Genomic DNA, 72,089 nt, shown 5'->3' on the forward strand with positions numbered 1-72,089 from the left:
TGTTTCGTTGTACACATTTGCGATCGTTGGTTACTACGTAATCGTATGTTACATGATCGAATGTGAAATTGTTTTGCTTTGCTTTCTGGTACAAGTGTATGTGATGTGTATATAATTATTATGCAATATAATATAATAAATACAGTATTATATTTAACAAATGTATCCATGCTTTCTTTGTTGATAATATGTTAAATTCCAAAGAAATTTAAACGGTTATTATTTATTTATTTAGAAACGTATGTCCTTAAATTATTAAAATTCCGAAGAGATTTTCAATTACCTTCAGAAAATCACCATAATAAATGGAACTTGCTATACAAATTATCTAAATTATATGTTGAACGTGCTATCAAAAGCATAGGCGTACGGGTTCCCATTTCTTTAGGGGTGGGGGGGGGGGGGGGGGAGGAGCAGGCTGGTTTTTGCCCGAATTAAACGAAAATGCCCGAATTTGGTTAACAACATTTATTCACATTAGAATTACTACCAAACAGCTATATAGTGTTGCAAACAGATCACTACTCGTTATTGCAAAGGAATCGCTAATCATTTCAACATGAATTGCAACTAATTTGTGAGGGTAGAATGATGGAAATACATTGTAAAACTGTCTCAGGTTAGCGCATTTTGCCTGAATATCTCAATTAATTTTTGCCCGAATTTGAAGTTTTGCTCCAGCACTAGGTGGACAACTGCCTCCTTCCCCTGGCCCTGTCTCGTACGCTTATGATTAAAAGTACAATGTTAATGCCATAGAAGGCTATAGAGAGGATATGCTGCTGCTCGACAATGCGTCGGCTCACTCTGCTAAATTGTTGATTTTGCAGCAACTGGAAACAACACTTAACCTACTTATTCACCCGACCTTTCACCCGCAAATGTAACTATATGTTTTCCAAGATAGACTAAAAATCTATTATAACCCTTTGGCGTCACTCTTCAAGTGACGCCGGTTTAGGAAGTTATAATAACTTCCTAAACAACTAGTAGGCTGCCAGGATTGGACTGAATTGCTGTTGGACACGGTGGGGGGTGGGGGTGATGAGATGCCGGGAGTTAGGGCATTCTTTGGGGCTACAGGCGTAGGCGGTTCGGCCTTAGGTTTTGTGTAGGGCCGGCCTCCCCTCCCTCCCGACTCTCACCTGGTCACACCAACGTTTAAAATATGATTGGCAGCCCCTTTCCTCTTAACCTCCTATGGGCTTAATGAATATTGGTTAATAATTATTATTAATTTTAGACCAGCCCATCTAAATTTGCGCCGAAATTATATTATATTAATAATTTATATAGGTAAGGAATGTTAATATTTTTCTTAAAGGGCGCAGCAAAAACTTATTAACCCCAGTCTTCTCCTTTTTATACTTTTGGCGTTAATATTCAAAATTTCAAAATTGACCCTATTTGTTAGGTTATCCCTGTCCCGAGTCAGACCCCCGATCCTATCGGAGGCCGGATTCGGGATAGGCGTGTTCAAAACCCTAGTGGTATATGGACACGTTAAACCAGTTACTAAGCTAAGCTAAAAGTCTAGTTGCGGGTAAGAATATCAGTGGCAGATTCAGCTTAACCTCGAGCAGGGGTCTCAACGAGGCAGTGAAACTGGCGGTTTGGGAAGGGGGTGTGGTGGGTAGTAATTTAAGCTGATATTAAGCTGATCAATCGCATGCCTATTAAATGCATTTAATTATATTCATTTGCTAAACACTGGATGTTTCGAATTTCGGAGGCACGTGCCGGGTGAATGCGTATCCTCAACACCATGTCATTGGATCACTATGCAGTTCATTTCCTGAAGAGTAGTTCATTCGTCATCCACTATAGAACTATTGTTTATTGTAACATATGCTGTGGTTTACACATTCACTAACAGCAATTGGGAAAGAATTAAAACGATTTGTAATTTTCATTGGTAAGCCATCTGAGTTGATTTTGCCCATAGTATTTAGTCCATAGACTCTAAAATTGGACGGGCAAATTCTGAAGTTTTTTTGTTTTTTTTTAAATAGCCCTATGCATGTAGTTAATGCATTAGTATGATATACGTTTATAAGAAGTTGCTTTTTGGTGGATATTGCCCGAAAAACAATGAAACGAGGACAACTTATTCTACAATTGTATCTATATCAGTCATTAAAGAGATTGAGTCATGGCTGCCATACAAAAATTAATAGTACCACTATCACAAACCTTTCGCCACCTAGACTGGCTTGGTTGGTGATCTAACTTAGAGTTTTGAGTTAACGAATGCAAGTGTATCAATTACAATATCAAAAGATGGATTTTTGTTTATAAAAGTAACGAAATATATATACAATCGAATTATTCAGGAAAAACGGTGCAACATCAATTCTGAGTCTTACCATCGTTTTTGTACTAATAGCTTTTGTGTGTCGACCATCTTGTACATCCAAGATGGCCACCATAATGTATCGTGGGCAATGGACAAAGATGTTCCACTTTTCAATGAGAGCAGAATGATACAAAAGCAAAACGATGGTAAGATTCACAATAGACATTGCAGCGTTGTTCCTCAATAAGTTGTCAATATTGTCATTCCTTTGATAAACAAATATCCACCTCGTGATATTTTGAATGGTATAACTGCATTGATTACCCTCAGAACTTTAAGTTAGACTAAACGTAAAACTGCAAGCATATGTGGCATGGGGCCTGAGGTATTGGTACTAATAAATGTTTGCATGGCGACCATCTTGGAAATCAAAGATGGCCACCATAACGTATCTTGAACGAGTGATCATCTTTAAAATTTCAAAACTAAGGAAATGGTCAAATATTTTCAACGTTTTACTGGTAGTGTGTACAAATCTGCTGGCTGCCTGCAAAGTAATTATGGGTTTTTCACAAATTGATGTTAGTTTTGTAAATATAACTTTCTAGCGTTTGTTGTAAAACCACATTTCTTTCAAAACAATTTAACAATGACCCCCTTTAATTACTCACAGGGTGTCTATCATTTACATTCTGGGTAGTTTAATTGAATTATGTTCTCATACTTAAAACAATAATACCATTAATGCCAAGGTGTCCGATTTTTTAAATAATCAAAAGTTCATGTCCTTTTGACGACCTAATTGTTAAACGAATTTGTTTATGTCATATATCAGTTTGTAACAGGGTTTATTAAATTAATACAAACATGTTGAGTGGTAATTTGTATGGCTATGTTCATTGTTTGCACAGTTATGATACATTTTGTTATCCCTACCACCAAATATTGTACAAGAATTTGTCTTCGCCTCACTATATTTATGGGGTGATATCCACAGAAAGCTACTCCTTAGAAAATTCTATCATATTGATTTATTAACTACAGGCACAGAGCTATTTAAAAAACACCATGAGACTTTTCCCGCCCAGGTAATACCAATTTCGCCTCTGGCCCATGGACTAATTTTTAACATTGTGCATTTACCTTTGAGACAAAGATGTAGACGTGTATACAGAGAGAGGGTTGAGGTCGAACCACTCTGCTCCAAGCGATTTTCTTTTCAAATGTACTTTCTGGGAGAGCATGACCCGATGCCTTAAAAACTTTGTTCATCACAGTCTAGACACACACACATACACACACACGCGCGCGCGCGGTTTTCTGCTCACAGTCCTCGGGCAGATACCCCCCCCCCCCCCCCCCCCCCGGCCCTCTCCAGTCCAGGAACAAATCCTCAAATTCGGGCAAACACAATAAAGACATTCGAGCAAAACGAGCACTTTTTACCATGAATTTTTATCATTCTACCCACAATATTAGTTGTAATCCATGTAAAATGCGTGGCGGTTCTTTTGCACTATATAGCTGTTTGGCAGTAATTAATGCTAATATGAAAAAAACGGTTGTAATCCAGATTCGGGCACTTTCTTTCTTTCTTTAACTTATTTTCGTGTTTATATCCAACTAAGGTTCAAGCACGCTGTCCTGGACACACACACCTCAGCTATCTGGGCTGTCTGTCCAGGACAGTGGGTTAGCTGTTAGGGTGTAGTGCCTGGTCTTACACCTACCCATTGAGTCGTTAAAACTCGCTCTGGGTGGGAGCCGATACCGGGTTGTGAACCCTGTACCTACCAGCCTTATGTCCGATGACTTAGCTACGACACAACCGAGGCCGGTCTTCGGGCCTGTACCTACCAGCCTTATGTCCGATGACTTAGCTACGACACAACCGAGGCCGGTCTTCGGGCACTTTTGTTTAATCGGGCAAAAACCAGCCTCCCCCCCCCCCCCCCCCACCCCCCCTCCTATAAATGTACGGCGGAACAGATGACCGGTATGAATCGCGATCAGTTCCTGTATCACTTACAAAGTACAACCGAGATACTACAGATGGGATCATAAATGTTCTAACGTTTGCAGTGAAAACAAATGCATATATATACACATATTAATCTGGAGGAATTACCACATGGGTGTGCAAAATTTGGTGCATAGTTGTTCTCTGCAGATTCTGACTCTGGAGGGGGTCCACAACGATAGTCCACCGGGTGCCACCCGGTTTTGTGTAAATCACATCCTCATTTTCTTAATTAGTTCATTAAAATTAAATACCCATTCTCTATCCGCTACATACGTTTATATCAATTGAGAAATTGTGTTTTTAAAATCAAGGGAGATAAACGGTTTTGATGATAACGTGTTGTTTTATTTTTATTTTGTTTGTTTCTCCCACTAACTCATCCACAGAGCAGTGAAAATCGATATGGGATCGATGGTCTAACACCGGGCACCCTTGACGAATTTGAAAAATCCAAACTGGCGGCCAAGATGTTGGCTAAATCAGGGAAATGGTCATAGGTTGCTTATGACTTGACAGAGAACAATAATTGTTGCATCTACCCCATGGTTTTAGATGCCTAGGAATACACTGGTAACTCCAAAATTCAGATTTGATGAATGGGTCAAGTAAATACAAGATGGTAGTCAATATGTCGGTCGAAATTGAGAAACTAGTAATAACTTCCTTATTATTCGGAACACAAATGTAATTTAACCCATGGTTTTAGGGTTCGAGAAATACAATGAAAGTAGTTCAGTTGTTCTATACCAATTAATGTCAATAAATTCAAGATGGCCGCCAATATGAGTATCGAACCGAGGAAGACGGAGCTGTTAAAAGCAACAGTCACACAAAATACTTGTTAGTTTAAAAATAATGACCTACATGTACTAACACTTTGACAGACATAAAATGCAACGTAACACTATATTAAAATAACTCTATTGGTTCGTTTTAAAACCCAATGGAATATAAGGTCTCTGGTAGTGTTGATCATTTTCATTTCAACGTCTTTTCGTGCTTATATCCAATTAAGGTTCAAGCACGCTGTCCTGGGCACACACCTCAACTATCTGGGCTGTCTGTCCGGGACAGTGGGTTGGTTGTTAGTTGGTTAGTGGTTAGTGAGAGAGAAGAGGGTGTAGTTGTCTTACATCTACCCATCGGGTCGTTAAAACTCGCTCAGGGTGGGAGCCGCTACCGGGTTGCGAACCCTGTACTTACCAGCCTTATGTCCGATGGCTTAACCGCGACACCACCGAGGCCAGTGGTAGTGTTGTGTAGTAAGCATGATGCAATTTTACTAATTTAGACTGAAATGAGACCGGTGACTTCTGAACAGTGCAGAAAGATGTTTCGTTTCGAGCAAAATGATCTTGGTCGTCTGCGTCTTGCTTTGAAGATGCCGAACAAGATTGTGTGTAGAAACAAAACAACGGCGTCAGGTATAGAAGGCCTTTGTATTCTTCTGAGACGATTTGCGTGTCCAAATCGATTTGTAGACATTTCACGGACGTTAGGTAGAACAGAGTCCGAATTATCGTACATCATAATTGAAGTAGCAAACCTTATTTATAATTATATGCAGCATTCGCACTTGCTAACGAATGTGGTGGACATGGTGTGGTTGAAGCCAGAATACCTACGTCGTTATTCAAGAGCGATTGCTGGTTGTGGAGCACCTCTTCAGAACTGTTGGGGCTTCATTGACGGTACTATCAAAGCAATATGCAGGTCATCCCTTAACCAACGTATATATTTTGTTCAGTAGACACAAGCGCCTGCATGGCTTAAAATTCCAGTCGGTTGTAACTCCCAATGGATTATTAGCAAACCTGTTTGGACCTATAGAAGGACGAAGACACGATGCCGGTATGCTTGGACTGAGCGGCATCCATGATAGTTAGCTTGAGGAGCACATGAATGATGTTGATGGGACGATATTCTCGTTATATGATGACCCAGCGTATCCCATAATGGCACATCATCCAGTAGTATTGTTCGTTAGACCAATGCATGATAATTTCTAAGTGAGAAATTATGATTTTTAGGTTCCCCGTTATGAGTGCCTGCTGGGTAATAATTATATATTAAATTAATATCCCCAATGGTATATTTGGTTATGGCCAACGAGAACCCGTTCTATCAGCAAACTTTATTTGAAGTTGGGAAATGTAAATTGGCAGATATCATCTGTGTAGCGAGACCTTAGCTAACGACACGGGCGTAGGACGGTGCCAGAAAGTGTGTGTGGGAGGGGGGGGGGGGGGAGGGACACACACACATACATACATAGATACATACATATATATATATATATATATATATATATATATATATATATATATATATATATATATATATATATATATACAGTAGAATCTCATTGGCTCGAAGACTGTCGGTGCATCAAAGTCTGTTCGACCCATCGGGTAGTTCGAACCATGCATTCGGCCGTTGTCGGGTGCTTCTGTAACACAACAATCAATCGGACAACCTCGCATGTTTCCCTAAAACCGGCTGGGCGAGATGGTCCGATTGACTCATAAGTTGATTGGATTTTACTTGCAAGGTTCATTCATCTAACGGTTACCACTTTACAATTGTCTGTACCTGAAAGATAATTACAGACAGGTGCTAAATAAACAACACGATAAGCGTGAAAGGATCGACGAAAAAATTATACGTAATTTTTTTTTTTTTTTTATTTGGATAGACGTAGCCGTTCGAGCTAAATATGTTTAATTTTATAGTTCTGAGCAATAAACTGGTTCGAGAGAAAGCTTCTGTTCGACCCCAGGAGTATTCGACCAATCAGCACCAAAATAAAGGGGTTTAATAGAGAGAGAAATCGGGACTTTGTTCTTGGTTCGAAAATACCGGCAGGTTCGACCGTTGGGCGTTCGAGCCAGTCAGATTCTACTGTATATATATATATATATATATATATATATATATATATATATATATATATATATATATATATATATATATATATATATATACACACACACACACATGTAGAAATATATATAAACCATCGATGCTGGTACAAATTGGGGGACACATACCCCCTTGCTCCTCCCACTAACCACCCACCCACCCCGCTTCCTACATCAGTGCATGATTTACTAAGGTGGAGTTTTGGTTGAGTGCTCCCTCACTCCCCACCCATAAAATCAGGCGCGCGTGTAGGGGTAGGGTTTCGGAGATCGACCCTCACCCCCACCCCACCCCCACCCCCCTCCGCTAAAGCACACTGATACTCCTGGCTATGCGATTGTTAACATGATAATTTCTTATGTATTTTCAGTCTTTCCCAAATATATTGGGTGTGTGACCCCTACATCACATTTTATATTTAACTGTCGCCCCATATACTATGATAGGCAGCATGTCAGATGTGTGTGGCCCCCAATATATAATGTTGGAGCCTACACTAATACTTGTAAACGCACCCACAGGTATCCGACTTAAATGCATTCAATAATATATACAAAATAACTTAAACGGTCCTTATTATAAACAAACAGTCAAACAAGTACTTACCTCTCTTGATATATCCACTCAATACTAATAGAAAATACAACGCGACAGTTACCAGTTGTTATTAGGTAGTATTAGATCCTTATACATTTTACATTTATACACATTTAAAAAAAATAAAAAATGCTTATAAATGTTAAATAGCGATTCTGTTCGCACTTTTTTAAAGTTAAACTATATGAACAAAACTGTACGTATAATATCGCTTTAACATCATTATAATGTCATTTGAAGCATTGTTGACGTCATATCGAAGTGATGTTGACGTTTATAAGGTAACGTTTCCGGCAATGTTCGTAACTTAACGGAACATGTCGGAATACCATTCAAAAATGTGTAGATGACATACCTTATATTATGTTTCAACGAAAAATTAGTTCCTATACCGGTGTCACGGAACATGCTCTTAAATTTGTTTCGCCTGTGGCGATTTTAATTGTGTTAGAGGGCCGTGTGCAGTTTATTGCCCGTAGCCCAGATGGGCAACTTGTTACGTAAGACTTCTGCGCGACCGTCCTCGATCGGACATTCCAATATGCACTTAGTCCAGCTGCGGAGGCCATGTGGCGAGTAGTTACGTAATACCTCTGCGAGTGCGGGGTTTACAACCGTGATTTTGGCGACGATGGCGTCAGCCAGACTGACGATCAGAGAGAAATATACCTACTCTAGGAGATGTAGAATATGAGATGATACGTGAGGTACCGCCTTGTACCCCCAGGCCAATTCTGATTTTGGAATAAATAGCTAGGATTTAGAGATATCTAGGAGAACGAATTAGGAAGCTTCCTGGGAACGTTAGTCCGTTTGGACTTTGGTAAATATCATTTCTGCTCTGTGTATAACCTTGATGTGATTGATGTGACTTTAAATATTTTAATACTGTATTATACCAATATTCTTTAGACAGTGTCTTCGGTCATCTGACGAAGTAAATCGTAGACTTTTTATTCTAACATTATATGAGTATTTGGTAATATAAAGCTTAGCCAGTCATCCTAGAAGACCCTAGGTAAACTGTAGGTTATTGTCTTTATTGTGATAGGTACCAGTATTAATTTTGTGTTACAGATTACTGAAAGAGTAGTTAAGGGTTAATTAAAAATTAACCCGTTAGGAATAGAGCTGTAATTCCTTTATTAATTAAGTTCCCCAAGAAGCGTTCCTAAATTATCTCACGTTACTGAACGAGTAGTAAGGGTTAATTAAAAATTAACCAGTTAGGAATGGTGTTGTAATTCCTTTATTAATTAACTTCTCCTGTAAGCGTTTCTCAATTATCACACGTGTGGGTGTGGTGTAACGGTGAAGTGATTCGCATATTGTGTAACTAGACACCTAGAGATTAGCTAATTAAGTGATCAGTTCTGGGTTGTTATTATTGCTGTTATTAATTTACTACTACGGCTGTACATTTGTCAGCGTAGGATAATACAGATTCCAAAGTGTATTGTGTTTTGTTGTGTTTCTAGTGAGCTAAACGGGCTATAATAATATATACTTTATATAAGATCGTATCTCTGATCATACCTAGAGACGAGCCATACTAGGGTTTAACAGCCTGTTACAGAGAGATCTAATAGATATACAGTTAGGAGAGATATTTTGATAATCGTGTTTTATTCAGTTACGGGAATTATAGAATCCCCGTGACAGGAGTAGAAAATTGGGGCGCTCGTCCCGCATCTGAAACGGGACATGCATATTTAAAAAAGTATTGTTTGTAAATGGGGGCTTTATAAATTAATTTTACAAATTTACCAGAAGTAGCACGTTGTTCACTAGAAAATTAATTAATAATAAGTGTGTCATATCTAAACATGGATAAGAATTTGCTGGATAGGCCTACGCTCAGTGTAGTGGAGATTAAGCGAGCACGTAAGGCCGAGTTAGTTGAAATCGCGGGTGAGCGAGAAATTGATTTAACATCAGCTAAAACCTTAGGAGATATAAGGACAATTATTATCCAGGAAGTTTTTGGTGATAGTCCTGTTATGGAAGACAGTGAGATTGTTCCAGAGATAGAGATAAATGAGTTAAGTGTGGAACAACAATTAGCTTTTAAAAAGCTTGAGTACGAAAGAGAGGAACGTGCATTAGATAGAGAGAGAGAGAGAGAGAGAGAGAGAGAGAGAGAGAGAGAGAGAGAGAGAGAGAGAGAGAGAGAGAGAGAGAGAGAAGGTAGAGATAGAGAAGATAGAGAGAGGGATAGAGAAGATAGAGAGAGAGATAGGGAAGATAGAGAGAGTGATAGAGAAAGGGAGAGAGAGAGAGAGAAGAGAGGGATAGAGAGAGAGAGAGAAAGAGAAGATAGGGATAGAGAGAAAGAGAGAGAAAGAGAAGATAGGGATAGAGAGAAAGAAGAAAGGAATAGAGAATTCCAGTTAGAAAAATTAAAAGTGGAACATGAGTTAAAGTTGAATACTGAAGAAGTTAGACGTGAGGCAGGAAATGGTTTTAACATGTCGGAGGCTTATAGATCAGTGCCTGTATTTGACGATCAGGAGGTAGATATGTTCTTTCAACTTTTTGAACGGGCCGCTAAGCAGCTAAATTGGCCGGAGTCTAAGTGGACATTGTTAGCCGTGTCTAAGTTTAAGGGGACGGCTAGTATAGCTTATAATTCAATGAGTGATGAGCGAGCAAGTCAGTACGACTTAGTTAAGGCTGCAGTGTTGAGGGCTTATGAATTACGTCCTGAGGATTATCGTTTACGGTATAGCGAGTTGAGAAAAACGCAGGGTCAGTCTTATAGTGAGTTTGTGGCTAAGAAGGCAGGGATGTTTGATAAATGGGTTGTTTCTCATCAGGTAGAGTCATATACCGAGTTACGGGAGTTGTTGATCTTACAGGACATTAAAAATGGATTACCAGTTAGCTTACGTATTCATTTAGAGGATCATGATGTCAAAAAGATAGAGGAGGCAGGCATAGTGGCAGATGATTACGTGTTAATACACAAAGCTCAGGCAGTACCGGGTAGCTCTTTACAACAGGGTGATAAGAAGAAATTTCAGCCAGGTTTTTCCCGGGAAAGTAACTATCGGGGAGAGTCATCTAGTTGGTCAGCTAGTCAGGCAAGGAATGCACCTGGTGAGCAAAGTAAGGATAGGCCTGCATTATCAGCCAATGCACGAACTTTTCGTCCACATTGCAGTTACTGTAAAAAGGATAACCATCTTATCGGGGACTATTTTAAAAGGAAACGCGATAATGCGCAAGTGGTCGGTTTAGTGAGGTCAGCTCCGTTAGCGAGAGAGTTAATGGTTAGTCCCATGGCAGAGAAAGTAAACCCGTATGTGTCCACTGGTATGGTTTGTGATGTGAAACAAGAATTGAGTCCTAAGGCTATATCAATCTATAGAGATACCGGGTGTAGTCAGAGTTTGATCACGCAAGAGAGTTTAGCTGGTATTGAAAATTCAGACATAGGACGTAGTTTGGCCTTAACCTCGGTTACTGGAGAAAATATGGTTGTCAGGTTACATAAGGTTTTCTTGTGTTCGAAGTTTGTGACGGGACCAGTCATTATGGGTGTTGTGAAGGACTTGCCTGTTGAAAACATAGGAGTTTTGTTGGGAAATTATTTGACTAGTCAGTGTTGTCAGCCGAAATGTGACCAACTGTTAATTAAAGACAGCACGTTACCAATAGAAGAGTGTGAGGTTGATGAGATTAAATATCCTGCGTGTGTAATGACTAGGGATATGACCAGTAGGTTAGCACAAGACGCAGAGGATATTTGTGATTTGTCTGATACGTGTGTGAGCCATGAAACTGGAGTGGATGAGGTTATCAGTAAAATGGTAGATAAGTCTACTGACAAATTAAATGTGGTGGAACCTGTTGATCTCCCGCAGAGGGGAATTGAACCAGTTGTGTTTGATAGAGGGGATTCACCTTGTAATAGACAAGAGTTAGTTCTAGAGCAGGGGGCTGATCCAAAATTGTTGGCAGTTCGCACTACCTTGTTAACTGTGGACAAGGGAGTATTAATAAATAAGAGAGTTAGAGATCGGAGGTTGCCGGCGACCGAACTAGCTAGGACGGAACTGAGCCATGCTCAGAACAAAATAAAATCAGAGTTTGATAGGAAGGCTAGGAAGCAACTGAGCCATGCTCAGAGCAAAATAAAATCAGTGTTTGATAGGAAGACTAGGAGTCGGGAATTTAAACCAGGGGATAAAGTGCTGCTGTACCTTCCCATTAAACGGGGTTCATTACAGAACAGGTATTTCGGTCCCTATGTTGTGCGCAAAAGGGTTAATGAGACAGGGTATGTGATAAACACTCCTGATAGGGTTAAGAAAAGTAGGTATTGTCACATCAATTTGCTAAAAGGTTATTTTGACAGACTGCCGATAGTTGCAGAGAGACCGGTCCAAATTGAGAGACACTCAATTTCCTGTGATGACGTCAAGACTGCAGAGGTCAAGTTGGCCAACGGCCAGATTCTAGCAGACTTGAGCCCCCAGCGAGCAAAGTTGACTACGTTGAAACAAGACAATGTTTCCATTTGTCAGAACCTTCCAACGGTTACCAATACCTTAAGCCAAGATGTGCGCTTGGAACCCAACGCTACACCGCGTCGACAGCATGCCTATCGGAGAAAACCTGGAAAACGTGCGACGCTGAGAAAGAAGGAAGCGAAGTTCCATTGGTCAGGTGAATGCGAGAAGTCATTCAACCGTCTCAAGCAGAGGCGCTACTCGTCTCCCGTGATGGCAGCACCAGACTACCGAATGCCGTTCAAGCTAGCTGTGTGTGCCAGTGACGTGGGTGCTGGAGCTGTGCTGTTCCAAGAAGACGAAGACGGACTGGACCATCCTAATGAAAGCCTCCAACCAGAGAGTTTTGAGATGGAGTCTTCTTCTGCAAGAATACCCAATTACCATTGGACATATCAAGGGCACATCTAATGTAATCGCTGATGCCCTGTCCCGAAGTTGAACGTTATGATAATGTGTTGACATTCTTTATTTTTGTTTTGTTTATATATATTTTATTTGTATACCAGGGACTCAGAGACTCAGTGTGATTACTGGTAGTCACCTTATTATTACATGTGTTATAAATGTCCGTATGCGTCGGTTAACGCACCTTTTTGTTTTAATGTAGTATATTTCCCTATTCCTAGAGTAGAGGAAATATCCTTTTTGAGGTGGGGGTGTGTCACGGAACATGCTCTTAAATTTGTTTCGCCTGTGGCGATTTTAATTGTGGTAGAGGGCCGTGTGCAGTTTATTGCCCGTAGCCCAGATGGGCAACTTGTTACGTAAGACTTCTGCGCGACCGTCCTCGATCGGACATTCCAATATGCACTTAGTCCAGCTGCGGAGGCCATGTGGCGAGTAGTTACGTAATACCTCTGCGAGTGCGGGGTTTACAACCGTGATTTTGGCGACGATGGCGTCAGCCAGACTGACGATCAGAGAGAAATATACCTACTCTAGGAGATGTAGAATATGAGATGATACGTGAGGTACCGCCTTGTACCCCCAGGCCAATTCTGATTTTGGAATAAATAGCTAGGATTTAGAGATATCTAGGAGAACGAATTAGGAAGCTTCCTGGGAACGTTAGTCCGTTTGGACTTTGGTAAATATCATTTCTGCTCTGTGTATAACCTTGATGTGATTGATGTGACTTTAAATATTTTAATACTGTATTATACCAATATTCTTTAGACAGTGTCTTCGGTCATCTGACGAAGTAAATCGTAGACTTTTTGTTCTAACATTATATGAGTATTTGGTAATATAAAGCTTAGCCAGTCATCCTAGAAGACCCTAGGTAAACTGTAGGTTATTGTCTTTATTGTGATAGGTACCAGTATTAATTTTGTGTTACAGATTACTGAAAGAGTAGTTAAGGGTTTAATTAAAAATTAACCCGTTAGGAATAGAGCTGTAATTCCTTTATTAATTAAGTTCCCCAAGAAGCGTTCCTAAATTATCTCACGTTACTGAACGAGTAGTAAGGGTTAATTAAAAATTAACCAGTTAGGAATGGTGTTGTAATTCCTTTATTAATTAACTTCTCCTGTAAGCGTTTCTCAATTATCACACGTGTGGGTGTGGTGTAACGGTGAAGTGATTCGCATATTGTGTAACTAGACACCTAGAGATTAACTAATTAAGTGATCAGTTCTGGGTTGTTATTATTGCTGTTGTTAATTTACTACTACGGCTGTACATTTGTCAGCGTAGGATAATACAGATTCCAAAGTGTATTGTGTTTTGTTGTGTTTCTAGTGAGCTAAACGGGCTATAATAATATATACTTTATATAAGATCGTATCTCTGATCATACCTAAAGACGAGCCATACTAGGGTTTAACAGCCTGTTACAGAGAGATCTGATAGATATACAGTTAGGAGAGATATTTTGATAATCGTGTTTTATTCAGTTACGGGAATTATAGAATCCCCGTGACAACCGGTCTAAATAATTCTCTGCTACACAAAGTAAGAACACGGGAAAATAGCCATAGTGCCTTAAATGTACGGTGTGGGTTAATCTAAAGAATATTCAAAATGGCGCTTCCCATGGGGACATGATTTGCAGCAAGAATGTTTATTTTTCTTTATAAAGTTCTATAATGAGCTGTATTAAATAGGTGAAATAACTATAGATAAAATTCATAATACATTTTCGTAGGGTTTGTACCTATGTGTTCGTTTATTTAACTTTAATATCCTATTTACGATGTGTTATTATTTGTCTATACGTCTTTAAGTTCCTAATTTCGACTTTGTCCTAATTTCGTTAACTGACATGCAACATACATATATACTATTATTGGAGGCAATTCCTCTCGTTCCATCATAAGTCATGCTAAAATTAATATGGATATATTTGGGTTAATCACTTAATGCTTCTATCCTGCTGTCCTGTATTGATAATTTACATGTAATTCCAACAGATCAAGGTAAATGATTATGAAAGTGATTGCTCACATCTGTTGTTGAATCAATGAATGACATTGTATTGTCAAAAATTATTGGATCTGGTCGGGTAAAGTTTTAAGTGCATATATGCCACTAGAGCTTCAAGCCTTGAAATAAGCGGCCGGTCACGGTCATTGTCCGGTACAAATTTGTAACTTGTCAGTAACAATGTCGATTGCGCCGGTCACCATGTCCGAAGCTCGCGTTGTAGTAAAAGCCGGCTGTTTTGGAGTCGAATACACTTAATGCACCGATTAAAAAAAAAATTGATTACGAATGAAAAAACACAAATGTGTACCAGTGGGATTCGAACCGGTTCGCGGGGCACTTGACAGTCCAACACGAAGTTCATCTACAGTCCGCGTACCTGTTTAGTAAGATTTTTCATAGTTTTCGTTTAAAGTTTGCAATTCAAATTGCCTCGTGGTTAACAATTAAAGGAGTTGAACAACATAACTTCAGTCTTTGCTGTAAAAGAACAGACAGGTACCGATAATGACAAATCAACTGTCCCTGTACCCAGTATCTGCGGCGGGCAGCCGCCGATTAAATTGTCCCCCCAAAAAAGTCCCAAAACAAATATCCTGCAGAGTAGTATCTTAAAATCTAGCACTGAATTAAAATGGCAAAAGGAGGATTTAGTTAATACAAATGCCTCTTTGTGGCTACAGTTTGAAGAAAACACCAAAGGCGAGGTTACACTTATGACGTGCTCGCTCTGCAAAACATTTTAAAAAGAAATGCAGTATAATCACGATTTTTCGGACGCATGGATCACAAATCTGCCTGTGTCAAATGCTAACGATCACTCGGCAACCAATATTACTACAAACAAGACACTGATGACATTGAAAAAAATGGATGAGTCTGAGTCAGATCATCATGAATCTGAAAGTTCAACACAAAGTGATAGTGACAACAGTTTTATGGGTTTCTTAAGCTCTATCCTAACCGGCTGCGAGCGACACGAGCAATGCGAAAAATTATTTTAGAAATCATTTATTTCCATTGCCGCATCCTAACTGTACGCGTGCGACGCGACAGATTTATATGTTGCGTCGTACTCGTGCGGTTAGGATATGGCAATTGAAATCCATGATTTCTAAAATAATCGCTCTTGTAGCTCGTGGCTGGTTAGTATACAGCTTTACCAGAGGACATATATTAATGCATCATAGACTAGTAAGTACGTAACAATAATAAATGTCATCATTTGGTGACTATTGCCTTAATTGCTGCATTGGTTATTTACTAATTAAATATATCAATTATTAAACAACATAAAACATAATTTATTTCATTTTTATGTCAGGCACAAATTGATTGGTGCAGGACATTGTGTCAGGTACACCAAAATGTTTTATTTCAAGGCTTGGAGCTTCATGCATGCCTATCACAGGCTTAATCTCTGACTTTTGCCAGTGACTATGTCCGGACCAGGAGGGGGGTGGGTAAATTTGAGGTGGGCGGAATTTAGAAGTAGGTGCTGAGACCTAGGCCAAAAACAACTGGCATAACCTGCACTTGTCTGGAACAAAAAAAATTAAACCCAAAAATAAATTAGAATGCTCGGCCGAAAAGGTTTTAAGGTGATTTGAGCAATTTTGATGGGCAATCAAATTAAACTATGTTGGACTGTTTACAAAAAAAATAAACATAAAATTTTGAATGACGGCCCAAACTTTATTTAAGTCCAATGAGCCCAAATAGGATGTTACCTGTCCTACGGCGACGAGATGACAAACTTCTCATTGAAGAGAAGAACCAGCTTCCTGTAGCTGTGAGTCAACAAGCACTTCGCTAACTGGGTGTACTGTGCACCGGCGATGATCTTTAAAATCCTGTGGACAGTGTAGTTGTCCATCTCTCTGTGTAGGATCCCTTGTCGATAAAGACCACCATGGCGCGACTTAACCCCTAGCACTTGTCCCATGCCCCGTAGCTCCGTCGAGTGGATGGCGACCTCGTGTCCATCTGGGAAGACCATGAAGTTCTTCTCGTAGTAGCCACCAGGCAGCCCGTTGGGGTCCGAGACATCGCCGACCGAGTGCCTAAAGTACTGGCCTTTGATCTTTCCTGCTGCAAATCGTCCCGGGCGGAAGCAGAAGGCTGACTCTTGGCATGTTGGTTACCGTGGAGGGGGGGGGGGGGGGGGGGGGTGATGGCCTTCCGCTTTGCAGCACCAACATCTGAAGTCGTCTTGGCAGAGTTCCCCATGGGTGGTGGCCTCAATGTGGACGGACGAGCTGGAACAGGCAACGCTGGCCGCGAGGTATCACCCGTGGTCTGCACCAAAGCCTGCGTTGGTTCTGTCGGTTCAGTCAGTTGCCGAGTCGCTTCCGGTCGAGCTGGCTGGTCAGGTTGTGGTGGGGGAGGCGACACAGACGGGACCGCTTTGTTCCCCCCTATGCCGCCCCTGGCGCACGTTTCCTCTTCCACGTTCTTTTTCTCTTCGTCTTCACTGTGACCGCAACGCGGTACTCCAACAGCTTCCGTAACTGGCAAGAAGCCCCCCCCCCCCAGGTGCGGGAGCAAGTCTAGTGCATGATACCACGTCTAACCTCATTGCTAGCTAACTTGAGAATGACATTATTGGAAAGAATTCTGAACGTTCCAGCATGCATGCTAATACTATCACTAACCTTAACCCTAAACCTAAGCGTGAATGAACTGAATGCTGTAACGTTCGGAAGTCTTACCACATTATTTTCTTAGGTGAGAACTCCAATCCAAGAAAACATATTTCTAAAGAGAAAAAAGGTTATGATTTTATTTGTGTGAGCTGCACCAAATGGGCTGGACGTGGCACCCTTCTGTAATCTATTTGCTACCAACTAGAATACTAATATTCATTTAGTTGGTTCAATACAGTACATGTTTGTGTAGTTATGAATAAAGCTTATTCTTATAGGGTGTGTTTTCTTTCACTTTGCAGGACATGTAAATCATTCTAGCTGTCTACTAAGAAGCCATGAGAAATTTAAAACTTCTGCGTTGTGAACAAACCCCAGCCTGTGAGAGTTATCCGGATGTCCGTCAGTCCAGCATAGATCCAGATACTGGAACACTATACTGTGCAACAAGAACGTTATTGTTTGGATTGACAAGTGATGGAAAGGTTGGTTCTTAAGTACTAAGTCACAGTAATGATTGTTGACTTACTAAAAAAAGTTTGTTTTGTTTTTATTTTAAAACGACACCACTAGAGCACATTGAGTCATTAATTATTGGCTATTGGATATCATCCATTTGGTCATTTTGACATATTGTCTCATAAAGGAAACCCACTACATTTTTCTATTAGTAGCAAGGGATCTTTTATACGCACCATTTCACAGACAGGATAGCACATACCACATATTTTGATTTACCAGCTGTGCACTGGTCTGAGTGAGAAATAGCCCAATGCAGTGTGTCTGCCAGAAAGAAATTTTTGGATATGGCACTATGGAATTGAATGCATCCACTGTCAACAAAAGGGGTATGGGGGTGCCTCCCCCAGAAAGAAAATGGGTCAAGTTTAGGCTTAGGGTTGAGAAAAGCATATAGTAATGATAAAAATAATTAATTTTGTCTAAAGGTTAACTTAATTTTTTTTTTAATCTGCCAAAATATTTGGGTATGACGCCATACCCGTTTTACACTCTGGCGGAAACCCTACAATCGGCCAACCCACTGGGATCAATCCCATACTGACCATGCATCAAGCAATCGCTTTACCACTGGGCTGTGTCCCCCCGTGTACACCTACTAAAAGCAGACTTGCACAGATTTTAAATGTAAATTATTGAAAGACTCGTATGGTGTAGAGATGTGCAATATTACTGGTATACCGAAATACCGGTATTTTGTTCTGTCTTGGTATGTACCAATACGTTTTGTACTGTACCGGTATACTTCGGGACTTTCCATGTATGATAACTTTACGGAAATAACTGAGAAATAAATTATCAGGGTCATGAAACAAAATACATAATTTCGAGAAATTATTTAAAAACAAAATAGTAAATGTCAAATGTTGATGATTGTTCTTGTTCCATTAACAAATCTTTAAAAAAATAATGGAATTTTCCAAAATAACTAGAATCTCAAAACGTTGCCACCAAGTTACAAAAATATGGTAGATGAGTTTGTTGTTGTTCGCAACATATGTGCGAAATCAGACATTTTTTAGAACTTGTGCTGTTGTTCACCAAAGTTGCAAATTGCGAAGAAAAAAAAATTGCTTACTCACTCAACTTTAGAGGAAAATAAAATGTCATGTGTAAACTGAATCAGTCAGAATCTCTACTGGTATTTCATTGAAGTATGTCATACATGTTTGGCCTCATTGTATCATATGTTGAGACAATATGGTATCACTGAATCACAGTGATTAGTATAATGTTCCTACTAATGTGGTATACAGTGGTACTTACCGTAGCAGTTTCTTAAAACCCACGGTATACCGGGATACTTTTGTTTTCGTGGTACCCAACCCTATATGTTTTTTCAAAGCTAATGTTGGCAATGTGTTAAGATTTTAATAAGATACAGCCATTGAAGTAAGCACACATAGTAAGCCATGCACAAGTTGTCATATTTAAAAGATTGGTTAGAGGTGGGAAATTAGTATATTCATCATTTTTATGTTGCTTTCTTTTCTCTAGAAATGTTATGAAGCTCCTTTGACCGAGTACATTCCAACCGATGGGTCTGGTGATGTCATTGGTTTACAGTATCTTCCAGATCAGCAGTCAAACTGTGTCGCCACTAGCTCAGGAGATGTTCTGCTGTGCAATTCCTCCTATCAAGAGGTTTCTTCTGTTTTAAATTCCTCCTATAAAGAGGTTTCTTCTGTTTTAAATTCCTCCTATCAAGAGGTTTCTTCTGTATTAAATTCCTCCAAGCAAGAGGTTTGTTTTGCATTTCCATTCCGCAAATACATGACATACAGGTACGTGTATGTATATATCAAGTTGTTGGTTATGTGTGTTATTTCCCCCTTGTCGAGATGTTTATTCTTTGTGTACATGTACAAATGTATGTAAATTCCCATTGTCAAACTGAGTAGTACAATTCTCCCTATTACCACAGTACTTGGAGCACTGGATTCTTATGTTTAGTGTGTACATGTAATTATGCTAACCTTCCTCTTTTTTTGGTTGAGATGTTTTCATTATTATTATTTCTTTTACTGTACCCAATATGTGATATATTGATTTTGGTTCTTCACAGATTGAATGTGTTGGTAATGTCGATAGTGGATTGTTGGCTATGGCGTGGAGTCCAGATCAAGATGTGGTTGTATTTGTTACAGGTATTTCATTAGTACTTGTTAACTTTAAGCACTATATCAAAGTTCTGTTTTAATTTTTGTTATTTAGTATAAAGACTATACCATGAACTGTATATGTCCATAAGAATGTACAAACAAGTAATTTCATTTACTATGAGACAAACAATAATTTTAATGGAACTTTTGCAAGTGTAAATGCTGTTTTTTTGTGAAAATTATTTGACAGATTTTGTGTCTTAGAGTAGTTTGTGTATTTTTTAATATCATCTGTTATTTATATGTTATTATTATAATTTATTACAGTTACACATTAAAATGTACATTTTGTGATAGTTTTTCTTCATGTTTTGCATTATTTTTAAGGAGCCGATACTTTAATTTTGATGAATCGAGAATTTGATCCCATCACAGAGGTACCACTTCAACCACCGGATGCAGGAGAAGGTGAGAAAATATTGATACAGACTGAGTCCAGTAACAAGAGCTTTAGTGCTTTAACAAGAATCTATTTACAACTCATGTAATCTTTAGTCAAAACACTTCTCTTGGAGTTTTTAATGTGATGGAAGTTTTGTTTTACAAGTCCTTTTTGAAATATATTCCTGATAAAGTCCAAATGATTAAGAATTAAGACTGATTCCTAGGAATTTGAGGCAGTATCTTGTGAGGCAGATTGTATATTGTATGCTTAAAATCTCCCAGAGTTTGCTGTAAAATTCCAGATTTTAGTGCCACACAAGAAACTTTCCTCTTGTTCTTTGATCAAAAGCTCATGATAACACCTACTTTTAAAATATCCTATGAACATTTCTGGATATTTTGTCCCTTGTCATTTTCATCTTGAATGAACCCTTAAATGCTCTTTTTTTTTTTCATCTGTCATTTATATTTTTTGGCTTGATCATGTTGACAATACAAGATCAGATTACTTTTTATTGGATTTAATGCTTACATATTTAGAAATGAACACTATTAGCCATCTTATTTCAGCTGAATTTGTGAATGTTGGCTGGGGAAAAAAAGAAACCCAGTTTCATGGATCAGAGGGAAAAGATGCTGCCAAGAAGAAGGCGGAGGTGTGTTAGTATATAATTTCCCCATGTGCGAGGCTCTTAAAATCGTGTGTACAACTGTAATGTTTCATTGTCATTAATTTTGTGTGATCCATTTTTCATAGGGCTTAAAATTTAGAACACAATATAAAAAATGTTATGGAGTTATGAAACGTTTTGTGTGTGTTCAATATTGTTTGCAGCAGTACATGACATGTTAAACTATAAAGATATGTGAGCAACAAAGTATTGCAAAAAGTGTGAGGTGCTGATGGTCACAATAAATTCTTAATACATTAATATAATGAGTTTTAATGCCACGAGTAAATACAAAGCTACAGATATATTATAAAAGAAATTCATTGATGGGGAAGGTTGTAGTTACTCACCTTTGGTCTGATTGGTAGCAGATGCAATAGCATGCTTCAGCCCTCATTGAATCTAAGAATAAACAGTTTAAAAAAACAAGAAGAAAATTATGGCTTTTTTGGATCAGTCACTGACCAATTGCAGTGCTTTCCTCAAACAAACCTGATAGATCTACAGAAGTAATGAAAATACAATATATTTGATGTACAAACCCATAATTATGTCTCCAGTGTTCCAGCCTTTTTTTTCTTCTTCTTTTTTTGTATTTTACCTGCATAAGCACAATATTAACCGATTGAAAAAAATCAACAGAAAAAAAAAATCCAGATATCTCACTGAGTCTCAAGCATTTTAATGCTAATATTATGATTTAATATTTGTACTATTTCTTAGGAAGTTGGTCAAGCACTATACATGGATGATCAGCGACCACGGGTGTCCTGGCGAGGTGATGGTCAATACTTTGTCGTCAGCAGCATTCACAAAACAACAGGTTTGTACATACTGTATGTTTCAGCCTATAAGCCGCTACATTTTTACTGTGAATTGCAAGGTGCGGTTTATAAAACGGTGTGCTTTATTTATGAATTTTACGGTAACTACCGTTCATATAAACTGCACCTTTTTTTTTTTTGTATTGTCATAATAATAATATAGCATATCAAATGACTGGGACTGAAGTATTATGATATAATGGCTGTTTATTAATAGTCTAGCCAGGCTAGAAACAATACAACACTTGTGTATTGTTATGCATGTACTTACAGTGTCAAAAATAGACTCGACTGAAAAGTTTCTTAGTTTGATTTCTGTAACATTTATTGTTAGTAGTACATCAGATGTGTTTGTCTGATGTTTTAAAATGAAGTAACTCACTTCATATTATACAAAGTAATGTTGTTATACTTTGTAGCAAACACACCCCACTTGCATGTTCGATACTGCAAATAAAAAGCCTAAACAATATGTGAAAACAATTACAATGTCATGGCCATTTACAGCCAATTGCAAAAGCCAGGTCTTAACAATGACACCAAACAGTTTCTTTATATTTTTAACACCGTTTGTTACCTGTTTGTAATGTTTTTAATTAATATATCAGAATTTTAAGTTCAGTACGAAGCTTGCAAATTAAAATCACTTGATCGGAGTACATGTAATGTTTGTATTACATGTCAACATTCCCAATCTAATTCGCCTGCTAATTTATACAGAGCATAATGCTGTTGTAATGTATTTCATTATATTACATGTAATTATATATATATATATATATATATATATATATATTATAAATACAGGGTACCCACAGAACAGGGAAAACAGGGAAGATGGTTTTAAATAATTCCCTGCATGGAAAATTCAGGGAATTTGAAATGTTTGTCTGATTCATGGAAAATACAGGGATTTATTTTTGGGTGTAACAGAATCTGGAAAATATCAGGGGACTTTGTTGAGTCCTATATTGTATATATATGGATATGTATACAAAATCATGTAAAAATGTAATAAACCTAAGATATTGGTGTTTTGGATTCCTTTGTCTTTTTCATGAGGGTACTGAATGATAGCTACTAGTATATGTTTAAAAAAACTATTTTTATTGAGAAATCATCTGATCACCGTATCAAATTGTAGCACCAAGGAAAATGTCCTGCTTATATGATCTACATATAGCATCCACAACACTAGAAGTCAAAATGGATATAAGCGACCATTGCTTCAGAGCTATGTGTATCAGAAATGTTAGTACATTAAATTTGGTTATGCCATACTAATGTATTGTTAACATAGTGTAGTCTCAGATTTACTTTTCTAACATTTCTGCTATACATATTCAGGGGAAAATATTTCGAAATCTGAGGTAACCGGAAGTTGGTTCACATGCTTTTTATCTAGGTAACCAATTGTTCGTTTACGTGAATTATATTTGTGTTACCTGTAGGTTGCCTGATCGGTTACCTCAAAGTTACGTTGAAATTATATTTTAAATACATAATTTTTAGCTCAGACATAAAGTTAAAACAAAATACAAAAGAAAACATTTTATAAAACAGATTCTTTTATGCTTGCTAAAGTTAACAATATTGTAAAAGGACTAAATATCGGCCCCAGTACTAAAACAAAATAGATACACTTCCACATTATTTTTCTTGTTTTGCGGTGGCCAAGATACTTTCACTTTATTGATGGTATGTTTATACTACAGTGATATTCCAAATTTGAATTCCTGTTTACATTAAAAACATTTTCAACATTTGTAAAATATTACATCTAATATATATTCCTTTTTAATAGAGAAGTGAACACCACAAGTCCTTTAATTAATTTCAGTTTATTGTCACTGGCCTACATGTATATATCCAGCTTGACCCGACCTCATTTGAATATGTAATTTTTGCACACACCACTCTAGTTAGGTTACAGAGAAACACATGGTTTGCAATCGAGTGAGTACTAGTACATGTACCTTTTATAATCTTATTGGAACAAGTTATCATTATTAAGTTCTTGTTCATATTTTCGTAAAAATAGCGGGGTTTGTCAATAGTGTTTTGTTTACGAAACTTTCCAATTCTTTATTTACATATGTATATAGTACTCGGGGGGGGGAAAACCCCATACATTTTTGTCCTCCTTGGCTACATCATGTCATCTTTTTTATTTTTATTCAACACTGTACTCAAAACTAATATGACTCAACCAGATTTTTTTCACAAGCTTTACGATTGAGGCTCATACAAATCCAAGTTGATTAGTGTTTTTGGCTACAGCTATTTTAAAACATTATGTTATCTATTAGTAGGTTGTCACAGATGTTATTACCCATAACACCAAACTGAATAAAACCCTGATGTTGTAGGATGCCGGTGTCTACATGTGTGGACCAGGGAGTGTATACTTCACTCAACAGGGGAGGTGCTTAATGGTTTGGAGCAAGCCCTTGCTTGGAAGTAAGTTACAAAATTTGTTTGTTGTTAGCAAAACCTTTCAGTATATAGAGAAACCCCTCTAAAATAGACCAAGTAAAAATTCCAGTTTTAAGGGGCATCCAGTTTAGTGTGGTTCTGTTCTGTACCAGTTTGGCGGGAATTCTGTTAACAGAGTGTCTGGTTTTTAGGGGTTTTGGTGTACTATTAAAAACATGACTTGTATTTGAATTTTTTTTAAATAAACAAATTTACAAAACTTTCCAAAGAGGAATGCTTTCAAAAAGGTTTTTTTTTTTTTTTTTATACAACCAATTGAGAGAACACTGGGTCCGATTGAACAAACATTTCAACCAATTGAGAGAACACTGAGTCCGATTGAACAAACATTTCAACCAATTGAGAGAACACTGAGTCCGATTGAACAAACATTTCAACCAATTGAGAGAACACTGAGTCCGATTGAACAAACATTTCAACCAATTGAGAGAACACTGAGTCCGATAGAACAAACATTTCAACCAATTGAGAGAACACTGAGTCCGATAGAACAAACATTTCAACCAATTGAGAGAACACTGAGTCCGATTGAACAAACATTTCAACCAATTGAGAGAACACTGAGTCCGATTGAACAAACATTTCAACCAATTGAGAGAACACTGAGTCCGATAGAACAAACATTTCAACCAATTGAGAGAACACTGAGTCCGATAGAACAAACATTTCAACCAATTGAGAGAACACTTGAGTCTGATTGAACAAACATTTCAACCAATTGAGAGAACACTTGAGTCCGATTGAACAAAAATGTCTTTTTGCACAGCTCTTTACACTGTTCTAATTTTAACTTTTGAATTAATATTGAACATCAATTCATATATATATTTACCTTTGTTTGACACCCTAAGCCGGTATATATTTTTTGTGTTGGCGTGTTACTAAACGTTCATTCATTCATTTTCTTTCCTCCCAACTCGTTAATCAAGTAATAATTTATTTATTGATAATTGTTTTTCAGACCAAGTGGCAGTCTGATTGCGTCGACAAGGAGAAAGCCAAACAAACATGAAGTGGTGTTCTTCGAGAAGAATGGACTGAACCATGGGGAATTCACTCTGCCATTCCAACACGATCAGATTACGGTATGGGACATTTCTCATTCATTTTATTTTTATTTTTATCCAATCCGGGGCAGGACGTAGCCCAGTGGTAAAGCATTCACTTGATGTGTGGTCGGTCTGGGATCGATTCCCATCGGTGGGCCAATTGGGCTATTTCTTAGGGCTTTAAACCTAATAATGTTCTCACTGGACTAAATTAGATATTATGTACTTAAACGACACATGCAACTGTATCAACTATATACTTTTGTTGAATGTATGTTGTAGGTGTGTGAGCTGTTGTGGAACTCTGACTCCACAGTGTTGGCTGTTTGGTGTGAAGAGTTGACACCGTCAAAGGACAATGATGGTCGTCGGTCAAACACATACAGTAAGATGATGTTTTTAAATATCATGTTTAGTGAAACTTGTTTAAATCGGACCTTGTTTAAACCGGACCCTGAAGTTCCGAAATTCTGCCAAAACCAGTCAAATTTCATAGTCCTGAATAATCTCTTACTTAAACCATGTATTAAAAACCAGGAATTATGAATTATCTGTCCCGAGTAAATGAATGTTGTAAACCCGAGCCTTTGGCGAGGGTTTTACAACATTCATTCATGAGGGACATATAATTCGTGGCGAGTTGGTTATTCTCTTTGTTACCCATTGTCAATTTTAACTGATTTTTAATGTAAAAATTCCTCTGCAGTCTACAACAAAGCCATTACGTCATATAATCTTACACGCATTACCATGACATAATGTAAGTGATGTCATAGCATAACGGCGTTCTTTTTACAGCCAAATGTTTACAGTACAAAATAATGCAACTGTATTTGCATTTGAAAATAATTATTTTTATATATTACTAAAGCCGCTGCTTATGAAAATATACCATTTCATGTTTACGAAACAAATGAGTCCATTTTTTTCTGTAAATCTTTGTAGATCGTATAATGTATGTGTCATCTGACTCATGAATGGAAACATTATATGAATGAAAGTGAAGTTCCGGCCATGGCAAGCAACCAACCAAACGTCGTGATTTTTAAGCCAGCCAATCAGTGTCTGTAGAAGCAATCTGCACACTGCAGAGATCGAAAAAATATTACCCCGTATATTTGAGCCCATATGGGTAATAAAATGAAATAGTGACACATTGAGAGTAAAATATTACAAACAACTAAAATTAGTGTAAAATATACACATGTGACTTAATTTGTATTTTATACACTAAATACAAACAGTTTTGTTTTGGGGGGTTTTCTGTGATAGATACATAACAAAATAGATATTTAGCAACATTATTATTACTTTATTAGTCATTTTTGCTCCGAGCAACTCAGTTATTGGACATGTTCGTTCACAGTTACGAATTCAATGTCAAGGGAAATAACTCTGTATTCTAAAACAAAATCCTCTAATCCTCTGGATAAACATTAGGTCCCCAGCATGATCCGGTTTAGACGGGTTTCACTTCACTGTGTCACTAAAGGCCAGGGTCCATGCTTATGAAAGTTTAGTTGAGACTCCAATCTCTAACAGCATCACACTCATCCAATTTGTATGGCTTTGTGATGGTGTTAAAATCTCCAACTCTTCAGTCTAGACAGGATCAGGGCCACATTTTACGAAGCAGTTTTATGCGTCTTTAAATAAAACATTCCTTCCTTGAAATTTAGGTTTAATGTAATTATTATTCTCATTTATTTCATTTCATTTCATGCTGGGGTGTCGTTAACATTCATTCATTCATTCATTCATTATTTCAGTTCAGTTGTGGACTGTGAACAACTACCACTGGTATCTGAAGCAGAGCCTTCACTTCATCTCACAGCCGGGTGATGGCATTGTGACTGTTCTGTGGGACCCCGAGCAGGCCTACAAGCTACACGTCGTGTTGTCCAGCGGTCAGCACCTCGGTTACACCTGGGCCTGGACCACAGATAACAGTCTCGGGAAGTCGGCTGATGATGACGCAGTCACTGCTGTTATTGATGGAGGTTTGAACACCAATTTATACATGTAGGTCAAGGTTGCCCCACCTTGACATGGTCAGATTGTGCTGGGGATAGTAAATGTAAAATTATAATAATAAAACTTTAAAAAATATTTTTAAAATTTCAACTTTATTTCAAATTTATTTTCATGCTTTAAAGAGACTCCTGAGTTTATAGCCATTGTAAGATGCATCTGACTAACAGAGTTTTGTAATGATACATATTACACTCTAAATATAGTTTCTTATTTAGAATATCAGCAACTGTATGTATAATGTTTTTCTTGCTATGCTAATGATAAAAGTTGCCCAAATTGAATTTTTACTTCAGAATAAATTTGAATATATGAAAAAATAAATATCTTAGGACATTAAATTATTGGCTCCATATTCATTGTGTGGTCCTTAACCATGTGTCTGACGCCATATAACTGTAAATAAAATGTGTTGAGTATTCATAAAGAAACTTAAGTCAATGTACAGTTATGATACTTATGTACAAATTTAAATGTAGATAAGTATCATATACAAATGTACATGTACTTTGACTTAAGTACATGGTATGTTAATTCAGAGCCTGGAGTTTTAATTATGTGCTGATGTCTGATTAAAAAACATTCCTTCCTTTCTTTTAAATTACCTAGTAACTCGCTATTTCATTTAAAAAAAATTAACATACATGTAATTGGGATGTGCTTCACAGCATATAAAATATTAATACTTTTTTATTTATTTTATTGCTTTCTGAAATTACCGTACAATACTAATTGTATGTTTATACAAATGTTGTTATGTTGAATGGCACATACAACAAGTATTAGTGTTAATACCATAATTTGAAGGTTTCTTCTATCTGTAGACCAAGTTCTGGTGACTCCGTTCCGTGTGATGGTTGTCCCCCCACCCATGTGTGCGTACAGTCTGCAGCTCCCGGCCCCAGTCTGTCAGGTAGCGTTTGGCTCGGACAGAGCCGACATTGCTGTGATCACAAACAACAACAAACTAGCTATCTACAAACAACTGGGTACGCTAAACTGTACTTTAAAATCTTTTCACATTTTTTACCTCCGTGAAACGTTTGTTTTATTTAATGACACCACTAGAGCACATTGATTTATCAATCATCGGCTGTTGGATGTCAAACATTTGGTAATTTTGACCAAGTCTAAGAGAGAAAACCAACTACATTTTTCCATTATTAGCAAGGGATCTTTCATATACACCATCCCTCAGACAGGATAGTACATACCACAGCCTTTGATATACTAGTCGTGGTGCACAGGCTAGAACGATTATATCAATGAAGGTAAAATTAAATTATTTATTTGGCGATGATGTCAATTTTAGCTTTACAGTTTTGTGTTTTCATGTACATCCGTTTCCTACAGACTATTAGAACTAGATCACTGAAATTTTGGATGTTAATCTCAATTCAAGTTGAACATAGTTTCTGTTAAATTGTTACAAACATTTAAACGTTTTGTTTTATCATTAAAACATGTATTCCTCCTGCCCTCTTTAGGTTTCTTTTGACACCCAGATTAGATGCCAGTTTATTTTGTAGACAGCAGTGACAAAGAGACAAAATCTGATGACAGTGTAACCATATCGGCAGCTGGTGGTAATGGTTTCAAGTCTCAGTGCAACACACACAGGCTACAGGCTGTTTACAGGTATTTATTAACAAATATATGGAGGCCGAGGCCAGCACCTGCACCCATGACAGGCGTACTCTGAATTGCATGTCAGACCCTCTGACCTGACCTGACTACAGAATGTTCACAGATATTTATGACATCATAGTCATCAGAAGTGTGGGGCCAGGGGGAATATGCCCCTCTATCAATTTTTAAAATGCGGTGTCCCCAGCCAGCTTAAATTATTAAAATTAATATATAGCTCCCACCCCTCTCTGTGTTTGGGCGGGACGTAGCCCAGTGGTAAAGTGCTCGCTTGATGCGCGGTCGGTTTGGGATCGATTCCGTCGGTGGGCCCATTGGGCTATTTCTCATTCCAGCCAGTGCACCACGACTGGTATATCAAAGGCTGTGGTATGTACCACGGAGTGGCGACAGCGGGTTTCCTCTCTCAGTATCTGTGTGGTCCTTAACCATATGTCTGATACCATATAACCGTCAATAAAATGTGTTGAGTGTGTTGTAAAATAAAACATTTATTTCTTTTTTTTTGTTTCCTCTCTCAATATCTGTGTCCGACACTATATAACTGTAAATAAAATGTGTTGAGTGCATTGTTAAATAAAACATTTCCTTCCTTCCTCTCTCTCTCTGGCTGTCTATGTTTGTCTGTCTGTCTGTGTCTCAGTCTGTGATGTTCTGTTTTCTCTTTCCCCAGTATTGATGTGGGCAGCTCGGAACTGGACCTGGACTCTCTGACAGTGATGCATCTCACCTGGCTCTCTGTCTGTTTGTGTCTATCTGTCTGCCTGTTTGTGTCTGTCTGTGTTTGTTTCTCAGTCTGTGATGTTCTGTGTTCTCTTTCCATAGTATTGATGTGTGCAGCTCAGGACTTGACTCGGACACACTGATAGTGATGCATCTCGTTTGACTGGATGTCTGTCCATTTGTCTGTCTGTATTTCTGTCTGTGTTTGTCTGTTTCTCAGTTTATGATGTTCTGTGTTCTCTTTCCCCAGTATTGATGTGGGCAGCTCAGGACTGGACTCGGGACAGTGATGCATCTCACGTGGCTTCCTGTCTGTCTGTGTATGTCAGTCTGGGTCTCTACCCGTCTGTGTCTCAGTCTGTGATGTTCTGTTTTCTCTTTCCCCAGTATTGATGTGGGCAGCTCAGGACTGGACCGAGACTCTCTGACAGTGATGCATCTCACCTGGGTCTCGGATGACTTGTTTGTCTTTGCTGTCACCGACTCCACCACCAGAACATCTCTACTGTGTTCAGCCTCACTGTCAAACAGTAGTCTGCAGATCAGGTAACACAGGGAATGGTTTAGTCAGTATCACCTTGTGATTTCCTATGAAAGTTTCAGTGATCACTACACAGTTCCAAAGTATCTACTAATCAGTTTTCAAGTAGATTAGCAACTGATGCCAACCAAACGTTTAATAACAAATTATACCCAATAATATATAACAGTTGTTTCCATCTGTTTTATTTTTAAAGGTAGGAAGTTGAATACAGTTATTAGAGAATGAATATTAGGCTACTACAAAGACTTTATTTAGTGAAATGTATTTTGAGCACTAATTGTTAGCAGAATTGGTGGGGGAGTTTGGGAATGTATATGTGTTGTTTTTAAAAATCAATTTTGTGATAGGAGTTCAGTAAAACTGAGAGACATGTGTTCACATGGTGTGTTGTATTTCTAGCTGTGTGACAGAAGTTCAACATGGAGTGGTGTCGAGTCTGTGTCGCAGTCTGAAGGCTGGTACTTTGGCTCTACAGACTCAGGATGGATCTCTCTTCAGGTTCACTCCGGGTAAGAAACCTCTCGGGTAGGTCACTAGTGTTACACCGTCATTATTAAAGCAAAACATGATAGTTTCTACAGGCATGGTAAGCACTGACCTCGACCTACTGAAATTGACCTTTATTATTTCTGCAGATCTAGACAGACATTCACCTGTCTGATTCTACTGAACCTTAGTGTTTCTACTAACACTGAGGTTGTTCTTTCTACAGACATGGACAGTTATTCTACAGACACAGACAGTTACATGTATGTTAGCAATTATTCTGTTAAAATATATGTTTTTAATATAATTAATGATAAAATTATAATACTTTAAAAAACCCAAAAAATCTGATGTATGTTGGGATGTTATTTTTTTATAAATCACTGACAGTGGTTTCTGTTTTACTAGCATCGTCCAGTGGAGAGAGTGGGAAACTTGAATCGTGGTCAGACAGCCGAGGGGCAGTTATCAGATTTCCATACTTCTGTACACAGATGGCCACATGTGCGTTTGCCAATAATGTATGTATATGAGACCTGTGAAATATATTTTCTTTCGTAAAAAAAGAAAATTGCTTGAATCTTGATATCTTCGGAGAAGATTTGATCCATGTTCTCATTAATTTTATTACAGTGAAACCTACATGTACATGTATCTCAGTGAATTCAAATTCTGATAAAACCGGCAAAGTTTCATGATCCCAATATTTTCTAAATTCTAAGATGACGACCCTCTAAATACTGAAGCCTGTCTAAATTGGATAAATATTACATGTAGGTCTCTGGCGTGTTCTGGTTTAGACAGGTTTCATTGTTCTAATATTTAAGCAAAGTGTACCTTGTCCCTAGTGTTGAAAAATATGATTCTTAGGATGGTTTTTAAATTAAAGTGTGCCTAGTGTTCAAAAATATGATTCTTAGGATGGTTTTTAAATTAAAGTGTGCCTAGTGTTGAAAAAGATGGTTTTTAAATTAAAGTGTACCTAGTGTTGAAAAATATGATTCTTAGGATGGTTTTTAAATTAAAGTGTACCTAGTGTTGAAAAATATGATTCTTAGGATGGTTTTTAAATTTTATAATAATAGTAATAAACGTAAAAGAAGGATGTGCAATCCTTTATGTCCAGAAACAAATTTGTTTTCTTTTTTTGATTACCATAGAAAACTCTTTTCATTATTTATTGGCACATATAATAAATATACAGAATTTCACATAAGTTGTTTTCGCTTTCTATTTATTGCACAAATTTATTTTGTGCATGAATATATACCACGAGACCACATAGCGGTCGAGTGCTTTATTCTTTCTCAAAATAAATGAGTGCAATAAATAGAAAGCAAAAACAATGTATGTGAAGTTCTGTATTTATTCCATACCTTCTTTTATGTTTGACAAAAGCTGTTTTTAATTTAATGTCATAACAACACTGTTAAATCTATGATCAAAACTCCTTTCATGGATTTGCTTAATGTTCAGAATCATGCTCTGCAGCAGCCTTGTGTAATGTTTCAATACGATGTAACGTAATTTGTAAATCTTATATGACATCAGTAAATAAAAAGTGCTAACTGCAGTGAAAATAAAAAGGGAATTCCCCATTTAAAAGTTCCGGTGCAGATTGCACATATGTGCGATACAAGATAAATTTATCACACAGTTTGAAAATGTCTTTATCACTATAGTAAGATTGAATAGATATGTAATAAAATGATGTATTTGTCTACATTTTGAATAGTAAAATTCTAGTTATGTTAATTGTTTTTTTAGGAAGTAGTACTTGGACTGACAGAGAGATACAGGTTTTATGTCAATGATGTGGAGGTGAGTTAAACAGCAACGTATTACACAGCTCATCTACTTTATCCCTGAAATGGAATGAGTTTTATATTTAATTGCTGGCTCCATATTAAAACACACAGGCTATGCATTAAAGCCTTCCTAAACAGACATTGCAGGGCTTGACTTTATTGACAGCTATTGCTGTCATTGTGTGTGGTATAAATTGATGTAGGTCAGGTCATCACCAATGGCACTTTGTGCTGCAGGATAAAAATGACTGACATCGGTAAAGCTCCAAATATGCACACAAAAATGTATATACTTTTTATACAATAAATATTACTTTGGGTGGCAAGTTCTTAAGCTTGAGCCCTGCATTGCATGACAATTTTCATTTTATTGTTAAAGGTGCTATGTGTAGTTAAAAGTGCCATATTTTGCGATTGTTACTTTAAATATATTTGTTATAAATAATTGCAAATTAATTCATCCCACACAAAGTCTTTGCATATTAAGTAACTTTGGAAAATAGAAATTATTCAGTCATGTTCAGTACGATTATATTCTTGACTTATCAGGTCCTAACAAATCTTATGAAGCTGACGAATCCACAAAATGTAGAAAGTTGACTGTTGGTACCTTAGTGAGGCAGGGTGGAACGTAGCCCAGTGGTAAAGCACTCGCTTGGTGAGCGGTTGGTTTGGGATCGATCCCCGTCCGTGAACCCATTGTGCTATTTCTCATTCCAGCCAGTACACCACGACTGGTTTATCAAAGGCCGTGGTATGTGTTATTCAGTCTGTGGGATGGTGCATATAAAATATCCCTTGCTACTAATGAAAAAATGTAGCTGGTTTCCTCTCTAAGACTATATGTCAAAATTACCAAATGTTTGAAACCCAATAGCTGATGATTATAAAATGAATGTGCTCTAGTGGTGTTCTTAAAGAAAACAAATTGTAAACTTAGTAGGAACCACAGAGGCAGATGCATCATACAAATTGTAAACTTAGTAGGAACCACAGAGGCAGATGCATCATACAAATTACTGGCTTAACATTACAGAGTACTTACCTCAACTGAATGCCTTCCATTCCATCGGTCGTCCACCAAAGGTTCCACACCATCATTTACTTTTCCATGCATTTCCATACAATTTCTGTGTCAGACTATAAACTGGAGTGTAGCCTGTGATTGTTTTGCATGCATTTCAGTACAGTTTCTATGTCAGACTATAAACTGGAGTGTAACCTGTGATTGTCGCACTATAACCTGGAGTGTAACCTGTGATTGTCACACTATAAACTGGAGTGTAATCTGTGATTGTTTCAGTTTGCCTCCAACTGTACATCATTTGCCATCCATGATGAATTCCTCCTGCTCACGACGCTGGCTCACACACTGCGCTGTATCTGTTTCACTACAAAGGTGTCTGGTAAGTTTGTTAATAAAGTAACGCAGTCAGTATCTGGTTTAACACTTTGCTTACTGGAGGCTATATCAAGTGAAGTTGTTTCACTACCTATATTAGCTCGGTCATTTACCTTTCGACCGACCGTTCAAAACTGTGCCAAATTCCCTCAATCAAAATTGCGCACCCTTTTCTCTTTGGCATTTAACTGCTCCATTCAAATTACATAGCACCACCACCACCCCCACCCGCCTGCTACCGATTTGATCAGGCTGCTGGTGCTCCCTTGCACCTACCAGTGCAGGCGGTCCCTCCTCTCCCCTCCCCCCACCTTTCCTGTCATGGACGGAGGAGCCGGCCAAGGCCGGCTCTTGTGCCCACGACAGGCATACGCTACAACAGCTTGTTCTGAATGTGCACGTAAAAACCCTATGACATGACATGACATGACACCACAAAGGTGTCTGGTAAGTTTATTATACAGTCTGCATCCACTTGGAACACTTTGCTTACTGGAGGCTATATCAAGTGTAGTTGTTTCACTACAAAGGTGTCTGGTAAGTTTATTATACAGTCTGCATCCACTTGGAACGCTTTGCTTACTGGAGGCTATATCAAGTGTAGTTGTTTCACTACAAAGGTGTCTGGTAAGTTTATTATACAGTCTGCATCCAGTTGTAACGCTATGCTTACTGGAGGCTATATCAAGTGTAGTTGTTTCACTACAAAGGTGTCTGGTAAGTTTATTATACAGTCTGCATCCACTTGGAACGCTTTGCTTACTGGAGGCTATATCAAGTGTAGTTGTTTCACTACAAAGGTGTCTGGTAAGTTTATTATACAGTCTGCATCCAGTTGTAACGCTTTGCTTACTGGAGGCTATATCAAGTGTAGTTGTTTCACTACAAAGGTGTCTGGTAAGTTTATTATACAGTCTGCATCCAGTTGTAACGCTTTGCTTACTGGAGGCTATATCAAGTGTAGTTGTTTCACTACAAAGGTGTCTGGTAAGTTTATTATACAGTCTGCATCCAGTTGTAACGCTTTGCTTACTGGAGGCTATATCAAGTGTAGTTGTTTCACTACAAAGGTGTCTGGTAAGTTTATTATACAGTCTGCATCCAGTTGTAACGCTTTGCTTACTGGAGGCTATATCAAGTGTAGTTGTTTCACTACAAAGGTGTCTGGTAAGTTTATTATACAGTCTGCATCCAGTTGTAACGCTTTGCTTACTGGAGGCTATATCAAGTGTAGTTGTTTCACTACAAAGGTGTCTGGTAAGTTTATTATACAGTCTGCATCCAGTTGTAACGCTTTGCTTACTGGACGCTATATCAAGTGTAGTTGTTTCACTACAAAGCTGTCTGGTAAGTTTATTATACAGTCTGCATCCAGTTGTAATGCTTCGCTTACTGGAGGCTGTATCAAGTGTAGTTGTTTCACTACAAAGCTGTCTGGTAAGTTTATTATACAGTTTGCATCCAGTTGTAACGTTTTGCTTACTGGAGGCTATATCAAGTGTAGTTGTTTCACTACAAAGGTGTCTGGTAAGTTTATTATACAGTCTGCATCCAGTTGTAATGCTTCGCTTACTGGAGGCTATAATTTTATGTGTATTAATATATATCTTTAGATAAATGTTTACCCCAGGGACATTTCATTTTATGTTGAATTGCATCTGTGAACTGACCATTAATAATTATGATCAATGAAATTTAGTTTGTAATTACATCTATGAATGTTTATACCAATTGCCATTCAAATTGTGTGGGTTTTTTTTAAATATATAATATTTAAGTTAAAGTTTAAAAAATATCAATTAATTTTTTTTCCGTATGCTGGTGTATTATTAAACATTCATTATTCATAGAATCAGCATGATGTAGCCCAGTGGTAAACCGCTCACTTGATGCGCAGTCAGTCTAGGATCGATCCTGTCGGGGCCCATTGGGTTATTTCTCGTTCTAGCCAGTGCACTACGACTGGTATATCAATGGCTGTGGTATGTGCTATCCTGTCAGTGCACTAGTTCTGTTTACTTTTCATTGGGAAAACCTGTTACAGATTAAAAATACCCCCAGGTATGAATATAATCCTTTTGTTTACAGGTCTGCTGCATGATAAATCAGTTATGTTAAGTAAAATATCTTAATTCTGCTGAATTCTTGTATAACAGTGGTTCTGTGTTTCCTTTTATATTGGAAAACCTGTTAAAAATAGATCAGAAATTAGTATAGTGTTGTATTCTATTTCTCTACAGATCTGCACAGTCTGCTGCATGGTAAAGCTCACCCGTTTGACGAGAGTGTACGACGGGTTGAACGGGGGTCACGAATCGTGACTGCTGTGCGAGGGGAGACAACTGTTGTTCTGCAGATGCCGCGTGGAAACCTCGAGGTTATCCACCCGCGAGCTCTGGTCCTCTCAGCCATCAAGAAACATCTTGACAAGTAAGTGGGAATTTTACCGTAGAAAAGGAAAACATACATGTACATGTATGGTGAATAAACAATGTTGTAAAAAATAACTTTGTGACTTTATCGGTCTGGTAAAGGCTTTATTAAGCAGTTATTGCTTCTAGTAAATATTTCTTTGGTATCTGGCTATATTATTTTGATGCCTAGTTTTAAATACCATAATTCATATGTAAAGTCAGAGAAGTATATGATTATCAGGGTTTAAGCTGTATTTTATCAAACTTCCAAATGCTAATTTAAGTTTCATTTGAAAATGTTTTGCTTTAGTAAATTACTGAGAAACTACTTTGAAAATCATACAGATTTGTTGGCCAAATTCACCAAAATGAATATATTAATAATTTTTGGAGGGTCCAACTTCAGTCTGGGATTATTGTAATATTTTCGCTAGTTTAACCCAAGTACAGTCGGTATCAGGTTTCTTGTTGTTTTCCCAGTCTACAGTACCAGAAAGCTCTGATTCTGATGAGAAAGCACCGAATTAACACCAATCTGATCTATGACCATGACCCGGAGTGTTTCCGAAACAATGTGCTCCAGTTTGTGTTACAAGTGAAAGAAGCCAACTACATCAACTTGTTTCTCACGGATCTCCAGTAAGTAAACAGACAAGCAGTATAAGGTGCATTTGGGTTTCACTTGGTGATGGCTTCATTTTAGTTATCAGAGTTGGATTGGATTAGTTTCAGTTTTCACTGAAATCAAGTCCAGTGCTTACAAATACTTGAAGTTTAAGCTTGAGACTTCAAAGCTGTAGTCTTGTATATTTTTATTATTACATGTAGTTTCCATTTTCACTGAAATCAAAGTAAACTTTGTTTTATTTAACGCCGCCACTAGAGCACATTGATTTTTTATCTTATCATCGGCTATTGGACATCAAACATATGGTCATTCTGACACTGGTTTTTTAGAGGAACCCGCTGTCCCCACATAGGCTGCTCTTTTACTTGCACTTCCCACAGGCAGGATAGCACAAACCATGGCCTTTTTTAAACCAGTTATGGATCACTGGTTGGTGCAAGTTGTTTACACCTACCCATTAAGCTTTGCGGAGCACTCACTCAGGGTTGGAGTCGGTATCTGGATTTAAAATCCCATGCCTCGACTGGGATCGGAACCTAGTACCTACCAGCCTGTAGACCAATGGCCTAACCATGTCACCACCGAGGCCGGTTTACTGAAATCAAGTCCAGTACTTTTAAATACTTAAAGTCTAAACTTAAGACTTTAAAGCTGTAGTTTTGTATATTTTTGTTATCTAACTATGTAAAATAGACCACTAGCATTAATTTTGTTATCGTGAATGCCATTCTTTAATACCGTTTGGCTTTACTCGCTATCTGTGACATTAGAAAAAAGTACATTTTAATTTCAATGAAGATAGTCATTTTCATGTACTTACCTTTGACACTCAATAGCTGATGTGTTTTGTTGCTAGGGTGTCATTAAATGTCGTTATATTTGTTCATTTGTCCATTCATTTATTCATACATCCATTCATGCATTTGACTGTTCATAATACAAATTAACCTATAGGCAAAATGAGTTTGGCACATTTTGAAAAACAAATTTAATTTTTTTTTTTTTTAAAGTGAAGAACATGTAAGTGTTACAACTATTTTGATTATCATTTATTTTCCTGTAAGTAGTTTTGATGGGCTTGAAATGTTATGTTATTAACACTATGTGTGTGGGGTTTTTTCCAGGGAAGAAGATGTAACTGTCACAATGTACACAGCAACCTACAAGAGAGTGCCAGTTGCTGTAGTTGATGACGACGATAGTGATAAACCTAAAAAAGTGGATGTTGTGTGCGACTGCATGCGAGAAGCTCTGACTGCTATAGATAAAGACAAGTTGGTACCATTTGCCCCTATCCTCCCCATTAAAATTGACCAAATATCATATAGTGATGTATTTGTACATGTTATTGTGTGTGTAATTTTCTTACCATTACACAGACTATTGTGTTTAACATGATTGGTTTTTGTGTTATATGTTCAATTAGAACTGTAACAATTCAAAAGTTCAATTAAAACAAGAGTAAACAGTTGTGTAAAAATATAAATACATGTGTATCACTGGGGAGTAGATTAAAATTTTCAAAGCTCTTGGATAGAATTAATAACATGTTTGTTAATATGTTAGCTGGTTAGTACAACACATTTAATTAACTTGATGTCTACTAGCTTGTTGGGTTTTTTGATGTTTTTGCTGAACCAAAAATACATTCATTTTGTAATGTTAGAAATGGGCATTCCTAATTCATTACCTTACAAAATTGGTGCACAAACACATTTATAGATCACCTGATGGCACGTGTGTTCTTTGTAATGGGTTAATTAACCATCCATTCATTCATTTAATTTAATTTAACAATTATTTATTCCTTAGGGTTGTTCCTGAATGGGTTATATTTTGTGTATACCCACCACCTACAAATTAAAATTTTATTTCAACAAAGTATGTATAGAGACCAAATCAGGTTCTAGAGGTACATATAAGTTCTAAAATCTATTCGATGGGAGGTGAGTGTCCTAATAATATGCCTGTTTCTGTAAGTCGTTTGGATCATGTGTATTATTAATTTTCAGATACATCCTCTCCATTCTGACGTGTCACGTGAAGAAAACCAAGCCAGACCTGGAAGAGGCACTGCACGTCATTAAGCAGGTCAAAGGTAAACAACATCAGATTTCACTGTAAACATGTAGTAGCCAGTATGATGGCAGCAGTCATTTTCTCTCATGAGTAATAAGATCGAATCCTCTCAGAGGATCAGTGAGTCCCCAATAATCTGGACTCTAGAAGTCCGGACCTTATGGACAGCTGAACTACAAAACAAAACAAAACGAACACTAAATTGTGTACATGTGATTGTTAATCTGGATATTCAGCTTGCAGAACCGTAGAGCAACCATCCAGTTGTTTTAAAATCTTTTTCCAGCATATGTTTTATATGACTGCGTGATATCAGAAATAGCACACAGTGTTTTGTCAAATGAGTGTTTCTCTGGTGTTTGTAGAGAACCTTATACGGTCATGGTCTGTCACGACAGGTAATGCTCTCAAGTATCTGCTTTTCCTTTTCAACAACCTCCTACATCCCCAATATGTTTTATATCATTGTGTGATATCAGAAATATCACTCAATGTTGTGTCAGATGGATGTGTATAATTGAGTGTTTTTCTTGTGTTTGTAGAGAGTCCTGCAGGGTCGCGGTCTGTCACAACGGACGAGACTCTCAAGTATCTGCTTTTCCTCGTCGATGTCAACAACCTGTACGATGTCGCTCTCGGAATGTACGACTTCGACCTCGTACTCCTGGTGGCTCAGAAATCACAGAAGGTACGTCTCCTCAGCTGACAACCATATGTGTTTCTCAAGCAATAAAATATGAAACATTGAGAAATACTGCTTTATAGAGTATTTAAAATTTCTTTTCTTACACTGACCCGTCGTCTATTGAGCATTTATAACCCTCTCCCATTTAAAAGGCCATTTGGAACACCTGGTCTGGTGCTTATAAACCATTTAGGATCTAGACCCTAATGGACTCTGAGACTGTAAAGCCATGGCAACGTCATACAAATTGCATGTGTGTGAGATCATTAGAGATTTTGAGTCTAAACTCTAAGTTTTTTAAGCATGGGACCAGCAGCTAGTAAAGCTAGAATTGTCCTCTTCTGATTACAATACTTAAGCATGTACTCCACACCATGTTTCAGTGGTGCTCAGGAGTTGAGAAGGGAGATGGTACAAATCACATTGCTGGAGCCAATAATGTCTTTGAAACCATAACAAAATTATAATGCTGTGTAAAGGGGCGTTCTCACAATGCGATTAGTCGCACTGACTTGTCGCATGCGACTGAATCATACTTAGAGAACACCAAAATTGGAACGATTTAGTCTTACATGTTCCAATTTTTGTAGGGCCAACAAATCACATGCGACAAGTTACGGTGACTAACTGCATAATGAGAACACCACTTAAATTGTCTGTCCAAGTGGGTTTAAGGAGGTGGGAAGGGTTTATAATAGGGGAGAGATCAGATTAACAAGGGTGTGATTTTCAACTTTTATCTGATTCAGTTTTGTTTTTTTTGTGCTTAAAATGGAATTTGCACAGTAGTCTTGGTTGATATTTTGTAAAGCTGCAAAAATTAGCTAAATTAAAGTGTTTTTATCTGTGAATGGGTATCACAACCCTTGTTCAATATTTCAAAAAAGAATTCTATCATTTACCATATATAGTTAGTATTAAATTAAATAAAGAAAATTTACATTGCATACTTGTGTGCACCTCCATACACAAATAATCATTAACTAATACAAAATTCATTTATTAAGAATTCTTGACAAGATACTGCATGTTGTGTTTGATTTTTTAGGACCCTAAAGAGTATGTACCATTTCTGAATGAGTTGAGGCGTATGGAAGGCAACATGATGAAGTATACAATAGACGTTCATTTACGAAGATTCCACAAGGCTCTTGTACATATCAGTAAATGTGGTACGTACTGATATCGATTGAGACATAGTTGATTGAAACAGCTGTAGGGAATAACAGTTGAGTGTAGTTTTTACATCTGAAACTTCATACAGAATCATTTTCATACATGTTTGATGTATGTTTCATGTTACAAAAATAAAATAAAACATTAATGCTCAGACTGTAACCTGGGAGATTCCCCTAAAGAAAATAATTGATGCTTTATTCAATACATTTTAAACAAACATCAGAACAGTCTTTAGTTCTGTACTAAAATGTAATTTAAAAAATATACATTCACATTACATTCTGTTTCTGATAAATCATCAAAAACCAGGGCCCCGTTTTACAAACCGATCTTAGTGCTAAGATCACCTTAAGTGCATAACTACCATATACACTTAAGGTGATATTAGTGCTAAGATCTGTTTGTAAATCTGGGCCATGTATAAAACAAATTAAGACTGAGTGTCTTTTCCAATTAAAATAGTTTATGTCATTTGAACTTTGCAAGATTTACTGTCACCAGTCTATCAGTTTCAGTGGTTTTAATTTTATTGGATGGTGTGGCTTTGGTATCCAGGTCATCATCTTGAAACAACCAATCAATTTTCTTATATTGATATTCTCTGTAACGGGTGTGTACGAAACTGATAACCGAAGTGTATTGATGCAATTTAACATGTTTGTCATTTGCTTGTGAATAATGTTTATTAATTTGTGTTTTTTCAGGACCAGATCATTTTGACCAGTGCTTGTCTTTAATACAAGAGCATAAACTTTACCTGGAGGCCATACCATTATTTCCCAATTCATCCAACAATTACAAGGTGTGTTTAGTTTATTATATTTACCATTAAAACTGCACTCATGTTGTGAAATATGTTTCTGATATTCTTCATATTTTCTGTGGAGGAATGTCATTTGTCAGTGGTGTTTTTCATTTATCTCGTGTTTACAGAAAGTCCAGCAGGGTCATCTGTCTGTCCATCACATTGGGTGGGGTATAGCCCAGTGGTAAAGCACTCACCTGATGTATGGTCTGTCTAGGATCGATCCCCATCTTTGGGCACATTGGGCTATTTCTCATTCCAGCCAGTGCACCACGACTGGTATATACAAAACATAACTTGCTACTAATGACTGTATGTCAAAATTACCAAATGTTTAACATCTAATAGCCAATGATTAAAAAATCACTATGCTCTAGTGGTATCGTTAAACAAAACAAACTTTAACTTTTCATCAGATCATCCTTGCAAATATCAATCCTTCCTTCTATCCTTGAATCCACCCATCATCACTTCATCCATCCATCTGTCAACTCATCCATTCATCTATCAACTCACCCACCCAATCACCCATTCACCCATCCATCCATCCATCCATCAATCCATTCATTCATTCATCCATCAACCCACCCATACATCAACCCACCCATCCATCCATCCATCCATCCATCCATCCATCCATCCATTCATTCATCCATCCATCCATCCATCCTTCCATTCTTCCATTCCATCAATGTGTTCATTGCACCATGTGTCTTCTTTTAAAAAAAAAAAATGCTTTTTTTTCTTCTGTATAACAATTTATTATATATTGTAAGATTGTCATTAATGTTCAGGCTGTTGTAAATTAGTTTTACTTAATGTTCAGCAAGTGTGTAAGGTCTATGGCCAGTACCTGTGTGAGAAGAACAGACAAGATGAAGCAGGCGTCATGTTTCTGAAAGCGGGAGACTGGCAGATGGCGCTGGACGCGTTTGTGTCATGTCACAACTGGCGACAGGTCTTCTGTGTCACCTCACTGTTGGGCTACACGCCGGACAAGGAGATCCAGATAGCGAGAAAACTGGCTGGTAAGGAGAGATGGAATAGTTTTATTATTACTGTTGAAACTGTTATTATTGCTAGTTATTTTTATTCTTTTGAGGATAGATTGATTCTATTTGTTTTATTCCCCTACCGTTCCAACCGGAAGGGACTATAGGTTTTGTCTCCGTCTGTCTGTCTGTCGCACATATAGTTTTCCAGACATTTTCACAATGCCTGAAGATACTGAGGTGAAATTTTGTATATAGCTTTATTATGTACTGTTACGGATCAAATCTAACTTTCATGGCGATTTAACCATTTTGGACAAAGTTATGGCCCTTGAACTTAGGAGATAAATAAATTTGTTGGGTCCAGTACGAGACATGTATTGCTTTAGCAGTATTCACAGAATGATTGGTTTTACTTGTTATTAGTATTTTATTAATATACATGTGTATTAGTGAGGCGAGAAAGGTTTTATTGTTAATGCTGAAATATAAATCGGTGAATAAATAATGTTTTCATCTGTTTTAGATATGAAATAGACAGGGTTTACGCTGTCAGTTGTCAGACTTATAAATGTGAATGAAAGTTGAATTTAGTGAATGTATTTACAGGTAGTATGAAATCACCAAAAACATGACTTTAACTTCAGCTGAATTATAGTCTCTCTGTTTTACCCACAAACTACATGTAGACCAGTTACTGTAACACAGATAGAAACAAAACAAAAACAACAACCCTATCCTCAGTAATGCAATGTTTAACATACTGCTAGACTGAGTATATTTATTTTGCTCAAATTACTTGAATTCATGTATTATATCTTAGTTACCATTGCTACTCCACCTATTATAATTATTATAATGTTGTTGTTTTTTAGCCCAGATAAAGGACCTGAAGAACTACAGTGATGCTGCTGTTATATTTGAACAACATGCTAAGGTAAACAATTATCGTTGATGGAAACAGTGGCAGATACAGACGGTTTCTAGGGAGAGGGTGCAGCTTTTAACAAAGAGGCACCTACAGTATTCCACAGTATATTAACGTGCATTGCATCTTATTGCAGAGGGTGGGGGGAGTGGTAAAGCATTCGCTTGATGCGCAGTCGGTCGAGGATCAGTCTCCATCGGTGGACCCATTGGGCTGCACATGTATTTCTTGTTCCAGCCAGTGCTCCACAACTGGTGTAAGAAAGGCTGTGGTATGTTCTATCCTGTCTATGGGATTGTTCATATAAAAGATCCTTGCTGTTCATCAAAAAGGGTAGCCCATGAAGTGGCGACAGCAGGTTTTCTCTCTCAATATCTGTGTGGTCCTTAACCATATGTCTGATGCCATATAACCGTAAATAAAATGTGTTGAGTGCGTCGTGAAATAACACATTTCCTTCCTTACATCCTACTGGCAGTCTTCCCTGGAAATAGCCAGCTGAACAAGACCCCACCTACCCCACAAAGAAACAAGAGGAGGCATTTATATAGGTTTATCGCATGTTTGCCGATCCACTTCATTTATTGGAATAAATATTCTTTAAAATTAAATTTTTTTAAAAATATTATATATATATCCATAAAAAACTGGATTTTCTGGGCACTCCAAGTTTAGATCAGTTCCACACCTTGATCACCTTCAGTTTACATATTTTAAAAAAACAATATTATTCAACTAATAGTGAGTGATATTTGAGAATGAACATCCATTTTTCACATTCCTGGACTCCAAACATATGTCCTACATTACTATTATTATTATTTGGGGGTTTTTAGTTTTCACTTTTTATGATTGTGTGGTTTCTATCTGTTATAGAAGTACAAGATGGATGCCTTAAAGGGACAGACCCTAGTTTCAACCCGTGAAAATTAACAAGAAGTTTAGTTAATCTACGAACCTGTAACACATTTGGATACGGTTACACGAGTGAAATATGAGTCTGTTACCTTGAAATGGTGAAATACCCACTGAAAATAGACTAAAACTCGACTCCATAACTGTTATTTCTCAGAGGCATTGCGTTTTTAAAAAATATGAGAAATATATTTTGTTGTATTAAAAACACCAGGATGACCTAAAACACTTCGAATGTACGGGAATGGATAATCTAATCAATAAAATCTAAGCAAAGTATGATTTCAGTTATCCAAAACGGCTCTAATAGTAAAAAATAGGCCTTAGTGTTTAAAAACTAGGGTATGTCCCTTTAGGGTGTATACTACCAAATCAAATCCCATAGATGACAATAATAACATATGTGGCTAAAACTCCTACCTGCAACGTATCAATCGACATAGACGCCACGGATATAAATACTACCACCCCTCACCCTTAAAGTGAATCACAAAAAAGTGGGTGTCAAGCTGGTCATTTCTGAGATAACGGGTAGCGTCTATGACTACCCTAGTTCCGCACAAAATTTGAGTACTTTTTTTTTACAGGTACCCCATACATGTTCCAAGCACAAGGCTACTTGACACAGTGGTACTAGATGAAATAAAATTGCATACTTTTTTAGCCCAGATGAAACTAATTTTTTTTTACAACCGACACACTCACATTTATAACCAATCACAGGACTTGTGGTGTTCACTTCTCTATCAAAAGTTGGGTGCACCTCGAACTTTGACCCAGCCGGAAGTTATTTGGTTTAGTACTACCTATAATACAATATGTATGTTCTTGTTCTCCATTAAACTGTGTGTTTTTTTCTTCCTGTGTCTGTTTGTTTATCTGTCTCTGTATGACTGAACTGGTATACTTGTCCAGGATATTGAGGAATGTCTGTAAGTGATACTGAGGAATGTCTGTCTTTTTGTCTGTATTTATTTATGTACTTTTCCAGGATACCGAGGAAGCCATTGTTTGTCTTGTGGAAGGGTGTCTTTGGGATGAAGCACTACGAATGGTAAGTCAGTTGTCTGACATCATTTTATACTTGTATGTTGGCAAATTGACATTAACCATATAATATTAATGTTTGAAATTTAAAAAAAAAAAATGTACTGAGATGTATTTTTTAATTATTTGCCAATTTTGTGTTATTATTTATTTTGTTTTTGGCCATTATAAAATAAATGCTAGATTTTAGTTCTTCTTTTCTTTTTTTCGAAATGGGGTCGTGATGAAGTTTTATTATTTATTTTTGGGGGGGTTTTTGGTGTGTTTTTTGTAAGGAGTAGCCTTTCTAGCAGTAATATTTTTCTTACTATTGCTCGACCAAGTGTCGAAATAACCATATGTTAGCAAGCTTTAGTTTAAAATGTACTGAGGTGTCATAATACAAGTAGTTCTTTTCTTATTTTAATTTATTACATACTATTTGATTTAACTTTTAAAATAAAAACATATTTTCAGATGTACAAGCACACGCGTACTGACTTCATTGAGACAAATCTGAAAAGTGGATTACTGGAAAGTCACAGTCACACGATGGAAGGACTACAGAGCATGAGGACCGACTTTGACAAACACAGACACAGACTTAGAACTGTCAGAGAACACAAGAGGAAAGCAAGTCTGGACCTGCTAGGTAAGATCATCAAATCATTTCAGAGCTTGAAATTGGAAGTAAAATATGGTCTGCAGTTTATGTTTTTAAATAGCAGGCCAAAAGAAAGATGACCTTTTGAAGGAAGAAAGGAAATGTTTTATTTAACGACACACTTAACACATTTTATTTACGGTTATATGGCATCAGACATATGGTTAGGGATGACACATATTGAGAGAGGAAACCCGCTGTCGCCACTTCATGGGCTACTCTTTCAATTAGCAGCAAGATATTTTTTTTTATATGCACCATCCCACAGACAGGATAGTACATACCACAGTCTTTGTTAACCAGTTGTGGAACACTGGCTGGAACGAGAAATAGCCCAATGGGTCCACCGACGGGGATCGTTCCTACAACGACCGTGCATCAAGTGAACACTTTACCACTGGACTACGTCCCACCTCTCATAACCGTTTGAGAAAGAAAAAAAATGTCCTGCTGGAAATAAAAGAGCATGGACGAGTGGAGGGTTTGGGACAGTGTGTGGAAAATGTGGACCTCTGAGGTGTTGTTTAGAGTGCTATTATAAAATTAGAATATTACAGAATCACAAGCTCAGCCTCGGTTAAATAGAAGATGAGATTATCAAACATACATTTCTCTTTTGAAAACTTACCTGCGATTTTTCAATAATTTTAACAGGTGAATGTTTATTTCATTTTCTAGGTCTAAAAAACTGACTGCTTTTCACGGGTCATTATTTCAAGTTCAGCATTTTTCAATAATTTTAACAGGTGAATGTTTATTGTACCTTCTACATCTAAAAAAAAATTGACAGCTTTTCACAGGTCACTATTCCAAGTCCACCATTTTGTACCACCCATCTTAGCCAACTCAACCAACTCAAACCAAACAAAACATAATGACATTTTCAGGTCTAGGGCAAAAGAAACAAAGCCTTGTTTATGTGAGATGGTGTTAAATGTGTGTTAGGGCTATGGGCACAAAACTAAATTTTAGTGATAAATCTAATGTTTTGCTTCAGATGGCGAGAGTGCAATGAACGTCCACAATTCAGACCTGTTCTCTGACACCAGCAGTGTCCTGTCTGCTCAGTCGACGGTCGACAGTCGGAGATCCACCGTCATCAGCAGGGTGTCTGGGTGAGTTTCCTCATGGTGGTCTTATGATCAGATATAATATTACGAAATGGATACACTGTATTCTTCTGGTGTCTTATGATTAGTTATAAAGTCCATAATCGATTGTTATGGCAAATATTAAACTATTAAATTATTTCTACAGTCTAAGTAATGAAAATGTGAAATGTGAATTTGTCTAGTAAAACCCAGAATATCTAAGGCCCAAAACACACCGCGTCTGGGACTGGGTCTGGTGAGTATTGTGCCACTTCAAAATGAAACGCATTGAATCGAATGTGAAAAAACACACCACGTCCATGCTGACGTCAACTACAGATCTGGTAAAAGACGTCAGAGAACATGCTCTATATTTTCACACTGCCAGACTGGCAGCTGCACAATGTTTAAACCTTACTCATTAATATTTCTTTATAACCAACAGCGATTGTGGATTTCTCATACTTATTGTTGATGTTTATAGAAGTAAATTTATCTAATGATACATGTATAACTATATTAATATATGTTGAAACATGTAACAGTTACAGACCCAGATGTCAAAATACACCAGACATGACATGGCGTCTTTGCCACACTCGCCAAACCCAGACCCAGATCCAGTGTGTTTTGGGCGTAAGTTATCATGACAAAAAATGCTTAGCAGCCCTCTACATTGCAACCAATTTGGTTGCATATGTGACCATTTTTTCATTTGGCAACTAAAACGTTTTATTCTATCAATATAAAAAATAGAAGTAGGCGCCATCTAGCTCCTAACTAGAAACATTAACATAGAGGGTTGCTTAGTTGTATTGATGCAAATGCTTCCAAATTTCATACAAAAATATTCTATCTCCTTGTATAATTAAAAGCTAATTGGTTTGTACACAAGATGTCAATGGGAAATCTTTCTAGTAGCAGCAATCATTCAATAACTAAATACAACAGTTAATATAATAGAGATAAAAACAGAATGATATTTATGGCAGTGGATACCCATTAAAATATATCTTGCTAATTAGTGTAGTGGTCCTTCATCTCCTCGATTTGCCATGAAATTCTCAATCTTGTTGTTCAGTAAAATACATTTTCAAAGGAAGCTGTTTCTTGATTGACAGACAGTCGGCCCGAAGTCGTCGTAGAGGAGAAACCAAGCGGTGGAGTCTGAAGGAAGGGAGTCAGTTTGAAGAGTTTGCCTTGATCGACGCTCTGTCTAAACTCATCGTGTCTGTCGATTCCATGAGAGGTGAAAGTTAAAAACTTACTTTTGTTTTAACGACATCACTAGAGAACATTAATTAATCATTGGCTGTTGGATGTCAGATGTCAGATGATAATTCTAACAGTCTTGACAGGAAGCGTGATGCAGGTTTTCATTAGCAGCAAGAGATTTTTTATATGTGTTTCTTAGAGACAGGACAACACATACCACAGCCTTTGATATACCACTCGTGGGGCATGGATTAGAACAGAAAAAACATTGAGTTCACCTTGAGGATTCAATCTTAGAATGAAACAAGTTCATGCGAGCACTCTACCCTCTGACTTAGATTGCACCCTCACATGACTAGTATACTAAAGGACATGGTATGTGCTATCCTATCTGTGGTATGGTGCATATGATGGAAAAATGTGGCGGGTTTCCTCTCTAAGATTTATATGTTAAAAATTCCCCAATGTGTCCCATCCAATAGCAAATGATTAATAAATCAACATGCTCTACAGGTGTCGTTAAACAAAACTATGTTTTGGGGATTGCACTCTCTGCATGCCACAACTGATCTATTGCCCTTTGTGGACCTGTAGGTTTTCTTCCAAATTCTTCAACTGGTATATCAAACACTATCATATGATATATCAGAGGCAGTGCAGATGGCCAGGCAGTACCACTTTTCAAGGAGGCTGTTCTACTTGTTTTCTTCTTTTTATTAATAATATTGTATCTGTGAAAACCTTCACAGTTGATTTTTGAAAGGAGGACAACCTTGAGCCGTACCACTATTTATTTACTCTGTGCCGCCCCTGTATATGCTGTCTTGTCAGTTATTTTATATAAAATACTGCCAACTGATGTTTGGTAGGTTTAGCAGCATGTTTTTTTTCTTTTGTTTTTCTTATTCTGATTTCAGATAAAATTAACAATAATATTTGTAAACATACATTGTACATGTACTTTTTTTATTTCAGATGAAAAAAACAATATTAAGTACATGTATATAAGTATATTAAATATTCTGATTTTAGATGAAATAAATAATATATTTATCACTACGTATTTTGATTTCCGATGAAGTATATACCTGTATAGTATTCTGGTTTTAGATGAAATAAATAATAATATATTTATTCCTACATATTTTGATTTGCGATAACCCCCCCCCCCCCCCCTTCCCCCATCTCCCAACTATTATTGTTATGTATTTACACATAATAATTACTTTTACATTTAGATGACATAATAATGCATTCAACCGTAAGTATTATGATTTCAGATGAAATAAATAGTCTGATGAAAGCGTTGGTCCAGTTCAGTTTTGACGAGAAAGCAGCAACATTACAGAGTGTATACGACAAATTCCTCGGACTGATAGAGAAATCAATTCCTGACATTTGGTCTGACGACGATGCTGCAGGTTCTACTAACCAACCAGTGAGTTTAAGATAAATGGAAACATTTCAGATCATGGATAATTCTAGTGATATATACATGTACCAGTTAATAATCTTGAAGGTATTACCTCTGTTTGATACCCAGTAGCTGATGTTTTTATTCCTAATGTAGTGTCATAAACCATATGCTAATTTGTTCAGTGTTGCTTGTCCTTCCGTCTATCAATTTTATTAATTCAATCATTCATTCTCGTTTTCCTATTTCACGTTCCAGCCAGTGCACCATGATTAGTATATCAAAGGCTGTGGTATGTGCTATCCTGTCTGTGGGATGGTGCATATAAAAGATCCCTTGCTGCTGCTGAACAAATGTAGCGGGTTTCCTCTATGACTGTCAAAATACCAAATGTTTGACATCCAGTAGCCGATGATTAATAAATCAACATGCTCTAGTGGTGTTGTAAAACAAAACAAACTCTTCTTCATTCGACCGGCCTCGGTGGTGTCGTGGCAGGCCATCGGTCTACAGGCTGGTAGGTACTGGGTTCGGATCCCAGTCGAGGCATGGGATTTTTAATCCAGATACCGACTCCAAACCCTGAGTGAGTGCTCCGCAAGGCTCAATGGGTAGGTGTAAACCACTTGCACCGACCAGTGATCCATAACTGGTTCAACAAAGGCCATGGTTTGTGCTATCCTGCCTGTGGGAAGCGCAAATAAAAGATCCCTTGCTGCCAATCGGAAGAGTAGCCCATGTAGTGGCGACAGCGGGTTTCCTCTCAAAATCTATGTGGTCCTTAACCATATGTCTGACGCGATATAACCGTAAATAAAATGTGTTGAGTGCGTCGTTAAATAAAACATTTCTTTCTTTGGGGGTGTGCGTGTTTTTTTAAAGATATCAAATCAAATGTGTCCCTCTTCAATGACATCGTCTGGCATTATCACCACTTTGCCTATAAGTGGAAGGTAGCTCAGTAATAGAGTATTCATGTGACATGCGATGAGTCTTAGGATAAATTACTCTCAGTAGACCTGTTTTGGGTCCATTATTTTTCAGGGGGAGACGTAGCCCAGTGGTACAGCGCTCGCTCGATGTGTGGTCAGTGTGGGATCGCTCCCCGTCAGTGGGCCCATTGGGCTATTTCTCGTTCCAGCCAGTGCACCACGACTGGTATATCAAAGGCCGTGGTGTGCACTACTCTGTCTGTGGGATGGTGCATATAAAAGATCCCTTGCTGCTAATCGAAAAAAGTAGCCCATGAAGTGGCAACAGCGGGTTTTCTCTCTCAATATCTGTGTGGTCCTTAACCATATGTCTGATGCCATACAGGGTATAACCGTGAATACAATGTGTTGAGTGCATTGTTAAATAAGACATTTCTTTCTTTCTATTTTTTTTCTCCCCCATATATAATGCCATTGCAGTTGCAATAGTTTGCTAAGGCCATAACTAATGGTAGGGGCAGGTGGGGCAATACCCACCTGATAATACACTTTTTGTCTAGCTCGAGAAGGCTCTACATTACTGTGCCCTGATTCTGTTTCCACTAGCCTTAGTTATTTTAGGTTTGACTCTGTCAGTTTGTTAAGACTACAAATAACAGGTAGTTACATGTATACTGTGTCTTGGCGTGTTATTGCTAACACATGACATGTATTTTCCTGATAAACTGTGTTCAGGTGTTGTGAAAAAGAATGACTCATGTTTCTTTGCAGACTCTTGGGCCAGGATTGACTGCCAATGCTATTGCTCAGGCCATGCAGAAAGGAGAAACTCAGAAACAGTCTGAGAAATTAGGTGAGTTTCAGACATTGTCCACATCAATGGGAGGCCTTGACTGACACGTGATGAACACACACAAAACAAAGGCTTATGTTTGTTCTTCTACATGTATGTCAGGTAGTTTGCAATGAAAGGTGATTTTACAACTTTAGACAGAAGTTTCTTGGTCTCTTTGTAAAATTCTGAGATTGGACTTCAGTTGGATATCTGGTATCTGTAGAAACAGTTAGGACCTAGCCCAGTGATAAAGGGCTCGACTGATGCATGGCCTGGCCCATTAAGCTATTTCTCATTTCAGCTAGTGCACCACGACTGGTATATCAACGGCCGTGGTATGTGCTATCCTGTCTATGGCATGGTGCATATAAAAGATCCCTTACTGCTAATGGAAAAATGTAGCGGGTTTCCTCTCTAAGACTATATGTTAAAATTACCAAATGTTTGACATCCAATAGCTGAAGATTAAAAAATGTGCTCAAGTGGTGTTGTTAAACAAAAATAAACTTTAGCTGTAGAGATATGCTGATAAGCTTTAACCGTGAAGATAACTATGGTGAACTCTATCTGTTATTCTCTTTACAATATAATGTCTGTAGATATATATATAAATTATTATATAGAAAAGAATATTTTGTTAATGACACCCCTGCACATTATTATATGCTGTTATGTAAATTTTATTTCTTTCCAGATCCCGTACTTCGTGTTCCACCCAAACTAAGGAAAGAGGTTCGATGGCGACTGCATATGGTGCAGAGCACAGATTCCTGAAATACTGATCTTCTCATAGTCCATAATAATAATAATAAATAAGCCAATACCTTCGGTCCTAGGGCATAGACAATTTTGCCTTGTCATCTCTGCCTTTGTGTGAGCATTGATAAATCGTGAACAAAAATAAAATGCAGGTTTTTAAAGAATAGTTTTGGTTTCTGTTTGTTGTTAATATCTCATGTTTGAAAATTAGTGACTGGAAGGGCAAGTTATATATTAATTTGATTTTTAATTTGGAGGTAGGGAGGGAGGAGGCATTGTATAACAAAGGTGTGGAGACCAATGGCCACCATCACCACCTCTTCTTAGCACTGTGGAAATGATGAAACATATGTATAGAATAACAACCTACACAGAATTATCTTTACCGGATGTGTTTGTTAAGGGTTTATAACAGTTATTCTCTTTATTCCAGCTTTTACTGTTACTGTTCTAATTACATTTGCATGTAAATCATTGTTCTTCAAATTCACAAAGACCACCAACTTGGTCATTGGTAAACAGTTAATGTTCTAGAACTAAACATTGCAATTTTAAGGATCACCGTTATTTCATTCCGGTGTTAAAGTATTCCTTATATTCCACTGATGTTTGGTCACATGATGAGCAGCATGTAAGTAGTCAAATCCAAAAAATTTAACTTTTTGAAAAATCAATTTGTTAAAAATACGTAATACACTGGTTACAGATATAATTCACGTTTCTGAACAATCAAATTACATAATTTAAAATCCAATGAATAGACCAGCTTATCTATAATTTTTTTAAAATATATTTACTGCCCTTAGTCGTAGGGGCTCCCATTTTTGTAGGGTAGGGGGTGGTGGGGGGGACACATGTTGATTTTTGCCTGAATCTGGATAGCAATATTTATTCATATTGGCATTACTGCCAAAGAGCTATATAGGATTGCAAACGATTCACTACGCATTTTCACATGGATTACAAAGTAGTTTTAATATTGTGGATATAATAATAGAAATACATGGTGAGGAGGAAGAAAGGAAATGTTTTATTTAACAAGGCACTCAACATATTTTATTTACGGTTATACGGTTAAGGAGGACACATATATTAAGAGAGGAAGCCCCCTGTGGCCACTTCATGGGCTACTCTTTTTCGATTAGCATCTTTTATATGCACCATCCCACAGACAGGATAACACCTACCACGGCCTTTGATATACCAGTCGTGGTGCTTTGGCTGGAACGAGAAATAGCCCAATGGGTCCACCGACGGGTATAGATCCCAGACAGATTACACATCAAGCGAATGCAGTAGCACCGAGCAAGGTCCCGCCCCTCACATGGCGAGAAGGTTTCAGGCAAGTTCATTTTCCCCAAACATCTCTATCTTTTTAGTCGAATTTTTGGGTTTGCTCCAGCCCCCCCCCCCACCCACCCCCCCCCCCCCCGCCCCTATGTCTAGTATGCTTATGATACTGCCCCCTTAATTTACGTGGTATCGACGTGTTATGTATCCTTTGTAGTAGCTAATAGCACTCTTCAAACTATGTGGCGCAATTATTTTAATGCGTGCATTGAGAAGAATTTAACGTAATTGCAAGACTATGACATCTATAAAATGTAAACCTACTGAAATGGAGTAATGTATGTTTTGTAGAGCATATTCACTAATACACATCTTGCCACCCATCTTCCTAAGTCAAGGTACCATTCTGTATAAAGTTAGTTTTGGTTTATCGACACCACTAGAGCACATTGATTTATTAATCATCGGCTATTTTATGTCAAACATATGGTAATTTTGACAGTAATAGAGAGGAAACCTGCTACTCTTTTCCAGTAGTAGCAAGGGATCGTTTATATGCACCGTCCCACATACAGGATAGCACATACCACGGCCTTTGATATACATGTACCAGTCGTGTTGCCCTGGATGGAACGAAAAATCGCGTTTTTACGCGGCATGGTACGTTTTCTGCTTCCCACGCACACGCGCGCCATCAAAACCCATAAACTCGGAAAACCATTCATATATAATAATTGTTCATTAGATTAACACCCAGAAGTGGATCAATATGTTTTATGTATAGATAAAAAGTAGTAACTATCCTTATTTAGGAATAAACCTGTTTATCAATTACAGTCCGTCCGACAAAGGTCGCCTATTTTCATACTGTGAATTTTATTACAAGTTCTTTATTTCTGAACCGATTGATTTGTAAATTGCACACAAAAATAGATTTTTTTTTTCAAAAACACTTTTACTTTTTTTCTAACGTTAAACCCATCTAAAATTATTTACCAAAAACCACAAACATTTTTATAGAATGATGGGACGGACTATAGGTAACCGTTCTGAATGGGGGGATATGACAAAAGTTCCCCACAATCCAATGATTCACAACGTTCGTTCATTCAGTTTGTTTGTGGCATTCATAATTAAAAACCATAGGTTCCAGGAAACTAGTCAGAGGGGTGACCACATTTAAATAACAAACATAGCAGTGGCGTAGGAAGTGTGTGTGTACATAGTAAATGGTCGTGTTAATGGCCGCCCTCGCTGTGTGAGGAAGTCACGACTTTGCCAAAATTCCATTTCGACTCTGGAGCATAATCTACAATTTGGGCTATTATTCCAAAAACCGATTTGTTGTTCAGATTAGAAAGAAATACTCTTTACTGCCAATACATTGTAAAATACCAGCCTAAATGGCGTAGTACCTAGGTTTTTTATCGGATTTGAACAAGGTTATAAGCACTGGATTTATGTTCCAACTGAGAAAATGGAGAATTCTTCAAAACAGCATCGAGTCTTCGCCGTTTATTATATGTCCTAACAAAGTTAATATATAATATAAAGTACTGTTTTTGTCACTCTTTTGGAATGCCGAGGTTTCCGTCAATATAGCCCTATATAGTTGTAGGTCTAATAAAATAAATATGCAGTTATTACAATATAAGCTGGTCTGCTTTCAGCGACTATGTTAGCGTTCACGAACGACTTGACGTTACCATTGTGGACATTCGGATTTTAAACGCGAAGCGACCTTTCATTTCCAACTTCTTTTAACTGGTGTCGTGATTACATTCCCGTATATATAGACGGATCACAAGATGGGAACTCTGTGGCTTGTGCTACAGTTTGTTCCATCAAACACAATATTTTCCATGAGACTGCCCGACTCGGCATCAATCTTTTGTGCTGAAGTTTGGGCAGTCATTAAAGCCTTAGAAGAAATCAAGGATTCGATTGCATCCAAATTTATTATTTTCACCGACTCGGCTTTCGTTTCACCAAGCTTTACGCAATATGAAGCTGTGTCTTTTTATCCATTGCCAATAAAGATATTGTATTTTGTTGGGTGCCTAGCCATATTGGCATCGGGGGGCAATGATACCATAGTTTGACACCCAATAGCTGATGTATTTTTCGTGCTGTAGTGTCGTTAAACATTCATTCATTCATTCATTCATTCATCCATTCAGGGGCAATGAAAAGACAGATTCAGCTGTCAAGTCTGCTTTTGATTTGCCTCATGTCAGAACTGGCGTGCCTTCTACTGATGCTTAAACATACCGTAGTATCAACCAATTTATCTTTTCGACTTGGCAAAATTATTTGATTTGATGCGAACAAGCTCCATGCTGTCAACCCAGTCCTGGGAGAGTGACAGTCCTCTTATAAACAGTGCAGGAAGGATGAAATAGTATTGTGTCTTACTCGCATCGGCCATACATATTTGACCCATTCATTTATCTGGAAGAAGGATCCTCCACCTCAGTGTGACCACTGTCAGTGTACTCTGACGGTACGCCATATTTTGGTGGAGTGTACTCATTTCAAAGACGCTAGAAAAGATATATTTGGACAACGAAATTATTTCGATTCCATCCAGAACTTTTATTACAACTTCTTCGAGATACTGACTTTTATTCTAGATTTTAATTTTATCTATTTGACAGTGATATTTGTATTTTTTGCACCGTTCTTTACACACTTTTTTTAAATTTAACTCTTGTATTTTTATATTGATATTGATCATCACTTAAGTTTTGTATTTACCATAGTTTGACACCCAATAACCGATGTATTTTCGTGCTGGGGTGTCGTAAAACATTTATTCTATTCTATTCTTTTAACTGAACTCGTCCCTGGTTACTGCACTAATATTATTTCCAATCCACGTAATATCCACAATACTTGTATGCACGTCATGACGTTTCCATTGTATATCCTCCCTGTTGCCAAGGACGTATATTATAGTACATGTATATACGTGACACAGATCGGGTTGACATTTACCTTTCATAAGCATTGAATATCTACTATTCTGTATTACTAGGTGTGTTTGACTAATGTGAATACATCATTATGGAATGTTTTCCTTTATCAATGCGGTACCATTACTGCGATTAAAACTTCATTTGCCTCTTTGTTTAATTGTCTGAGCAATATACACTAAATATGTTCGATCGAACATTGCGCGGTTGCAAATGTGAGTGTTTGTGTGCGTCCGTGTGCGTGTGTGTATCCCTCTGTTGTTAACACAAAGCTATCGCTGTTTACCACCACTAAAGCTACAATACGTATTGTGTAGATATTGTTTCAGATATATTATGTCTCCTGGGACTATTTTAAAGCAGGACGTCATTAATGCTAATGGCTTCTGACAGTTTGCACTCAACTCTATATTTACTTGTTCTTGGGTGCCCACGTTGCGTACACACGGGGTATTCGAATAAAACTTTTACACATAGTTGTATGTATTGTAGATAATATCTTAATTGGTTCCTAGCTTTTTGTATTTATATTTATTTGTATTTACACTTGGTCTGTATGACAGAGACAGAGAGAGAGAGGGGGGGGGGGGGGAGATAGAGAGACAGAGAGAGACGGACAGAGAGAGAGATGAGACGGAGTAGGATGGATAAAAAAAGGATCGCTTCTATGGTATTTAATGAATAGTTCTATACCTCAGTACTTATATATGAGAGAGAGAGAGAGAGAGAGAGAGAGAGAGAGAGAGAGAGAGAGAGAGAGAGAGAGAGAGAGAGAGAGAGAGAGAGAGAGAGAGAGAGAGAGAGAGAGAGAGAGAGAGAGAGAGAGAGACACACACACACACACACACACACACACACACACAGAGGATGAAAAGAGAAATTCTAAATTGCATCGTCTATATGACAAAGACACAAAAGACATGGATGGAGAAAGATAGGAAGAATTGAAAGACGAGAGGAGCAGAGAGAAAACCAGAAGAGAGACATAAAGGGGTAGGGAGAGAGAGAGAGAGAGAGAGAGAGAGAGAGAGAGAGAGAGAGAGAGAGAGAGAGAGAGAGAGAGAGAGAGAGAGGAAGAGGAAACGTGCTATGTTATCTGGGTTGTGTGTCCAAGTTAGAGAGAGACGTTCAGCGGTTTTTATTATACCACCGATACTATATACTAGCGATGCAGATAAGCAGACAAATCAGCAAAACATTCACTGTACTGAATCTTGCGTTGCACGTTAATTGAATAACCTCACCGTGAACCGACCAAACTGTTTGCGAACGTTAGCGTTATTTGTCACTGAACGCAAAAATGGTCTTGACTATAGTGGTAATATCAATAACACACACAGTGAAAGTTTAAAACTATTTTAATAAGTACAGACAGATCAAACATGTATAAACTGTTCTTGTATAACATTAATATGATGGTGTAGAAAAGCATACTGACAAAGGAGAAATGTAATTTTATAACATAATTCTGTGATACTGAATGAGATCGGGATTTCTTGTGTGTGTACGCTTTAAAACATGTCTTTAACGCGGGTCTGTACCATTTTATTTCAACTTCTTTTCGTGCTTATATCCAATTAAAGTTCAAGCACGCTGCCCTGGGCACACACCTCAGCTATCTGGGCTGTCTGTCCAGGACAGTGGGTTAGTTGTTAGCAGAGGCGGATCTAGGGGCCCCAGGGGCCCGCCCCTCTCCCCCTAAATTTTGCAATGATTATAATTTTATTATATATTAATTTTCTTTCTTTTTTTACGATCCCCCTCCAAACCTCCCCCAAAGTTCCCTTGGCATTCCACCTCATGTCACTGGGGGCCCCCTCTGGATCCGCCACTGGTTAGTTGGTTAGTGGTTAGTGAGGGGTCTGTACCAGAGACGAATTCAAATAGGGGTTGGGCAGCAGGTTTCTAATAAAACTCCAACGTACAATTAATATTAAACATTTACCAAAACACAACATAATGATACATCCATAGCCCAATCTTTGTCCTAATATATTTGTTGACCAGGCGTTGGTCGGTAAAACTAAGTACCTGTATATGTCAATTTGAAACAAACGTCGTATGAAAGCGAAAAGTGAAAAAGGCAGCACTGTCACACGTCTTAAAAGAAATCGTGAACATAACGGTCTACTTGAGCAAGCGGTAATACCCCACCCCCTCCAAGATATTTCAAGCATTTGTCTTCTAGAAAATCGAAGAGTATGAATATAAAGTTTTCCCATCATTACACACCACAGCATCGTATCATCCGGTCGAAGTTCGAAGTGCGACCAATTTTAAACAGAGCATTAAATACCACCTTGTATGCTAATGATGATATATCGGACATGTTGTCATAATGTGTTGCTTTGGTGTATCATACCAGGGCAGCGTTCAGCCAGACCGTGCAGAAAAACGTCCGCTAGACTGGTTTATACGCTTCCATGCCGGGAATCAATCAAATAGTTCGCGAACGTTAGCGAAACGTTTGCTGGTTGAACATGGGGCTTGTACTTGTGTGCTTGATGTCACCAAGTCAAAATATGCTGAACTAAGAGCAGACAAAGACGTTTGCTGTTCTATATATCCAAGACTATCGGCATACTAGTGGTTTTCGTTAATGTTGAGGGATTATAGTCTTTATATGTATAGAGTATATTTTAATCGAAAGGTTGTTGCTTTAGCCACATAGGTTGCTAGTTGATCGTCAGGATTTTGGATTTGTTTCGATTTGGTAGTGGTATACATCCATATGGACTATTACAAGTAACAACATTACTAATAACTAGGCGCAGCTGAGTAGGACATGTTCAGGCGCAGATTTAGGTGGAGTCCCGCTCCCTATTTGATGGTCAAGAAATTCATTTTACCTTTGTATAATGTGTGGCATCTTCTTTAACATCGCCATCAAACTACATTGCATTATATTTAAAACATGGAAACATAGTACTTTAATACCAAATGTTATTCCAAATGTATTTGTCCGTATAATGTTTTATATTTAAAACATGTTCAGGCAATATAGTGCTTTAAAAGCAAGATGTGTGTTTATTCCGTTGGGGGTGGGGGGTGTCTAATTGGAGTCTTGTTATGGCTGAAAACTGACGATAGTCCCTTTAATGATGTCTGTCTAAGCCCGGATGGTGTTTAAATCGAGTTTCTCGACGGGTGTAACAACGGGCGCGCGGTTTCTCCTCTGAAGACACACAGTTTTGGCAAGAGACACGAGGAAACTCAACAGCTCCCCGAGGGTGAAGGCAGACAGACCCAGCCACAGGCCCAGCTGACCGCCTACGTCACTGATCAGATTGGGCGACTGAAAAACAGAAAAATTAAACATTAAAAATGTTCTTCTTCCACAATATTGTAAAATTTTAGACAAATGTGTGTATACATGGATGCATGCGTATACATTGTCACATTGATTCCGTTATTAAACTTGAAAAAAAAAAAGATTTTAAAAATTATTATTAGTAGTAGTAGTAGTATTGTCATTATTATTTATATTTTTTAAAATTATTTTATTATTATTATTATTATTTTCAGTTTTTTACATTTATTTATTAGAATTTTCTACAAAATGCAGACTAATAGCATGCGTTATTTTATATTCGTTGACATTTCGAGTACAATAGCATCAACACATTGCTCCAGTAAATGCGCATCCCTCCACAAAAACAAATTAAAGCGACGTCAATGATTATGTTACGTAGTGACTAAGCTATATAGTAGCCATTGTGGAAGCGGAGACGGGACGTAGTCCAGTGGTAAAGCGGTCGCTTGATCCGAGATCGGTTTAGGATCGATCTCCGTTGAGCTATTTCTGGTTCCAGCCAGTGCACCACGACTGGTATATCAAAGGCCGTATGTATGTATTACCCTGTCTGTGGGATGGTGCATACAAAAGATCCCTTGCTGGTAATCGAAACGAGTTGCCCATGAAGTGGCGACAGCGGGTGTCCTCTCTCAATATCTGTGTGGTCCTTAACCACATGTCTGACGCCATATAACCGTAAATAAAATGTGTTTAGTACGTCGTTAAATAAAACATTTCTTTCTTTCTTTTCCCATCAATGATTATGTGACCAGGTAACTAAACTACATAGTAGCCACTGTGGAAGAAACAAATTGTACGTAAAAGCAGCGTGTTCTAAGAATAGAAGACTTACTTCGTAAGCTTGCTGCTGTTCTATTTTCTCATACATCAGGTCTTCATAGTAGACGTCGAGCTTCGCAAACTCTTTCTCGCTGTAAAAGATCATTTTGAGACTTAATTTCAAGTTCTAATGATGAAGGCCGTTGTAAGGGCTATGAAATATGCCTGTCTCTCTGTCTGCTTGTCTGTCCGATTATGTTTGTGTTAGTCTACATGCATGTCCGTTTGTCTGTCTATTTGTCTGAAATTCAGAATCGCTCACTCATTATTTTTGTTCGCAAAATTATTTGATTTTTCTACGATGGTTAAATAATATGTTATGGCGTGGTAATATTTGTTCTTCGACACATTAAAAACGTTAAATACAATAGGTCTTGCAAGGTGCGGGTTTTTTGTGTGTGGTTTTTCTTTTAATCAATACCTTCTGTAATCGATTTCTCTTTTCAGGAGCTGGTACAGGTTTTTTTCTAGGGCGGGGTGCAACATTTAAAAGGGCACCTACAAAATCCAGGGATGGGGGTGCAACGCCGACCAAAGTATTGCATGACCCCTTTAAAAATACATAAATTCATTGTATTCCTATGCTAAACACTGCGATTGGGGGGGGGGGGGGGGGGGGGGGGGGAGCATTTTCCCAGTTGTGACAAATAAAAAATGTACGTATGGCTGAACGTTTTAAGGATAAGATTTCTTTCTTTTTCTCTCTTCTCTTTGCATTCTATCACTCTCCCCCCCACCCCCCCCCACCCCCACCCCCCCCCCCCCCCCGTCGCTTTGGCCTCTCCTCCATTGTTTTAACGGAGTCTGTTATTTTTATTGTTAACACATTGGGTTTTTTTTTATAAGGCTGCCTACTCTAATAACACTTACAAAGTGATCGATGGTTAGTTTTATTGCACGGATCATGATCAGAGAGTGCTGGAGGGGTGGGGGGGGGGAGGGGGTGGAGGGGGCAAATGAAAGTCGACCCACGTGGACCTGCGCGTGACGTGTTTAACCGCTGGTATACTTAGTTCCTAATGTCATGTTCACCTCATGTATTCTAATGGGTTTCGGTATTTGGTCATTTTGTCCGCCGTCGGGCCGAGTTTCACGGTTTTATTTGATCAAGCATTTGTTTACACAATTTAATAGATGTCACGAGCAAATGTTTTTTGTTTTGTCTTTGTTTTGTGATGGTAATCTCTCTCACATTATCAGCGAGATTGTCATCAATAAAAACAAAGGCCCAGTCAGTCACGGAAATTAACGGGTCTCTTAAATACAATTGACACACCCGGAACACGATGACATAATAATGATGTTTAGTGTGCAATAATCGTTTTACTAGCGAACCCAAATAAACAAGAATTAATGAAACAATATAGAACGAATTCCGCGCCTGCCTATTTCAACAATGGGTGATTATTTTGGCATTGATCCAGAAAAGCAATAAAATCCCGTTGCTCGAAGTGTAGCTATACATGTAAATCCATAATAATACCTGTAAACCAAATTCCACGTTGTACCTGTAACTGTTTGGTGGTGGTTATATATAATATTCATTTCAGTTTATTTCATTTTAGCTTATTTTTGTGCTTATATCCATTAAGGTTCAAGCACGCTCTCCTGAGCACACACAGCTATCTGGGACAGTAGGACTGTCCAGAACAGTGGGTTAGTGGTTAGTTGTTACTTGTTAGTGGTTAGTGAGAAAGAAGAGGGTGTAGTTTTCTTACACCTACCCACTGAGTCGTTAAAACTCGCTCTGGGTGGGAGCCGGTACCAGACTGAGAACTCAGTACCTACCAGACTTATGTCCGATGGCTTCCATGCTACGATGGGGTGTGGAGGTCTTAAACTGGGCTTTCACCCAAAAATATGACCGGCGTATAGATAACCAACCCTCATCAGCCGATGCTATATACACTTCATCAGCCGACGCTATATACACTTCATCAACCGACGCTATATACACTTCATCAGCCGACGCTATACACACTTGTACAGCCGCAGTGTATATGGGTCATTATCAGATAAAATCCCATTTTGATGTTCTCAGCCTTTAGGAGCTCATTTTCACAGTAATACTCATAAGATACTAATGATTTGTAACTAAACAGTAACTTATAATATAAAGTCATTATTTTACCTAAGATATTGTTTTTCAAGTTCGCTGATTATGAATTTTTGTTTTTGCTGATGTTGTCACGTGTCAGCAAAATCAGCATGTCATGGCTATCATCGATATGAGTGAATAATTAACAAATAAATAAGTTTTTGACATTATTAAAAGTTTTTTTCTTCTTCATATTACAGCATGTAAACATCAGTTTCATTTACTAAAACTATTTTGGGGGCAAATGTTACTCTGTCGCCAAGTTTCATGTCAGTACCGCAACCGGCGTTAACAGAAGCAACATTAATATAACCTATGTTGATTTAAATAAAGTTATTGTGTGATCACTTCAAAGTTGTCATTGCCACTATTTTACGAGCACCACTGGCAAAATCGCTTGTGTGATTACACACTTTTTGTCAATTTGCTGCTAAAGATGAAAATAACTTTATTCGCATTAGGCCTAATGGCCCTTGAGCACATGCTATATACATATATACAGAGTATAATGTTTGTATACAACTTGTATAACGTAAAATCGTATTGACACATAATTCGGTTACATTAGTGACATGTCGCACATGAGTATTAACATGATTTTTTATCAAATAAATAAATGCAAAATTACAGATACACATAATATACATAACAATTTTTCTCCGTATGCATTCACATTCACATGCAGGGAAAACTTAATTATACAAAATTATGTTTCTTTTTTCAAAGGCTTTAAAACAATACAAAGCTAACCGTCTTACTATTATTTCATTGTTGCCATTTAACAGTTCCATAAATTTGAACATACTAGGGCTAGTTTTGTAATATTTTGTATGTAATGTCGGATAGATTTGTACATAGGATAAACAACCATAAAATTAGGTTAGGTTTTGCCCATCTTCCCGCTTCAATTAATAATCTATGAGCAGCAATGTGCAGTCTTGTTAAAGCACTGTTAAATACTGTCTAAATATGACTTATAAGGAAAAATATTTGATATATGTCGGTATAGTGATGCTCTTGAAGAAAGGTCTAATCGCGAGCGCCAGCCCCATATAAACATGTCTTTTAATCTTTGCTTTAATAATGATAAAAACGCCATTTCATTCCCTACACGCTGATGTTGCCAGACTATAGAAAAGCCAGTATTATTTAACAAATTTCTAACACATATATGTTATGTTTAGTGGGGAACAAAACCATATCATAGCATATTTCCTGTTGTCATCTGTTATAATTTTCAACCAAAACTTAATAATTCTATAATATCTATGCACAATCTACCTAATTTCGCCACATACAAAATCAGTTTGAGTAGTCTGCTTTACACCAAGTAACTTTTTACAAAATTTCAAATGCATTCTTTCTACTGCTGTTCCCTGAATAAATCTCTAGACTTCGCAGCCGTAGCTTAGAATAGGATGTATTAATTTATCAAATATATCACACACATGAGAAGATTCTAACGACACAAATTGTTGTAAATACTTTGCATTTGGTACATTCCTTTTTGCGCTTGTTCCACGAGAGTATTTTGCACATCAGTAAATGATCCAGCTGTTGTAAATACAACACCTAAATATGAAAATCTGCGTACAATTTTTGTTGGATAATTACCGTATTTAAATTCTAAATGATTTGATAGTCTACCACCTTTACGAAACCATAACTTTTGGTGTATTTTGTTTTCCAATGCATCCAGACAATTTTGCAAATCTAATTCATTTTCCGCTAATAACACTATGTCTTCTGCAAAAACAGAATAAATAGCTTAAGCATGCCTGTACCCACTCCATGTCATTTCTGTAAAATGTAATCAGTACCGTAACGTCAGTACCGTACCGTGGGTTTTTTTCGTTACGGTACCGACACAGTTTTACGGTACTGACACACTGTTATGTAATGACTGACATAAAGGGTATCATAAAGTTCAAATTGGATATTAATATTTGTAATTTTACATAATAGTATACTAAATTAGACAGAAATAACCCAAAACTACCAAATAAAGTATTGGTTCCGTTTCACATATTTAATGGAACTTCTCAAAATCTTAAATACAGTATATTTTTGAAATGGCAGGAAGCTTTATGTAGTAAGTTTATAGATTCTAACTATACCAGATTTTCTGGCGCGGACCCTGCCCTAGAGGAGGATATTGGAAATCGTATCTGCTGAGTGCTCCCAACCCCACCCTCACCCCTACCCCCACAGACCGTCACAATGACTCTAAAGTCTTTTGTTTAAGGAATAAATATGATGGAGGTAGTTCGTTTAGTAGTTAAACATGTACTATCTTGGTCGGATGTTGTTTTCCTTATTGTTTGTTTGTTTATTTATTTGTCGTTGCGTATGTGGGTTTTTTTTTTATTTTTATTTTTCGTTTTTTTTTTTCTTTTATGTATATAGTATTATTTTTATTATTATTGATTTTTTTAAAGGAATATTGCTTTTGTCAACATATAATGTATGTTTGTTTAACTTACAATACGGCAAAAGGCATTTTTGATGTTACAACCTCTCATTACAAAACTGCAGCCGTCACTGAATTATTGAGATGTATTTATGTTTTGCTATAAGTGTTTTGTAATACTTAATGCAATAAACTGTATGGAGAATAGTTGCCATTCATTTAATACAGGATTTAAAACAAACGAAGATGATTTTTTCTTTACAAAAAGGGCATTTCATATTATTTCTGTAAGCCTAATACCAAAATACAATTTATCGAAGAAAGATCGGGCACTCTAGGAAACACCAATGTTGAGTTTTTCTGGGTCTTTGATTAGTACATCTAAAACATAGACGTGTACCGTACGTGTGTCCTGTCACTGCATCGTTTCTGTTCAGGTTACCGATATCAAGTAGTCTACCAGTGTATCAACTGATTGTACTTAAGTGACTATGGTAGTTGCCAGCGTTTAAATTCATGGTTTTGAAATTAATTTGTCTGCGAGGGCAATAAAATCTGTTCTAATGTTAGTCAGCAGGATATAACACAAGACACCATATAAGAGGACGTTCGCAAAACTTCATAACTTTAATTAGCATACATCCCCAATTTTCCCACTGTACCAAACTATTTGATCGTGTGTAATAGCCCCTCCATTCTCCCCGCCCAACTCCTCTTGTGGAATATTAATATGAATATTTTGTTCTACATGTCTTACTGACATTGTTTAACCATAATGGCCAAGCAACTTCATATTCACGTAATTATTCAATAAAGGTAATGCTGAACTCTCGGAATAAAATAGTTAACATCTCGACAAACAGAACAGTAAATACTCAAACTTGACTGTTTTGTTTCTTTGAATACTATGTTTTGATGTGTTTAAAGCATTTAGATCAACTTTCTTGTGAGCAGCAAAACATGTTTATGCATTCGAGATAAAGAGAAAGTGAGGCGAGGGAATACAGCAGTTTTACAAAAGTACATGGACTTTGTTGCGTGTGACATACTGTAATGAATACAGAGTTGGTGATCAAAATGAGTGACGTATGTGGACCTAAATATCTTCCGAAATGTACCTTTCTTTGCCTTCACTTCTGGCACCTTGTACGCCGAATTCTGCTAATTCATCAAACTGATAGTACTCTGCCGACACATACGTACTTTGTATATGGTCTGCAATAGTGCCTACATTACATACCACTTGAACCAGGCATTTGAGGTTGTGCTTATCGGTCAGCATTTTGAAGCGATGTTCCTATCAGCATCTTAAAATGTTTCAGAACCGTTTTAGAAATGTTTTGACTACAAAGATGTTTGGTCGTTCCTATTCAGTGCTGTTATAACGTTGTAAAAACGTTTCAACCAAAAAAGGTCTGGACAATTTTCACACCGTTTCAGCTGAAACGAATTGGCTGGAACAGTTTAGGTTTTAAATATGAATGCTTTATTGTGTTTTAATTAAGGCGTTTTTGCATCTTGGAATAAAAAATATATGACGTAATGCTAACAACGTATTGAGTGTGAACGTTAAAACGCTTTCATAACGATATAAAAAACAAGGCTTGTGGGAACAGCTATATTGATTGAAATATTTTTCATGAAATAGTTTGGGGACGTTTTAGAAGTGGTTTTCGTGGGAGCTCATTTTAACACATTATGATACATTCAGGCAGATTGATGATGCTGACGAGGTGTCAGTTCTGGATAGTGTAATGTATGAAATTGGTGATAATCGATTTTCTTGTTCGTTTTTGTTTCTTTTCGTTGCTAACACGCAATGACTCCATTAATTTAAGTGCATTACCTCTTTGGCATCGACTGAGTGGTGAAATAGGGTAGGATATTCAAATTGACTTTTGTTTGAAACATATTTTATTGTATATAATACACAAAAGGATTGGGCACAAGTTATTCAACTTACGAGGCCATCTCCTAATTACAAATATTATAACATTTTAGGCGACTACTATTACTACAAATATTTGAAACAAAGTAAATACATAAAACATAAAGAAAGACAAATTAACAGTGCAGATACTGGAAGAAAGACTACAATAAATATTCAGAACGTAGTTAATATATAGAATGTCAAGCAAAATAGGTTTGTAGTGTGAATAAAGTGCTAAAAAATAAATAAATAATAATAAAAAAATTAATAGTTGTGACGGATTCTTTTCGCCTGTGGCGATATTAATTGTTTTAGAGGGCCGTGTGCAGTCCCAATATGCACTTAGTTTAGGTGATCACTTTGTTACGTAATACCTCCGCGCGACGGTGGTCGAGCTGTTCACATTACACACCCAGACCAGCTGCGGAGGCCATGTGGCCAGTAGTTACGTAATACCTCCGCGAGTGCGGATTTTACAACCGTGATTTTGGCGACTAGGCGACAGTAAGTCTGGCCATCTAAGAGAAAATTGCCGTCTTGGTCGCTGTGGACATATCACTTGTAGGTATTCGGTACCACGATGTGCCCCCATGCGATATTCGGATTGTAATAAATAGATAGGATTTAGAGATATCGGGGAGAAACATATTGGAAGGCTTCCTGGGAACGTTAGTCCGTTTGGACTGGTGAATATTTATATACTGGTATATATTTCTGCTCTGTTGTATAACCTTGATGTGATTGATGTGACTTTAAATATTTTAATACTGTATTATACCAATATTATTTAGACAGTGTTTCCGGTAATCTGACGAAGTAAATTGTAGCCTTCACTTTGCTAAAATTATTTAAGCTTAACCAGTCATCCTAGAGGACCTAGGTAAACTGTAGGTTATTGTCTTTATTGTGATAGGTAGCAGTATTAAGTCTGTATTACAAGGTTACTTAATGAATAGTTACAGGTTAATTAAAAATTAACCAGTTAGGAATAGAGTTGTAATTCCTTTATTAATTAAGTTCCCCTGGCAGCGTTTCTCAGTTATCACATGTGTGGGTGTTGTGTCACGGTCAAGTGATTAGAATATTGTGTAAACTAGACACCTAGTGATTAACTAATTAAGTGATTAGTTCTGGGTTGTTATTATATTGTTGTTGTTAATTAACTACTGCGGCAGTACATTGTCAGCGTAGTATTAATACAGATTCCAAAGTGTATTGTGTTTTGTTGTGTTTTCAAGTGAACTAAACGTGCTATATTACATATACTTTATATAAGATCTTATCTCTGATAAACCTAGAGACGAGCCACGCGGATATAACTGCCCGTTACAGAGAGATCTAATAGATATACAGTTAGGAGAGATATTTGGATAATCGTGTTTTATTCAGTTACGGGTATTATAGGATCCCCGTGACAATAGTAATAAAAACTAAACTAAAAATCGGGAAACAAAAGTAGTTTATCTTTCTAATCAGACGGCGCGGCACGGCTTTGACGTGGAATGGTCGATAGATTCCGCACATTTTGATATATTTTTTATCGAGTCATAATTTATTAATCTAATCATTTATTAAACTATATTTTATTTATTGAATCTTTCTGTTTGTTTAATGTATTTTTGAACATAATGAAATATTTGCTTGTTTGTGTCGTCACTTAATGTGGTTCTACCGTTTAGTACTAACTGGAGGTTTATTGGTAGAAATGTACTTAAAGAGTCTAATAGATGTTGTCTTTGCTGGATATAAAGTTTACACTGAAAGAAGTAATGGAAGCTCTCGTAATGATACCCACATTTGCAGGATGGATCCGTAACTAGTCCACAGCGATATAAATCAGCATTTAAAATACTACAAGCGTGCCTTAATCTTGTATGTAAGATATTTTCCGTTCGATTTCCACATAAGCGGAACGAAGGCACCGTGTAACTTTCTGGTGCAACTGCTTTTTCAAATGTTGAAATTTGCTCACAGTTTCTAATTTCTAATGGCAAGGTTTTCCACTGAGCAACAGTCGAATGAAAAAAGGATAGTTTTAATATATTTGTTTTGGCAAACGGAATAGATATATCGCTTTGGTTTCTTAGTCTATATTGAACACGTTGTTCTACCCTAGGCGGAATGCAGTTTGTTAAAAAAATCCGGAGCCATACCATTAAGTATTTTAAACATAGTACATAATGTTTTTGCCTTTCGACGTCCAGAAAGGGTAACTAAACCAGTTTCTAAGTATAGAGCATTTCGTGATGCAAACAAAGGTAGACCTGTTATTAATCTTGCAGTTTCATGTTGAACTTTTTCTAGATGTTCCTCGTCTAAAACAGAGCATCCGTCCCACACTTCAGATGCATATTCCAGTACTGGACGTATACACGTTGTATATATTTGCATCAATATTTGTCAATCTAAATACTACTTATATTTCTTCAACGCAGAAACCATAGATGAAGCCGATTTACATATGTTTTGAATATGATTTTTCCATTTCCCATTGTTTGTAAATGTTAAACCTAGATATTTCTGTGTTTGCTTTAAGTCAACAGGCGTGTTACCAAAATATAAATTAATTGGAAGAAGATCATTGGTATTTTTTGAGAATACAACTACGCTGGTTTTGTTAGGATTAAACGTAACAAGCCACTGAGATGACCAGTTATGGAGCTTCTGTAAATTTTCGTTGAGATTAGATTCTATAATGGTTAAGTCATTTGAGGAAGATGTTAACCTAGTATCATCGGCAAAGAGTCTAGTTACACAATTGAGCTCATCGGCAATGTCGTTAACGTAAACTAAAATTAGGAACGGACCGAGTACTGAGCCTTGGGGTATTCCAGCCATCAGTGTACTATAATTGGACAAGGTAACATTAACAAAAACCCTTTGCTTTCTACTTGATATATAGTTTGTTATCCAATTAAGTAATCGACCTGTTATACCGTATCGCTCCAACTTAAAAATTAACCCTTTATGCCATACTCTGTCAAAGACTTTAGACATGTCACAGAAAAGTGCACAGAAATATTCCTTGTTATCTAGTGATTCACATATTTTTGTGTGCAGTTCTATTAACTGGTATAAAGCACTGTGGCTAGGGCGGTAAGCACACTGGAATTTATAAAATAGATTGTTCGATGTAAAAAAAGTTATAAAGATGCTTAAAAACAATCCTTTCAAATATTTTTCCGATACAGCTACTCAGTGATATTGGTCTGTAATTTGAAGGATGGCTTCTGTCTCCTTTTTTAAATAATGGTTTTACATGAGCTAATTTCCACTGCGAAGGGAAAGTAGATGAATGAATTGATTTATTGAATAATAAGTGGAGTGGATATCCTATAGAGTTTACAATGTATTTTAATAGTCTGTGGCTAAATTCGTCAGGACCACATGCTTTATTCGGTGATATCGATTTAATTATGTCGACTATTTCTTGAATAGTTACACTGAATGATTCTAATTGATTCATACATCGTAACTGAAAAAATTGAATTATTTCATTAGCATCATCAACCGAGGAAATTGATGTGAAATATTCGTTTAATACTTCCGCGTTATCAAAATCAGTAACTGATAGAGATTGATTGTTTTATTTTCTAAGTATAATTTTGTTAATTTATTATTTAACGAATTGGTAAATTCCTCTTTGGCTATTTTTTTTTTTTTTTATGTTTCAATTGACTTTTACTTTGTGGAGTTAGACCTATCCTTTTTCTTTGGTATCTGTGAATCACAAACGTAAACTATAAGTAAATCTACATTAACTTAGTTAACTTTGAAGGAGGGATGGGATGTTTTATTTAACGACACACTTAACACAATTTAAACACGGTTATATGGCGTCGGATATATGGTTAAGGACCACACAGCTAATGAGAGAGGAATCTGCTGTCGGCATGCGAAGGGTTACTTTTTCCGATTAGCAGCAGGGAATCTTTTATATATGAATGAATGAATGTATGTTTAACCCCAGCACAAAACAAACTACAGATTGGCTAGGGATATTTTATAAGCATAACCCCACAGACAGGATAGTACATTCCACAGCATTTGTTACACCAGTTGTGGAGCACTGGCTGGAACGAGAAATAGCCTAATGGACACACCGACAGGAATCGATCCTTGGCTGACCGCGCATGAGGTGAGCGCTTTACCACTGGTTTACATCCCACCCCTTGTTACCTTTCAATACACATCCATATGTGAGGTAAATATTTTCGCGGATCGCTCTATATGGAATATGCATTGTACAGGTAGGCATGTTTACAGAGAGAGAGGGGGATGGGGGAAGAGAGTGTTAAAATACATTTTAATGGAATGGAACTGCCTAATAATGTTTTTTGTTCACTTATTTTGCTGTTGTTTGATTCTGGAATTAATTTGCATAGTACATGTATTGCAATTTCATTTTCCAGATTTCTTCTTTTTGCCTTTAAGAAAGACAACATTTCAGTAGTGATCTTTGTCAGTACCGGGAATAAAAGTATTCATGTGTGCTCCAAATTTTATTTTATTTCATA

General features: G+C 37.4%; 2 protein-coding genes across 3 annotated transcripts in view; one reads left to right on the forward strand and one right to left on the reverse strand.

The window, feature by feature from the left end:
* Window positions 1–14,373: 14,373 nt before the first annotated feature.
* On the forward strand, window positions 14,374–52,895 carry LOC121382665 (putative elongator complex protein 1). Of its 2 annotated transcripts, XM_041512203.1 has the most exons (34): window positions 14,374–14,463; window positions 17,730–17,912; window positions 19,444–19,590; window positions 20,012–20,093; window positions 20,436–20,516; window positions 21,063–21,148; window positions 21,887–21,986; window positions 24,357–24,447; window positions 25,445–25,568; window positions 25,815–25,917; window positions 27,302–27,532; window positions 28,388–28,552; window positions 29,093–29,201; window positions 30,321–30,479; window positions 30,877–30,986; window positions 31,372–31,484; window positions 32,731–32,784; window positions 34,075–34,177; window positions 36,414–36,603; window positions 37,068–37,226; window positions 38,340–38,489; window positions 39,228–39,313; window positions 39,837–39,982; window positions 41,028–41,151; window positions 41,863–41,960; window positions 42,790–42,991; window positions 43,831–43,892; window positions 45,790–45,852; window positions 46,302–46,476; window positions 47,486–47,603; window positions 48,701–48,828; window positions 50,075–50,232; window positions 51,912–51,993; window positions 52,670–52,895. In XM_041512203.1, exons 2-34 carry the CDS (start codon window positions 17,766–17,768, stop codon window positions 52,747–52,749), a joined length of 4,026 nt encoding a protein of 1,341 aa, XP_041368137.1. In that variant the 5' UTR covers window positions 14,374–14,463; window positions 17,730–17,765; the 3' UTR covers window positions 52,750–52,895. The 2 variants fall into 2 exon arrangements, 1 of the variants encoding a protein (XP_041368137.1); XR_005959204.1 differs by lacking the exons at window positions 48,701–48,828; window positions 50,075–50,232; window positions 51,912–51,993; window positions 52,670–52,895 and adding an exon at window positions 47,167–47,234.
* Window positions 52,896–58,739: 5,844 nt separating this feature from the next.
* LOC121382679 (degenerin-like protein asic-1) overlaps window positions 58,740–72,089 on the reverse strand; it is a 39,875-nt gene continuing 26,525 nt past the window's right edge. The window contains exons 10-11 of the mRNA XM_041512216.1: window positions 61,148–61,226; window positions 58,740–60,294 (exon numbers count right to left, since the gene is read on the reverse strand). Coding sequence (XP_041368150.1) covers window positions 60,109–60,294; window positions 61,148–61,226 — 265 coding nt within the window. The 3' untranslated portion in view covers window positions 58,740–60,108. The remainder of the gene's footprint in view (window positions 60,295–61,147; window positions 61,227–72,089) is intronic.

This window comes from Gigantopelta aegis, chromosome 2 (assembly GCF_016097555.1).
Source record: "Gigantopelta aegis isolate Gae_Host chromosome 2, Gae_host_genome, whole genome shotgun sequence".
Classification (NCBI taxonomy): Eukaryota; Metazoa; Mollusca; class Gastropoda; order Neomphalida; family Peltospiridae; genus Gigantopelta; species Gigantopelta aegis.

Bases quoted from the DNA above. Each gene is read 5' to 3' on its own strand.
- LOC121382665 (XM_041512203.1), top strand. From the start codon at position 17,766: ATGAGAAATTTAAAACTTCTGCGTTGTGAACAAACCCCAGCCTGTGAG. The intron at 20,094-20,435 runs GTATTTCATTAG...ATTATTTTTAAG, and splicing joins TGTGGTTGTATTTGTTACAG to GAGCCGATACTTTAATTTTG. The intron at 41,961-42,789 runs GTGTGTTTAGTT...CTTAATGTTCAG, and splicing joins ATTCATCCAACAATTACAAG to CAAGTGTGTAAGGTCTATGG.